This window comes from Fundulus heteroclitus, unplaced genomic scaffold (assembly GCF_011125445.2).
Source record: "Fundulus heteroclitus isolate FHET01 unplaced genomic scaffold, MU-UCD_Fhet_4.1 scaffold_70, whole genome shotgun sequence".
NCBI classification, from domain to species: Eukaryota; Metazoa; Chordata; class Actinopteri; order Cyprinodontiformes; family Fundulidae; genus Fundulus; species Fundulus heteroclitus.
In genome coordinates, this window is record NW_023397143.1 from 1314867 (window position 1) to 1375836 (window position 60970).

The 60970-nt window shown below is 38.7% G+C and overlaps 1 protein-coding gene across 2 annotated transcripts; it reads right to left on the minus strand.

Annotated features, from left to right (window-relative positions):
- Positions 1-6556: 6556 nt before the first annotated feature.
- Positions 6557-24261, minus strand: si:ch211-243g18.2 (uncharacterized protein LOC559906 homolog). Of its 2 annotated transcripts, none has more exons than XM_012876442.3 (10): positions 24178-24261; positions 22401-22670; positions 22173-22298; positions 20441-20523; positions 17530-17686; positions 15273-15437; positions 15050-15175; positions 12399-12616; positions 9007-9035; positions 6557-7123 (listed from the first exon to the last, which is right to left on the minus strand). In XM_012876442.3, exons 2-10 carry the CDS (start codon positions 22659-22661, stop codon positions 7008-7010), a joined length of 1281 nt encoding a protein of 426 aa, XP_012731896.1. In that variant the 5' UTR covers positions 22662-22670; positions 24178-24261; the 3' UTR covers positions 6557-7007. The 2 variants fall into 2 exon arrangements, with proteins under 2 accessions (XP_012731896.1, XP_035989825.1); XM_036133932.1 differs by having other exon boundaries at positions 22401-22667; positions 24178-24220.
- Positions 24262-60970: the final 36709 nt, after the last annotated feature.

Below are 60970 nucleotides of genomic sequence, written 5' to 3' on the forward strand. Positions count from 1 at the left end.
GTGAAGTGCTTTTACTATCTGTACCCCACACTTGAAGGGGTGACATTGAGAGTATAGCTGGATTTACTCAGACGGAGCAGTTGAATCTTTTTCCATTCTTTATTTGTATAAAGTCCTTTAGACAATAGTCAGGTATTACAGTTAGTACATGCCCAATATTTACAACACACATGAATACGTTAACAGCATAAACAATAATTAAACTAATCTAATTCCCATGTCCATTAGCAGAGCTTTACTAAAATTACGTGCACTTTTATGCTCCAATTAATCTAAAATCCCACTTGCCCAGTTAACAACATACTGCGCTATGCCCAAATATATAACCATAACATAAACACACAGATCCTCAAGCTTATTATTTACATCAATGTTAAACGGGTGCCTGTTGTGACTCATTGCAGCCATCTTCAAAGTCCAGGTGCACAAACCACATAGGCAGGACTCCACTTACGGCAAACATCCTACGTTAAGCACCACAGCAGCAGCAGGAATCTTAAATAACAGTCAGATTTCTTACCGACTGCTTCTAAAGTGTTTGTCTGTGGGTCCTCAGTTCTCTGCAAATAGTTTGCAGCGTGAATCTCTCACACATACTTGCAAATTACCACAGCTGCTTTCCTAAGGTTCATTTATTTTGATTTATTTATTTTTATACATTTTTTCTTAAACCTAGGGTTCATTTATGCCCTAATCATTGTCTGTCAGGCAAAGTGCAAGCAGGTCAGCGCAGCACACATCCTTTGATGAAAATAAAAAGTATCGATTCACAGAAGACTTGATCCAAAGTCCCAAAGAAAGTAGTTTGTCCGTTTTGCTGAAATTTAATTGCAGCAACTCAAAATGGTGCCCACTGATTTGAATGGCCACCTGCCCGACAATGTCGAAGTTAGCTTCTTATGTGATGATTAATGGTGTCCTGGGGTGGCTCCTCCCAGAAGCTGACCGGGGCATCACTGAGCTCCTGGACGGTCTGAGCTGCAATGTGGAGCCGGTCAGGGTGCCATCGTTTATCCTGTACAGTTCTGTGCGTTATCCATAGATGTACCTCCCCAGACTACCACCAAACACATCAGGTTGACCAATTTTGCATGCAACCTAACATTTAAAGGCCGCTTCTCCAGGCTGTATTCCTGTCTGTCACATGAGCTCAACGTAAACTTGCGGTTATCTCTAAAAACAACAGCGGCTCAGTGCCACACCTGCCCATTTATGTGGTTCTCTGGCAAATGCCAGTCAAACTCCAAACTGCCAGGCTGTGAGCACAGGGCCTATTAGAGGACATCGGGCCCTCAGGCCACCCTAAAGAAGTGTGTTTCTGATGATGAGGACTTCGTGCCACTGGCCCTCTGGAGGTCACTTTGCAGGTCTTTGTCCTGCTGATGGAATAAAGACCTCCAGCGGACCGTCTCCAGCTCTCCTAGAGTAACTGCCTGCCTCCTATAATCCCCTCCATGCTCTTGAGACGGTGCTGGGAGACACAGCAAACCTCCTGGCAATGGCACAGATTGATGTGGCTTTTTGGTGGTGGTGGTGTTTTCTTGAAATCTTGGCTCCCCTAGCACACACCCAGTTGGAGTATTTACAAATGTGAAGTGCTTTCTTGATGTATTTCTGTTCTTTGTCCATGCCGTCTGATTGATGCTGTGCTCCGATGGCTGAAGGTTTACGTTCCAGCCATCCTTTGGAGCTTCCCTCTCCTGACGAAGGCTTGCCACAAGGTTTAGGAGGGAGTTTTGATGATTTTTACAATTCTTCTAGAAGCACATTAGTGAGGTCAGACACTGATGTTGCACAAGAAGTCTTCTCTCACAGTTTCTGCTCTGATTCATTAGACTTTATCAACCTTGCTTTGCGCACAGGGGTGTAGCCATGCTGGATTGCCAGGCTAAACATAGAAGCGCCTCCCCAAACTGTCTCCTCATAGTTGCATTATGAACCCATCCCTAAAATGTCTGAGCAAGCTAAAACATTATGTAAGAGTTTTTCTATGATGGATCTGAGTGAAACGCTCAAAAAACAGCCCGACACTGTTATTCAATTTTCACCAAACTTCACAGTCCGGTCACTGAAGGTCCTGTTCAAGTATTATTACTATTAATCTTAACCCTGGTCCTCAGGGCTCACTGATCTGTAAGTTTTAGGTCTTTACCTGCTGCCAGACACCTGACCTTAATGACTGGCCTGGCACATGATGGCCCGCTGAGGAGGTAATGCCATCTTTTGAATCAGGTGTGTGGAGCACAGACACATCTAAAACATGAAGAACAATTGGCCCTGAGGACCAGGGTTGAAAAACGTTGCTCTACACCGCCGCAACCAAAACTTTGTGTCTTGTTTGGTTACATTAAGTTAGGGCATAGCTGTTACGTCATGGAAAGCCTTTCCATGAAGCACTCTAAACACTCTTTGAGCTGATCTGAAGACCTCCTGAAGCTTGGAGGTCGACACCAAATGACTACAGAAGGTTGACCTTTGCCCACCATGCACCTCAGCAGCGATTTACCCAATCCTCTGATTTTACATGGCTTACCACTTTGTAACTGAGTTGCATTGTTCCCAATCATTTCTACTTTTTCATTCCACTCACAGCTGACTGTGAGTGGCTGGGCTTCATTCACAGGTTATATTCCTATCCTGGTACCGTGCTGAAATTCACTGAGATCCAGAAAGAGCGAGCCATCATTTAACAGACGATGGTAGAAACAGTCTGCAGGCCTAGGTGTCGGCCAAAGAAGGGATTTGAACGTTTTGTTGTAGTGAGTAAATAGTTTTGGCAATATATTGTATTTCAAATCATGTGAGCACTGATTTGTTGTAAAAATGTCAGTCTAGTTTATATTATTGTTTCAAACGTATATATATATATATATATATATATATATATATATATATATATATATATATAGTCTTTTTTAAATAGATTAACCAGGTACCCCTTGTGTTGGTTGTTGGGATCTTTTGCAGCTTCTTTTTTAAACGTACTAACCCTTTGTTTTTATCCATCCATTTTCTAACCCACTTAATCCCTCATGGGGGGTGCTGGTGCCTATCTCCAACGTTCACTGGGCAAGAGGCGGGGTACACCCTGGACAGGTCACCAGTCTGTTGCAGGGCAGCACAGAGACAGGCAACCATTCATGCACACACCTAAGGACAATTTAGAGACGCCAATTAACCTAACAGTCATGTTTTTGGACTGTGAGAGGAAGCCAGAGTTCCCATGAGAACCCACAGGGAGAACATGCAAACTCCATGCAGACAGACCCAGGGTTGCTCAAACCCAGGACCTTCTTGCTGCAAGGCAACAGCGCTACGCACTGCGCCACTGTGCAGCCCACAGCCCTGTTTTTAAGCACTTCATCAAAATCACACAGAACCACTAACACCAGCAACAGCTTAAGCCTAGAAGTGTGATAATAAGCTGCACTTTGGCCATGCAAGTATGTAATCCCTTATTAGCCCTGGAGAATGAAGCCAAACCCAACAATGCAGTAATATTAGTAATGAGCAGTAATGGGCTTAGTGGTAGTCGGAGGTTAAGGAATGCTTAGTCAGATTGTTCTAACTCAGCGTTTAGGCCGTCGAGGGCATTTCAGGGTTAAAGATTAAATAATGTTGTTTTTTCCCTTCTTTGAAATAAAGAAATAACTGAACCTGGATATGCAATATGGTTTACTTCCATAATGCTAAAATGTGAACCAATATGAAACTATTGTGAAGTATAAATAGTATGTAATATACGGTTGGAGCTGACATTAGATCAACCGGACCTCCCCCTCCTGTCTTCCTATTAGCACCACCAACTCCAAACAAACATCATGGCAGGTCTTACTCCCATCCCGCAAATCTTCTGCAAATCACTCTTCTGTCAGCTCTGTCCGCTCCCCTGTGTTCGCATTCACTTCCTCACCTCTATTATCCACTGCCTGTTGCTTTAAGTAATTGACCCATTGACCCCAGCTTCTCTGTTAAAGGGTTGTTTAAAGAGTTCCTGCTGTTTATTTATTTATTTCATTTTTTTTTTTTTTTTGGCAAAAAAAAAGAAAATAAACCGTTTTATTGGAGTGCCAAACCCCAGGATTTTATTCACAGACATTTATTATTCCTGTGCTTGTCTTATTTGTAGGTTTTGAGGGTAGAAAAAGATGGAGTTCAATAAATGAAAGGACTTACAAAAACCGATGAGGCAGCATAAGTAAAACTGGAAAACATCACATATGACAACCACGTAACTATAGCACAAGGGAACCATTGTAGAGGATAGGGGTAGAGGAGAAAATCGGGTGAAGAGGTGAGAAATGTGGTGTAGGTAAAGTTAGTGCTCAGTTCCGGAGTCATTTGAGCCTCAAAAAAGTAAGTTAAATGTGACTGACTGTGAACAAAGGCTCATGTCAGTTCTTAGCAGCAAGTCGAGGTCATCTACTGAACAAAATGGGGCGCTGACACATTTAGAAAAGCAACAGAAAACTTGTTCAGGGAGCAAATGACAACTTTACGTGTTTTTTAACATGGTTCTTGTGCACCATATTGAAACTGGGAGAAGGTAAATCATAAAACACAGAAACTAACACATAAAACGATCAAACTGAACCAAAATAATTATAATTAACACCAGAATAAGAATCTAAATAAAAGAGAAGACCACAAAATTAAAGGGGAATCTCAAAACAAAGAAAATAAACCAGGGCGGTACGTCCTTAACAACAAATTCCCACTTCCCAAAATACTCCACACACAAAAAAAACAGAAACACAAAGACCGGTGGATCCCAACCACTGTATTTCACATAAATACATGTATTATTATCATTATTATTGCTGTTGTTGTTAATTAACTTGTTCTTGAAAGTATATTTATGTCATGTTTAAATGTTTGTTTTTATCTTTTTTATGCATTTTAAAAATCAGTTCATTCTCTGCTTTGAATCTAAATAACATCAATTGTACATGTGGGACGCTGCATCCTGACAATGCCAGTTAAAGTATCCTTAATTGAAACATGAAAAAGTAGATTTTACAGCACACAGTTTGTAAAGTTAATAGCGTTTGGTAAAATCAATGTTATAGTTACGTTTCTAAAAAAAAAAATAAAAAATTGTCGTACGAGTTGGGTCCACCAGAGGGCAGTGCAGTCACACCCACCAGCTGTTTGTCTCAGTTTATGGAAGTTGCCGACCAGAAAAAATATATTTGTTCATTAAAACATTAATAAAATGTAGCTTTTTGCTGCATTTAGAAAAAAAAAACATCCTGAAACTGTTACGTTTAGCAACAAGGTACCTATTTTTAGTGCCCAGTAATTTTGTATGGATGACTTAAAAATAATGAGATATTTTACTAGTTTGGTCAGTGCATTATAATCAAACTGCTGCTGCCACCAGACGGCAAATGTTACAGTAATGCATGACTGAAGCAAAGCAAACAGAACGGTTCTCAGACAGGCTATTGAATGCTGCCAAACTACTTTTACTTTTTAAAGACTCTTCTGTTGAATTTACTGAAGTTTTTTTGTTTTCATATCTTTTCAGATAACATCTGAGCACGGAGTCTGCATCTTTAGTCTGCTTTCAAAATATTCTTTTATTAAAAGATCACTGTCTCATCTCTGCTTCCATTGTATCTCATTTTCTGTTTACAAAAGGAGAAAAAATATTGAAGACAATAATTGACCTAACTCTGCCTAATTAACTAACTGACTTCTATAGGAAACGTTCTCTATATTTTAAGGGATGGCTTATTTATTCTGAAATTAACTGATAATTAATTTTAGTGAAATCATATTCAACCAACTATTAATTCTAATAGGTTTTTCAGTACATTTTTAATTTTCGTTCTTCATTTTAGTACATTTTTATTTCATTGTTTCTTTCTTTTCATATTTATCAGTTTGTATGGCTGTTACTGTGGACCTATTTGTTTGTTTATTAAAGAGATGATGATGATTGTGATTATCACAAAAACAACTTTTGTTTATATTTCTAAACAACTTTTCTAGTTAGAATTAATCAAACATACAGTTCAAACCAGAATGGTTGCCAAAACTGTATAAGATAAACTTTGACCTCACTGTCTAATATTAAATCAGACATTTCCTTTTTTAGCTTAGTTAGGATCACCAAAATTATTTCTATTTACCAAACGCTAGACCAAACAGAATTTTTATATGATTTCCTCTTTCTAAAAGTCAGGCATTACCTCATAGATCATTGTGTCTTTAAATAATTTGGGAAATTCCAGATGATGGTGATGATGCAAAGCTTTGTAAGCTTCTGATAGGTTGATTCATAATATTTGACTTAACTGGAGGATCACCTGTGGGTGTACTTCAAGGCAACACCTCAAACACACTGCTTTCCTCCACAAATCTGTTTATTGATTTATTTTTTGATGCAAGATGTATCGACTCCAAAGCAAATGCGAAAGATCCGGTCTAAAACTAGAATAAGTGTGTTATAATCCACTGTGAAGCCAGTCATTTTAATAACTAAGCAAAATTTTCCTCAGTCTAATTGTATTTTTAGCAAACTACTAGTGTACATAAATCAGACATAGACTTGCACTGAAATATATGAACTTCTTTATTTAGAGTACAGTCAAAAAACACTAAAGATTCATAAATGTTATTCCAGTAAAGGAGGTAAATCTGTCCAAAGTTATTAAAGTCAACACACTAGGAAATAAATATCTAATTCCACAGATTTCTTTTTGTAAGTAAAACAGAATATATTTGTTATTCAACTTATTTTTCACATATGTTTAGCCAAAATTTAAAACAGATGTTTAGATTTACTTTAGAATCTATTGTTATTCAGATGTTAAAAAAAATCAAAGTGTAACCGATTAAGGCAAACGACTCAATTACAATGTTTTTCTTCTTGTAAAACTAAACATCAGTGTACTATTTATTGTAGACTAACAAGGTAATACTTTTTTATTCTGTCACTTCTCTGTTTTTCATTTGCAAACAAAGCCTTAACCTTTAAATCAACTTTCTCCTTCCTTCTTCTACTTCTTCGTCTCCTCAATCTGCTCCACCTCGCTGGACTCGTCCACCACTTTCCCATTGATCATGGTCTGAGTCACCACCTTCACGATCTTTCTGGTGCGGACGTCTGGCTCCTCTGCACGGTAAGCAGACAAGACTCCATTAGAGATGGGCACGTGTGAAGAGTTTCTCAATACCTTTGCAACCTTACTGCAAAACATTCTAATCAATACAGAGAGACTCACTTTCTCTGTAATTATGTGCAACTTTTTTTTTTTGCTTTTAAATTCTGACAAGATAGAAGTTGTCATCTTTGGACCTTAAAAAATAAACTTCTTAATCAATCGCTCAATCTGGATGGCATTTATTGTTATAATGTGTCTGTCACTAATGCCATCAGTTCAGTTCAATTAAATGTTATAATTATAAGATCATATATAATTATATAGCTCCAATTAAAACATCTCAAGGCACCTTACAAAGTCAAGTCGATCCAATCATACAGACAAATTAGTCAAAAAGCCAAAATTATAAATATTCTGTCCAGGATGACACTGATAAACTAGTCCATGCATTTGCTAATTTCCTAACAGAGCACTTCGCTCTCAGACTGCAGGTCTGGTGGTGGTTCCTAGAGTCTCTAAAAGTAGAATGGGAGGCAGATCCTTTAGCTATCAGGCTCCTCTCCTGTGGAACCAACTCCCAGTTTTGGTCTGTGAGGAAGACACCCTGTCTACTTTTAAGACTGGGCTTATAACTTTCCTTTTTTAAATGAAATAAGAAATGCACTCAACTACGGTGGTCTCAATACACACACCCTGCACAAAGCTCTGCTGCTAAAGAAAAATCATGCTAATCTTGTTTAAATACAATGAAATGCTTTGGAAAATATGGCCTAAATAATTTAGCACTAGCTATGTTCGGAGGAATGGCCGATCTTTGGAGGTCATCAATGATATGTGGCTGTACTGGCAAGCAGCGTGTAATAGAAGGAAAGGATAAACAGGAAAAATATACTATAGAATTAGAAGATGAAACAAGGGTCAATCACCCAACATGAAATGAAAATCCCTAGGAAGAACTGAAGATTAGGATACAAAAAAGAGCTCCTGGAACCTAGTTTTTGGTGAAGAATGGATCCAAATCCATCTGAGCAATGCATGAGCTAAAGTTCATTGTTTCTGTTCCTTCTAAAGAATATTGAATACTTTTATTCTGGTATGTCAATTGCATCATTAGCACCATTAGACATATATTTATTGGACCACAATGATAATACAGCCTTAATGGCAAAAGATGGATAACTCAGTCAAAAAAAATAAACGTATAGTGGAAGAATAAGAAGCAACATGATGTGAAGAGAACAATATGCTGAACATTCCTAAGTCTCACAGTCAATACATCAAACATCATGAGTGCTTAATATGACCTGTCTTAAGGATTCTTAATCCCACCTAAAGCCCTGTCTTTTAACAGCAGTTTGACGATTCAAGTGTCCCTAAAGACAACTCTGCGTTTTTCTGCCATTGTTTTGCTTCTCCATCAAATGATTTTCAAAGCAGCCTCCTGTTTGCTAATCCATCAGCATGAATCAGTCACATTAAAACACAGTTACAACACTGGGATAAATACGGTCCCACCCACAGTCGTTGCTCCAGGAGCTGAGCCGTTCACTCTGTTTACTTTGGTTGCAGTTTCATAGAACTGCAATTACTCCTGGGCCTCTTGGGTGTGTTATCATATATGTCCTGCCCCAGATACTATATCCATCCATTCATTCATGTTGTATACCTACCTAATCCAGTTAGGGGTAAAGGGGCTGTAATTATCTGTAAATATGCTTATGATATCGCTTTCTACTTTACCTAGAGTTTACTTTTCTCATGTCATTGTTTCCGGATCTTGCAAGGCAATTATCTTTTCACTCCTCTACTTCATTCCCTTGGAATCTATCTGACCCACTTAATAAGTGAATAAATCAAGCAAGCGTGAAAAAAAAGTTAAAAACCAAGAACTCACTTTTTGGTGGAGCCAGAACTTCTTTAGTTCTGTGGAGGAGAAAAAAAACCAGTGAGGATAAAATAAAAGGAGGTTAATCAAGCATTTTTGGGTATATTGAACCATATTGCGATGAAAAAGTTTTTAACCCACTGCTGATTTCTTCTGTTTTGGGGATTTCGTCACACCTACATGTTTCCAATCGTCAGACACATTTTAATATCGTAAAAAGATAACCAGAGTAAATCCAGAAAGTGATTTTCTAATTAGGGTTTTATTCATTAAGGCAAAGAAAATCTGTCTCGACTAACCTGGCATGACAGGTTGTGCCACTCTTGGTGGCAGCAATGGCCAATAATCACTCGCCATAACTGGCAATGAATCTTTTACATCGCTGTGGATCGATTTTTCTCTCACCTCTCTTTTGGGTATTTTTCAGTTCAACCACATTGGGATGTTTCCAACCACAAACAGTCTGTTTAAAGTTACTTTAATCAGTTTTAAGTCCAGATTTTTGCAATCAATTCAAAACCTTCTTTCTTTTTTTTAAGCCAGTCAGAGGTGGACATGCATGTGTGCTCTGAATAGTCCTGCTTTATAACCGACTTGTGCTTAAATGTCCAGTCATTGTCCTTCAGGTGGATTCTGCTATAGATCACAACTCATCGTTCCATTAGAGAAGACAAGTTGTCCAAGTCTTCAAAGGACAAGGCCCTTTGTGTCATTTCTGTTTAGCTGTGTCTTATGGCTTGGAACTCCATGGATGTCATTTTTATATCACAATATTCTCTCTGCCTGTCCGTAAGTAAAGTAAGTGAGGCCTGCGGCGCTTCAGATGTTGTGTGATCCTCTGGAGGGTGTGCGCCTCCTATTCTGTGTACCAAATGAGTCCTAAAACCTTAGAAATGATTTTGTAAACCTTTCCAGACTGATAGTTGCTATGAATATCTTTCTCATTTGTTCTTAAATTTAACTAGATCAGAGCATGAGGGATTGCTTTTGAGATTATTTCTTGATTTGACAGGTCCGGCCAGTAAAACAGAAGAAGAAATTAGTAAAGGGGGAAAATACTGTTTCACAACACTGAATGTACAAAAAAACATTTTTTTCTTGCTCCTTGTATTACAGGCAGGCTCATCTTTCAGCACTACTGTCATGACGGATATGTTAATCTATAAATGCAATACATTGATTAGCGACGTTTGCTTTTTGATCTCACATTTCTAGCTTAGATCAATCCCTTCCATAACTGTGTTAAATTCTGATGAGGAAGAACCATTTTACTTTTTTTTTCTTCAACAAACAACAGGTTTACAATGTGCTGCACAAAGATCCAGACTGGCCCTTCTTTTGGGGAATGAGAGTTGCTTGGTTTTTCACGGATGTAAGGATAATATCCAATGATGCCTGGAACGTCATAGATGGCCTGTTATGGATTAGAAGCTACATGAACAACTGCTGAGGAGGCAGGCGACCAAGCTGACCGAGTGAGAAGGAATGGGATGTGGCGTGCTTCAAGGCTGGGCAGCAGAGCGGATGATGGAGCAACGCTTTGAGCTGGATCTGCAGGAAACTACTACACCACTGCTTCCTCCCGCTAATGTTAATTCTTTGGATGGATTATGGCTTTAGCGTTTAAAGCTGCAAGTAAACGCGGAGCTTGTACACCAAGAGAATGTTGTGTTGTTGTTTTTCTTTAGCTATTGACTCCAGTCACTGAATTAGTAGGTACCCACCTGTGTAGGCAACAAAGCCTATATCTTGATCAGTTATTGGTGGTAATGGAGGCTACAACCAGCCCATTGGCCTTTGCAGCAATATGCTAAACATAGACTGGTTTACAGATGTTACTGCTAAAAAAAATAGCATTTTAATTTCTTTGGAAGATTTTCTTGCTGCTTGAACGTTACAAGATGTGAATGGTTCTGCTCCCCTCCCAAGCGCTGTTTGATCTTTCAACATCAGGAAGAAGATAACGCTTCATCGATGACATCCAGACATATTTTTTGATACATACAAATTGAAGATTATTATTTGTTGTTGGAAGGCAATTAAAGAAACAAACAACTGTTATGACAAAATTAGCATGTTTAACAGAAAATTACATATTGCGCATTATTTTTATGCCATGAAACTATTTCTAAGATGTCAAAGTGGACCCTCACTCAGTTTAAGTATGGATGCTTTTTTGAAAGAATTTTGTTTTTTGCAAAGTCTTCTTTATGGTTTTTCTCATATGAAAAACAAACTTACAACTATTTCATTTTATAACAGACAAAAGTCACTCAGCAAGGACACTGGGCTTTTATGACTCCAGTGAATAATGAAAGCAGGAGGTTCAAACTGAGATCAGAACCACACATCACTGGTTTGGAGTGTAGCATAAACTAATTATAAAATAACATCCAACTAGTTTAAATTAAGCATGTGATTTTAGCCTTTTTATGATCGTCTCCATAATTCATAGAAAATATTTAACCTTCAGGTGAAATAAAGTAACGCTCAATGCTAAAGTATATGGGTATAAAATGGTTTGGGCGCAGATACAAAATGGCAATATAAATAGGAAATACAAAACAGAGGTACAATTTGGACAAGAGGCAATTTGACTCTAAGCTGGAATATACTGTTAGAAATATCAAAATAATATAGATTGGTTCCAACTGAGCGGTACATTTCAATAACATTATTTTAGCTGAAGGATGTGATAATATATGAGGACATATGGATGAACCATTGCTGTTTTACATTTAAATGACACCACAGAGTGTTCTCTTTTTCTTGATCTGTTGTGATGACAGCTGCCATTCCCCATGTTATTAATGTAATGTTGATTTAAAGCTGCTCTGTCTGAGCTTTCAAACATGCAAGTGGGGTGCATTTTTTCTTTTTTCTTTCTTACAGGAATGAGTGTTTGCTCTTTTGCAGAATTTGCAGTTAGCCGGGAGCGCTGTCGTGTTTTAACCTAAGAAGGCAAACATGGCAATATATCATGGGAGTGGAATCTGCACACTGTAGAGTGATTCATTAGTCCATGCACCATTAAAGAACCTTTACAACTTTAAATGTCTTATTTTGACACTAGTACCAGACAAAAAAACAACACAAGAAATACCCAGCCCAAGCCATAATCCATGAGAAAACAATGTGTGCAACCATGCAACTCAGCCACAAGGTGGGTAGCAGCTCAGCCAGAGAGATGCAACAAAAGTCAGTATAGGTGAGAGTTTTAATAGTTTTTACTCATTATGTCTTCCAGGCCACGACTGAAATCCTTTAAAATGTCTTTAAAGTCGTTTCTTGTAACTTAATTTGTAACTTGACAAATGAAAAAAAAAAAACATTTGAATCAATTCGGCGCCTTTCCCTGTAAGCCTACAGCCTGAAAAAGCTTTATTAGCAGCATCACTCACGTTTCCTCGCCCTCCAGCAGGCGCCGGTAGGTAGCAATCTCCATTTCCAGGTTCTGCTTGATGCGGAGAAGCTGCTCGTAGTCGGTCTTGGTGCGCTGCATGTCCAGCCGGAGCTGGGACAGGTCGTCCTCCATCTGGTTCAGGGTGACCTGCAGCCGCTCCATCTCAGCAGAATACTTCTGACCCACCTCAGCCAGGTTACCCTCCAGAGCTGCTATCTGGGGGCATAAACGAGAAAATAAGTGAATACGTCCCAGGTGTAGGTTTAAACTGCCTTGTGGTATAACAGATTTAGTCAAAGCAAACTCCGTTTTATGCCAGTAGCAGCTTTCTCATATATAACTGAGCAGGAATAGATAAATGGATCAAAAACGTCCCTGTTTCAGCAAGTTAAAACATCCAATCCAGGAATGCGTTGGATCGATTGCCCATTGCCTAGTTCTGCCATGTCTAATGTTTGGTTGGTCCACATTGTAGTATGTGTCAACTCACTGCAAAAGGGGAACTGAAAGTCACATTTTCTTGAAATTAGTGTATTTCTCCTTGATTTAAGTGAGCAAGTTTAAATGATCTGCCAATGGAATAAGATATTTGCACAACATAAGGACAACTCATTTCCATCATCTCATTTCAAATGCAGTATATCTATTTCTCTTCTTTTAGGATCAAAATATTCATCCTATTGGTAGATAATTTTATTTGCCTGCTTAAATCAAGAACAAATACACTCTTTTCAAGAAAATGTTACTTACTTTTAGCTCCCTTTTTGCAGTGTTGTGTGTTCTGTGCAAAGTTCATTTAAGGCACAATGTTCTCCTCTCAGTGAAAAGATAAGTGCGTCACTTTTGATGCACTTCGGTTGGGAATAGTGCATGTGTGTTGGGATCAAGGTTGTGGAATTGACAGTATTCTGCTTGTATTGGAGCAGGGTACGTTTATTTTTAAGTCACCATCACTCTTATTTTCAAATTTAAAGGAACAATAAGCAAGAACGATATCTAGAGGTTAAAACAAAACGTACACAATGTCTTTCACAGACAGCCCCCATTTACTCAACGGTTCCTTGTTGCACTGAATTTTTACTTACAGAGCATAGATATATGATGTTGTATTATGTTCCATTTCTGGTCCGCTTCTCTTACTGGCTTCCATGTTTGCAGACTGCTGCTCTTTTACCAAGATAAAATGCCAAATGCTGCGCTCTGTGTTGGAAACCCTGGGAACTTTCATATGATTGGCTTAGGAACCAGGAAGTAAACACGGGCTACACTGTGAACCGAGGCAGCTCCGGACCGTGCCTCTAGGTTTGAAAGGAGAAAAACTTGAATGTTACTTGAATGTTACTTCCATCCCAGGTGACAAACGAGAATGATTTATGTTGATTTTACAGTAAATATCTTACTTATAGCTCCTTTAAGAATCAACTGACTTCTGGACATAAAACTTGAATACTTTGAATGTCCCCTAGTAGTCGGATAATTATCATCGGACGATGAGGCAAGGCATTGAGTCTTCTGATGCAGTTTTGTGACTGGGATACATTGGCCGTTTATAAATTTGACTTATTTGGAGCTTCATTCCTTACACTGATTTTAAATACATTTTTTAATCTTGAGAACTATATGAAGATCTCCATATGCTTCTTTTAGTCTGATACAGAGAGCTCAGTCAAAGAACTCACTCCTCAGGTTAATTGGGATCAAGTATAAAACTGATTTATATGAATCTAAAATTGGATGTAGCTGGCAATATAAAAAATGGCAATTAAATAAAAAAAATCTGGTTATGGAGTAAAATTGAAAAACTGCATACATAAAAAGCTGAAATGGAAGTTATCATTGTCACGTTTGTTGCTTTAGACTGATTCATAAAAGCTATGGATCTCTTGTCTCCTGCTTGCCGCATCAGACGGTGTTTTGCTTTGTAAATCTAACCACAAGAATGTCTCCTGGATCTAAAATAGCTTCTCCGACAACAATCAGCAGATTCATGTGAATTGATAACGCTTTTGGTACCCAAAACAAACACACCCGCCTCAGAAACAATTAGCCATCTTAGCGCTGTAAGTAACCCCCGTACTATTTAGCAACCCACGTGCTGTTGCGTGTCTTATCAACGTGGGAGAACATGTTCACTGTCAACAAGGGATTACAAGGAAAAAAAAAAAAAACACAAAGCAAAACAAAGAAAAAATAATAGCAGAGTTCCCAGACTGTAGAGCGCTACTGCCTGGAAATGTATGAGAGATGCAACAAAGAAGAAACTCGTCTGGTTGATACTGAAGGTTAATTCCTTTAAGGATTTTCTTTGTAGTTGCTCTCTCTTTTGAAACCTGCCTCTCTTTCATAGTGTTAAATAGCCCAGCACGGTTTTGTTCAAGGCTAACACGTATAACCGTCATTTTGGTGTCTAGGTTGTGGTGTTTGCATTGCTTTATTTGCATAAGTTGATGTTTGTACAGCTCCAGAAGAGGAGCTTCTACTCCCTTTATCATTTTTAACACACCTAATCTTTTTTTCATTCTCTTTTTTTAATCCGTATCTCCTCAAGACTTCTGTTTTTAGAGGGGCGAACGTCAGCCGAGAGTCCCGTTTTATGTTGAGTTGTCCATTTTTTTTTCTGACGTCTGCGTTCCAGCGGCGGCTGCTCACCTGTTTGTGCAGACTCTCCAGCTCCACCTCCAGCGTCTGCAAGAAGCGCTGCCTCTCGGTCAGCTCTCCCTGGGCTCCCCTCAGGGCCTCGTTATTCTCCTTCACCTCATTCTGCACCGTCTCCAGCTGCACAAGTAAAGTATTTCAATAGCATGACTTTTGCCTTTATATAAGCTATGTATAGTGGGAATTAATTGACGAAGGCTTTGTATTTCCCCCACACCTTCTTGCGGTACCACTGCTCCGTCTGCTCCTTGTTTTTCTTAACGATTCCTTCGTACTGGGAGCGCAGCTCGGCCAGAACGGTACCCAGCTCCGGCCCGCTGGCAGAGTCCACCTCTACGTTGACTTCGTCCCTGGCGATGCGGGACCTCATCTGCTCGAGTTCCTTCAGGGGAAACGAACGCTTTATGTTTGCTTTGTCATGCTGTGCAGCGTGTGTTCATACTGGGTGAACTCAAACGTTTCTGCCATGTTTAACATCTGCGTATCATAAAAACCGAGAGCGTGTCTGTGTCAAGTTGCAGAGTAGACTTTCATTATTTAGATGTTCCTCATTAATACTTGACTGGACTAAGCTCATCTTACCGCTGGCTTTTATTCTCACCCTCTTTTATCCCTGCTCAGGTGCGCACAGTACATCCCCTGCTCTGTCACATACGCAAAGACATAATAAAAAATAACATGAACCTTTTTTTTCTGTCACATTGCAACCAGTAATCTACATTTTATGTAACTCACCTGATTGTTAAGAACAAGTCAAATTATGCAAGTGAAAAGAGGAACAATGTGTGAATCCAGCCCCTTTATTCTGATACCACCAAATTAAATTTGCAGGGCTATGAATGTTTCAAAAACGCTGTAGGTTAAAAGGTTTGACAACTGGGGAAATTGGCCTATAAATAGGTAATCAACTTCAGATGAACAACCCAACATGAAACACAATATTGTGTCATTATTTATTTAAAAATGCATCAACAGTGACTGGAAACCAAGCACACCCATGTTGCCTTTATAAGATTAATACGGTAAGGTGGAGTTGATGACTGTACGATTGTAATAAAATAAACTAGTATGGCTAGTTTTGAAGGTTTGTCGGTACAAAAGTCAATCCTCTCCAAATGCAAGCTTGCAAATTTAAATTTTCCCCCAAGCAACAAGGAGAACTGGACTGAACTGAATTCTATTGCATTAAATTGAATTAAATTAAACTGAACTGAATCAAATTCACCTGAAGGATGAATGCATCTTTCACACAACACACTCCTAGATTGTATTTAATAAATATTGAGTGTGTATTGTCCATCTGAGGTTGTGTTTATCTGATGCTTTTTTATCGATATCCTGTTACATAAAAGTTAACACATGCACAAAAGTGAAGTCCAGTAGATATCCAGATATTTGACTCATTTAAAATGTAAACTGGTTTTTTTATTATTATTTATTGCAAAATTAAAGGATTCTCAACTAGCTCAAAATATTTTGGATTATTGCCCTGACTAAATAGAAAGAGGTTTTGGGTCACTATTTGTTTGGTAGCCAGTTTGTGACATTTAAAGATCCAATCACATCTGCCTTGAGTTTAAAGTATAATGAATAGTATAAAGAATAAGTCTCCTTCTCATATCATAGTTAAACCCAGGGGACAGGAAGTCATGAATTGTCAATTGAAAGTTTATTTTCTCTCTGATCTTTAAAAGTAAAGTATAAATTACAGTTGTATTTTTAATAGGAACTGTTAGAGAGAGGTGTCAATAACTGTGGCTTTGGTGACTTTATTTTAAACATAACATTGTATAATTTTTACTCCCTCCTGAATAAATTACAGGTTGTATTTTTCTAAAGATATCTGAGTCACGTTATTCTGTTGCTTCAAAAGCTGTAGTTTAAGAAATAATACATATAATTTCCAATAGTGCTAATAAATGTGGACCTTTCTGCACAGCTGTTGTATATTGATCACAGCCACAATGGACAGGATGAAATAATTAAGATTATGGTTATTCTGCAAGATCTCTCGCAGTCAATTTGATTTCAGACCCAATAACTGAGGTCAAAAACATCACTTTTGTTCCCTCAAAGTATTTCTATTTACTCTAAGGGAGAGGTAAGGGGTTGGGTCTTCGATCAATGCATCATTCAGTGGGAGCAGGGTAAGTTTATCTCCTTTAGAGGCCAGTTTGGTTCAGTTGATTGCATCCAAAGTGCATTTTTGGAGCAACCAGATCTGCTTGCCTTTTGTCCACAGTAATCAGAGTTCCACCTCAGTTTGGCTCCACAAAAACTACTTAGACCATTAAATTGGGTCAGGCCTGTATCGAACAACACCTCGTCTGTGAGTTCAGGTGCTACAATACGAGATATAGTGGGCAAAATGTGAGGTAAATGCTGCCAAACAGATATGTGGAAGACCTGCAGTTCATGTGACTCGGGAGGTCGGCGAGAAGAGAAAGGACAAAGCTGTGCAAACGGAGGCTCACCTCCTCATGGTTTCTCTTGAGGAAATAAAGCTCCTCTTTGAGGCTGTCCAAGTCTCCTCTCAGAGAAGCAATGATCTGCTCATGGTCGGTCTTAGCCTTCTTCAGGGCAATGCAGTCTCTTTCCACGGACTGACACATCACCAGTTCAGTTTCCCACCTTACAAAGTCCAGGAATCAGAAAGATGCACAAAAATGATTCACAAAAATCAAAAGTAAAGCTTTATAGATTGAGAGAGAACGTAGTGAGAGCAGCAGACCCCAGTAGGAGAAATGTTTCTTATAACAAGCAGTTCCTGTTATTCCAGCAGGGATTTTGAATATTACACAACATAACGACTAATATCTTCAATTTACATACAGAGTACTTCCATGTGGGTGCATATATGTTTTTTAGTTGTCCTCTGTATTATTGATGCAACAGAAGATCATAACCTGAATCACCACAGAGCTCTTTACGCAGTGAGGTCAAGATCTTAAAATAGAAAAAAATAAATAAAGTGCATGAAATTGTATTTTCCCTGGAAGCGCAGTTCTAATAGCAGTACAGGTTCTTCACACATTTTGTTCTACCTGTTGTCAGAGAGCGTTGGGTCTCTCAAGGTGACATAATTACATATCATTACGACAGATCTGCAACAAATTGTGTGTTGAAGGATTCCACGTGGCCTGACCTAAGTAATCATCGCAAATATCTCGCACTTCGGTTCCCTGCAGACACTCTTCGTACAAAGACAAACACTGTGAAATTGTTTTTCCCCTTTAAAGATTTCTTCTGTTTTTGCATTTTTGTCACACTTAAATATTTAAGTTCATCAACCAAAAACTATTACGTATGATAACCTAAGTATGTACAGTTTTCAGTTAATGATTTTACTAAGATAGTTATCTAAACCAGCCTTGTCTATAATCACAAATTAACCGTTAACCACATTTTTTGGCCCCTCATGCTGACCATGTCCAGGGCTGATCACTGCCAGAGCCGTAGAATCAAGACAACTCTTAAATTGGACTTGTCTTAACAGCATGGAGGAGGCTAAAAATCTCAAATCCAACACTCCATGCCGCAATCTAAAGAAACCTAGTAAGAGACGAGACGTGTGTCAGTCTGAAAATGATTACAAAGCTGCTTCTGAGGCTTTGAAACTTCGATAAACCACATTGAGTGCCATTACAAGCAACGGTTGTGAACTCATCTTACTAAAATTACTCCAAGAGTCCATTGAAAAGCTCATCCAGGAGGTCACAGAAGAATCTGAAGCTTGCAGACCCCCTATACCTAAGTCAAGGTCAACCTCGTCAGTCAAACACGGTGGTGGTAATGTGATGGTCTGGACCCGCTCTGCTGCTTCAGGACCTGGGTGACTCTTGGTGTAAATGATAGCATGTTGAAATCTGCTCTCTAGCAAAAAAAAATCCTGAAGGGGAATGTCTAGCTATCAGTTTTGAATGGTGTTGCACCGATACCGATACCAGTATCGGACAGGGCCCCGATCCAGCACTAAAATGGTGGTATCGGTATCGACAAGTACCAACAAATAGGCACCGATACCATTTTGATGTTTGTATGTCACTTAAACGCAGCCTTCTCTCTCCCGACTAGTAATATACATGTTATATAAGTTCATGAAAGTTGCACTGTTTTGGCATTTGAGAGCCAAAACTCAGGGTTTAAAAGAGATTATTCAATTATTAATGTCATTTTACTGTCTTACTGTTGTACTACTATTATACATGTTATACTTCCACGAATATTGTACTATTTTGGCCTTTGAGAGCCAAAAGTTTATTCAACTATTTTCACCCATTCCAGGTAGGCAATAAAAAGTTCTACTACCCTAAGTAGTATGCAGTTCTTCATATATACACACACACATATCAATTTCAAACAGATGGTATCGGTATCGGCTAATACTGCACAGCCAGGTATCGGTATCGGTAACGGGGCAAAAAAATGGCATTGGCGCAACACTAGTTTTGAACCTTAAGATGAAGCCTACTTATGACCTCTGAATAGCTCAAAAAGCAAATAAAGGTTTTGTTGCGTCAAGTTAAAGTCTTTTTTCTGACTGAGATGTTTGGATTTGACTATAATCAGGCCATTCAAGAGCCCAATGTGGAAAACAACTGTCCAAAGAAGACTGTGGAAAATTTACTGCACGGTAGTGTAAATGGCTCATTGTCAGTTTTAGCAAACACTTACTGATAGTTAAAGGTTATTATATTTCACACAGGAACAGGTTGTTAAGGATAGCATTTTCCCCCTAATAAGTGAAGTCAAGTTTATTTGTATAGCACATTTCAGCAGCAAGGCGGTGCTTTACATCATAAAAACATCATAAACACATCAAAACAGTCACAGGTTGTAAGACAAGTACCAAATATTAAATTGTATGAGGTGAAAACAACAATACACATCAAATTGGTCAGGTTGGTTTTCACTCTTGATTTAAAGGAACTCACTGTCTTCGGCTGTTTTGCAGTTTTTAAGAAGTTTGTTCCAGATTTGTGGAGCATAGGAACTAAATGCTGCTTAATAAATAAAATACATTTTTGACAAATGTATTGTATATTTCGTCAGATTATCTTTGTATGAAATGAAGATTTGTTTCATAATCTGAAATATTTAAGTGTGACCAAAAAAAAAAAAAAACTAAAAATTTGGACCATTTGGAGCTTGTCAAGTTAAGTTGGACCAATGAAAAAAGTTCATTTTGCAGCTTTTATTGCTATTTTTCCTGCCATTATTGAGGGAAATTCTAAGAAAGAACATTTAATGGATTCAGACTTTCTTTATAAAAAGAGAGAGAGACACAAAACATTAGAAATTATAGCACCCAAGAGACATTTAACAGGCTTTATCACAGGAAGCACAAACATTGTCCTCATAGTGATGTAATCATTAATCACTCACTTAATTCTGAAGTCATCGGCGGCCAGTTTAGCATTATCGATCTCCAACATGAGACGGGCATTTTCCAAGGTCTTCTTCCTCACCTGATTAATATTAACAGTGGTTAAACACAACACGTTAGTTCTCAGAGTCAAGGCTGAGTCCCTGCATTCTTGTCAGCGTTTATGTTCTACGACCTTATAGAGATGTATGCACAGTAGCCACAGAGCTCAGTGACACTCAGCATCACGTTCAGTTAGTAAGATAAACCATTTTATCTTACCAACTATTCCACCATATTATCAAGGATTATATGGTGGAATAGTGAAAAACATGAATATAAGCATAGTACAACGTTCAAGTTTTAACATATATAAAAATTTTTAAGGAAATATCAACACGGAGAAAAGCTGTTTAATCCGGGAGAGTGATCACTCTGCAAAAATACGGAACTATTGTTACGTTGCTTTCTTTCTATTTTGCTGTTTTGCAACAGGAAGGCTAATGGTTCAAAAATGTAAAGTAGTTGGAAAATCTATTTTCGTAATGGAGTAGGAAAATAAGTTTTTTACTTCCACTATGTAATTTTTAAACCTGAGGGGAGAATGCAAAAGGTTTACATTACGAATGTTTGTTCATGTCTGAAATACATTTAGTATATAAACAAATTTAAGTAAATATAAATTCAGTGCCCTACAGAATTAGTTACATGTCTAGAGAAGACAATCAAACCTTTTTTTTTATCCTAGCTGCACATCACAGCAGCTAGGATAAAAAAAAGACTTTAAAGATATTTTTTTTTTCACCTTTAAGCTGAACCTCCTCGTCTAGCCCTGTTTGTCACAGTTCCAGTCATTTTAAGCTCCAAAGTTGTTGCTCTGACTGTACGTATGGGCATGTTTAGAGGTTTCCTCGGACCGTTTCCCAACCCACAAAGATCAACAGACAGCAGCCATGCTTGGAAGGCATCTCCTCCCAGTTTACCTAAGCAAGTCTTGCATCTAATTCATACCTCAACAAAGCCGTGAGTTAAGGGTTACTCTTTAAAGCTTCATTCTAATGTAGTTCAAAAAAGTAAAATCTAAAATTAGAATTGCTTTATGTGAAATATTGTTGCTGTTTTCTAAAAAAAAATACTTGGCACTGCTAATAGGTCCAGAAAATGAAAAGCAGCTGAAGCGTTTGTGTAATCTATACTTCACTTTTTTAATACCTCAGTGTTTTGGAAAACCTTCAGTATGTAATGTAGAACTTCCAGTTTCCCTGGGTTATGAATAGGATTTTTCCTAGTGAGTCTCACTAAATGGGAAATACAAGGGAAAACGCAATTCAAGTAAGTCAGCTATCTGCTGATCTTCACAGGTTCGGAAACGCCAACAAGAGTGTCGCTGCTCTTCTAAACTTGCCCCATATCAACAGTCTGAGCAATGTTTAAATGAGAAAGAGCAACGTTTTTCAATGTGATCCTATGCTACTGCAATCAAATAAAAATGATTTATTTAATGTTTAATGCGCAGTTTTACAAGCAGTGCCTGTGACGCTGTTAGGGGTGAAATATTTAGTATATCTTTGTTTTTGGTTCACATTTCCCCAGATTTTAGGCACCTATCTGTGCTTCCATACAACTCCTAACATAATTGTTTTGTTAATGTGAAATGAAGCAATGAAAGGACATATTTTTGAGAGTTGCAGGACTGTAAAGTCAACGCCCATAACTAGGGTTGTTGTGGGCTGCAGATCTCTTTTTGCCCACCTCCTGCTCGACAGCATGCGCCTGGGCCATCATCGAATCAAGATCGTGACCTTTGGGAATGCGCTCGATCATCAGCTGCTTAATCTTCATCTCCAGGTCGGCGTTGGAGCGCTCCAATGAGCGCACCTTTAACAAACCAAATGAAAGGAAGAGTTTCAAGTGACGCTGAGCTGGCACCTTTCCCATTTCCTGCGACCCAACAATCCCGTTCTCGAGTTCACCTCATACCTTATCCAGGTAGTTGGCCAGGCGGCTGTTGAGACTCTGCATGGCCTCCTTGTCGTTGGTGCTGTTACCATGCAGCCCGTTCAGCTGGAAACTCACTGGCCCGTTGAGATCCTGGCTGATGGAGGCCGAACGGGTCAGCGGGCTGGCTGCAGCGAAGGAGACCGACGCCCTGGACCGAGCCCGGCCAGTGTCCATCAGTGAACGACTGGAGAACGAGGGGCGGCTCATGGAGAAGCTTCTCACAGACATGCTAGAGGCCATGGTGATCTGCTGTGGGAGCAGAGGACATGAGGGTTGAAGCTCCTGCTGTGCCTAGAACATGCGTTCTAATCCACGTCCACTCAGTTGGCAAGCAGGTGCCCCCACTGTAAGCGCCGTGAGGAAAAGGTGGCCGCAGTGGCTAATGGTGCTGAAGTTATGTCCAATTAGCAGCTTCATATTCTGTTATATTAGAGGGCTATTTCACAGTTTTAAAATGCATTTCTTAAGCATCTAAAAGGAATCAGGGAACGGATTTGTTTCCGTTTCTGACGGCTTCGACAGGTTCACATTTAGAACGGAACCATTACAAAAACTCACAAGTTTGAATGTCAGTCCGAATGACCTTTTTAAGACATTTCAGTCACTTAAAGCTACCCTTACACCGGATCTAGTTTCAGGAAGAAGAAAAAAAAAAGCCCTTAAGCAAAAGGGCTTTACTGCTGCATTCGGTTGGCCTTTTTTTTTTTTTTTTTTTTAATGGAAACGCAAGTAGGGTCTAATAGTCAATTCCACTAATCGCCCACTGAAGATGATGAAAGAAGCTTTTCAGTGAGTGGATTTACAGGCGGCCAGTGGCCATTCAGACGAACCATCTGCATCGAAGAGACGGACAACTTTATGGTCAGAGCCACTTCAGCGTGTTATTCTCAGCGGTGTGCAAATTCAGCTTCGACTCCAGCCATCGTGAAATCAAAATGTAAATGAGCACAGCTTGGCTCTTAGTCAGAGAAGGGCCTCTCAGGACGAGCTGAGGACGCTTTTACAGCCTTTTACCGCGATAATAAGATTTGTATTAAATTCAAAAGAAGAGAAGAAAAAAATAGCCGACAAAATCTAACTAGGGTTAATGAGTTGTGGCCGATGCTTGAATATATAAGGTTTTATGGAGTTTTACACAGGTGTTCACGTTACTTCCTGAACATCAAGCGTGACTAATAGTTGTTTGGATATAAAACAACGTTTCAGCCGGCATATCTTTGTCCCTGTGTGTGTGTGTGTGTGTGTGTGTGTGTGTTTTGCAGCGCTTCTGATCAGCGGTCAAGTGAAACTGTGCCTCCGTCACTTGATCCTCGCAACACCGTTCCCACAACACCACAATGGACCCACAGCGGGAGACAGGGAGCCCTTGTCCAAGATGAAAGATAGAACTCGGGAAAATGATCTAGAAAATATTCAGAGGGAAATCCACCTGCACAAGGAGACACTTTGTTCTGCCGGAAAGGGACTGTCATTTCAGTTTTTCATATCAGCTCGCTACCAGCTGTGATGATAGCTCAGAATGAAACTGAACCAGAAAAAAAAAAACATACTTAATCTGCACAAAGAAAGTTTTTGTAATATTTTCCTTAAACTACTACATTGAATTCCATCTAATATGTGTGTATTTTAATGTAGATGATCTCTTTACTGAGTACAAATGTTAAAAAACATACTATAATATAATTATTTTCTAAATCTTATTAGTCAAACTACGATATTCATAGTAGTAATTCCAAAAACAATCTTTTCTTCTCACCAGGTTTTACTTCAGATGGAGTGCAGGTGTCCTTCAGGTGTGAGCCAGAAGAATGCAGGAGCCTCTGTGTTGCTGATACCTACCACAGGTGAGCCTATATGCAGGTGTGCAGGAAGTGGGAGGAGCTATTCTTTACAGGAGGTGTGTTTATCGTATTACACGTGAATGACGGCATTATGCCTATTGATGTTTTGTGTTACAGTAGCTCTGCTGCACCGCACATTGAAAGATCTGCTTTCTAATTACCTGTACATCTGGGTTTCTGTTTAACTTGTTGATGCCTTGCTTACTTTGGAAATGCAAAGGTTTTGTTTTTCAAACAAAAATACAACTTTAGGTCTTGTACTCTGATTGAAATGAGCATTTACCTCTTCTTATGGGTAACACAGAAAACTTTATTTTAGATAAAAGTTCCAAAGTCCACATCTAAACTAAGGCATATGTCTCCAATTAAACAGCAGCTACGGTATAGGGACTTAATAAAATTGAAATGAGTAGCCGACTGCAAGTGTAAGATCCAAAAAAAGAAAACAGGGATGTATTTTAGATTCCCAGCTTCTTTCAAAATTACAAAGTCTGAAGAGCATGCTGTGCCATTAACTGAACCCCATGACATATATTTCTTCAAACACAAAATATCTTGAGATCCTCCTCTTTTAGTTTCATTTAAAATCCATAACACCATGAAACCAGAGATGCCTGCTGGAAATATTTTAAGAGTCGATCAAATGGCTGACCAACCAGGATATTTGTTTTTGTGTTGTTGTTTTTTTAACATATGGGCTAAAACGTCCGATAAGAAGATGCTGACGAGCTCAGGGAAACATTGCCTTCCTGAGCAGTGTGTTAATCATCCTTTTAAAAAGCAGCTCTGAAGTCCAGTGAATAAGTGGTAACAAGGACAAATATTGTGTTCATGTCACAATGAACCACTGTTACACAGCTTTAAAAGATGCACACAGCTCTAGGACTCCCTTATCACTGTTTGCCTCATCTCATCCCAACTTATGGGCAAAAACTGACAACCTCTAAATCTATGGTTAGGATTGGAGTGCCTTTAAAGCTTCATCCACTGACCTGAATGAGGTTCCATAAAATGTCTCTTCATACTTCATACCTTTTTGCACCAATACAAACATGTTTTCCTTTTTTTTGTAAAAACATGCATGTAATCATATTTAGGAGAGAAATGTTTCTATTTTCCACCTTTTTTTTGTATATTTGTACTTTAAATATCTTCATTGAGAGCGAAATGGTACAAAAGTCAAATTCCTTGTTTGCATGCACCAACTCTGCAATTTTAACTAATTCTTAAATGCTCAACAGGGTTTGAGTTTGAATTTATTTATTTAAAAAGGGGACAATGTATATTAGTGGACATGTACATGCAAATATGAAAGATTATAGCCTATGGCTAATTTCCATCTGTAGACCCTTTGGCAGGTTGCGTCAACATAAACTAATAAAATCAATAAAACAACAGTAATAACAATTAGAACGGTAAGCCATCATGCTTGTGAGCAGTGTAAACAGGGGGAAAAATTACATAGAGAGATAACATTTCTTTGAAAACAATAGGATAAAAAATAAAAGGGAAAGCAAGAGCAAAGAAAAATAGAGTGGATCATCAAACATACAGGCCAAGGGGGTCAGGGGACCATACATATACAAGCTAAAATTAGATATCAAAGGACTGATTAAAGTGTTAAATGCACAATTATATTGCAGATTGCTCAATTGCACAGTCAATAAAAGTGCCATTTTAAGCGCACAATACGAAAAACATATTACATTAATTAAATACCAATGATTGTAATCGTATGGTAATTCAGGAAAACTAGTACCCCAACAGTTTGGTAGTATTACACATATATACAAGTTTAGGCACAGTTATGGCAACGGTGCTGTTCTTCCAATAGCCAAGCTTTAAGATGTTTGGTAAAAAAGGTCAGAATTGGGAGTTCACATATAAAGTTTGGTATTGAATTCCAGGTGTGAGAAGCACGAATAAAAAAGTGGCTTGACAAAAGGCACTGTTTCTAAAAGGAACCACACAGTCACCTCTAGAACCAGTTCTTGTTGTTCTGTTTGGTCTTTTTTATATAAATTCTTGTAATGGAGGAGGTGCTTTGCCATGGAAGATTTTGTAAATCAAAATAGCATTGGTATGTTTAAGAGTATTGTCCCATTTTTAAGAGTGTTGTCCCAGTTTAAGAGTTTTGTCCCACTTGGGGTGATGGGTAAATTGAAAATGCCTTGCATCAAAACAGTGAATTATTAATCAATGCTTAGGGACATGGCACTTGCAGACGTTTATAGTCAGTTTTTGCTTATTGCTTAGTTGAATACAATATTAATCTTCTGTTTAGTGCAATATTTGTATCCATGGACCGTATCTACATTAATGTTTGGAGGGAATGTTTAGAAGTTTCACTTTGATGACCTGCATTTTTAGGATTTGGTAATGTGGCCTACTCTTATGGAGAACATAAAGTTGAATGAACTAATGTGTATCGGTTTTGAACTCTCATGTCCCAACCGATGATTGCGACAGCAGATATGTCCTCTCTGAAGAGGTAGCTCCTGTGCTTTGTTCAGACATACTTTGTGTAATTTGACTCACCGTTTTACCTGCTGGTGATTAAATATTTAAAGTGATCCTACAAGACAGAAAACCCACCGGTGAGTGCTGCTTTGGTTATAATAAACAACAGTGGCAGGAATAAATCTTTCTTTCCGCTGTATTTCAATATTAATAATTTGATAATGATCTTTAGAGTGTCGACTTATAAGTGTGTGCATGTGTGTGTGTGTGTGTGTGTGTGTGTGTGTGTGTGTGTGTGTGTGTGTGTGTGTGTGTGTTGCCCCTTCCTGTTCCTGAATAGTTGATACTCTCAGGTGAACTTTGTCCATGCAAAGTCCCTTGAAAGCACAGAGGAGCCTATGATATTGAAAATGTGTGGGTAAGGGTTTTAATTCTCACACACAGTCATATTCAAATCCAAGTAAGAGGAGTCGTGCAGCATCGCAAGGGCTCCATTTGCATTATCACACACCCTGCCATCCTACAAATTTAACCATGAGTTTAAGAGCTGATGTTGGTATTGTTTTATTTTTACTTGAACTATTTTAGTTCAGAATAACGTGTAAAGTGATCAGAAGGCTACTTGTGCTCTAGGTGTGCCGTGTTATGCTAAAAAAAGGCAATATTTTAAATTGATTAGACACCGTTTACTACAATTTATTACATGCAGAGGTAGGAGAACAGTGATAGATTTGTGTGTAGACGATGCAAGCTGAAGTAACTCAGTGACTGCAAGGTAGTGGTTGGTGAGAGTGCAGCCAGATGGAACGGGATGGTGGTCGGTACACTGTAAAAACAGAACTAAAAGTAAGTGAAATTTTCTTGAAATCGTTGTATTTTTCCTTGATTAGAGCAGGTAAATAAGACTATTTGCCAATGGAATAAGGTTTTTGCACTTAAAATAGGAACAATTCATCTATATTGTCTCATTTCAAGTGCAGGGTGTCTAATTATGTTACTTTGGAGATGAATTGTTCCTGTTTTAAGTGCAAAAATCTCATTCTATTGGCAAATAGTCTTATCTACCTGCTCAAATCAAGGAAAAATACACTCATTTCAAGACATTTTTACTTATTTTTAGTTCCCTTTTTGCAGTGTAGAAGGACTTTGATGGTGAGGAACATGATGAGGTCAAAGTGGTGGAAGCTGAAAAAAGTCGTGTGGTTTTCAGGGAGGAGTTACTGGGTGGCCAGGATGTGCTTCCAGGTGACTGAACAACTACAGCTAATGGTCTCAGGTAGACAGCTGGGAGAGCACTTGGTATGTCTTCTGGAAGGAACGTTGACAAGGAGACTTGAGGGTGGAACAGGGAAGTACAGGAGCGTGTTTGGAAAAAAGATCAACAAAGAAGAAGTTGGGACACTGAGGACTAAAGAGATACAGCGTAAAGTTAAGTTAAAGGTAGCCGAGGCCAGTCAAAGGGCATATAGTAACTTGTATGATAGGTTGGACAGTAAGGAGGGAGTGAAGCATTGGTGCAGGTTGGTGAGGCAGAGACAGATGAGAAGGATGTTCAGCAGGTTTTGTGTAGTAGGAAGTGTAATACTAACATGAAAGGAGTACGTCACAACATATGCAGTTCTAGATAGGATGTTGACAGAAGTGGAGAGAAGGTCAGAGGGAGCTGCTTCAAGGTTTTTGGTAGATCTAGAGAAAATATTAGACAGGGAGCTGAGAGAGGAGCTGTGCTGTTGTATGAGGTAAGTCTTGAATAGTAAAGAAGTATGTTAGAGTGGTGCAGGACATGTGTGAGTGCTGTAGGTGTTACAAAGGAGTTCAGGGTAGAAGTGGGACTGCATCAAAGATCAGCTCTGAGCCCCTCCCTGTTTGCTGTGGAAATGGAAATGTTGACAGACGAGGTCAGACAGGAATCTCCGTGCACTATGGTGTTTACAGATGGCATTGTGATCTGAGATGAGAGCCGGAGAACAGGTGGACAAAAACCTGGAGGGATGGAGGTTTGCCGTGGAAAGGAGAGGAATCAAGGGTACCCGTAGCAAGACAAAATACATGTGTGTGAATAGGAGGGACCCTAGTGGAGCCGTGAGGTTACTTGGACCAGAGATGAAGAAGACGGGGTGTTTTTAAGCACTTAGGGTCAACCGTCCAGAGCAACGACGATTGTGAAAAAGAGGTAAATAAATATGTCCAAGCAGGCTGGACAAAAAAGTGTTAAGTGTGTAGTGTGATAATAGAGTATCAGTGAGAATGAAAGAAAAGGTGTAAAAGATGGTGGTGGGACCAGTGATGCTGTAATATTCATGATGAGAATAATTCCCCTTTTGTGGGAAATTGGTGGAATTTAATAAGTGAAGTAAACTTCTTTTGCACAAATACAAGGTAAAGATTAATAAAATATTACTACTTTAATTTTCTAGTCCACAAGATCTAAGAGACAAACAATATTGTGTTTTTTAATACCCATATATTTGCTCTTTAGTTATTTTCCCTACTAAGAACCATGAGTATGCAACCTTAAGAGCTGAAGAGTCTCTAACATGTTTAAATGAGTAAAAGACCTTTAAAATACTTTCTTGGACTCGGTGAACTATATACGCACCATAACAACAGTAACAGCCTTTATCCTCTTAATTAGACTTCCCAACAGAAAAAAAAGCCAGTACATTAAAACTAATATGATGATGTATTCACATACAGCAGAAACAAAACTCTTTTTAGCGCTTTCTAAAGAAACCAGAGTAAACTTTTCCAGTTATAGTCCAGATAGGATTTCCAAAAGAAAATAAATTATTGTTTGCTAATTACAAGAGAGAAGGCGGGATGTTTTTTGAAAGGGGAGATTTACAGGGAAGGAAAACAGTCCACAGATTCATTTTTATGTCAGAAATGTTTATTGGAATTTATGAATTTGTTTGTTTATCATTTTCAATTAAACAAATGAAAATATTAAAAGATGGGAAGACGTGGTTGTTGTTTTTTTTCATATAGTTGCGTAACAATTCTGTACAATAAAAGTTCCCCAGTAATCGTGCACTCATAGAAATTCTCCTAAAAAAGCAAAAACCTCACTTTTACTTTCTTAAACATTCCTGTTTGAGGTTCTTTAACATCTTGGATTAACTGAGAGCTGTGTGAATTGGTGATAAATGAAAACAATCATCCAAAATAAGACTTGCCCAATAATTATGTACTCAGTGTATAAAGACCACAGGCTGCCAAGTTAAAGCTGGCTCAGAAATGGGTTTTTCAAAGGGACAGTGACCCAAAGTATTCTGTCAAATTAGTTAGAAAGTGGCTTAAATTCTAGAGTGACCATCGCAATATTTCAATATTTATTTTAACCCAGACAATTTAAGCATGGTATCAAATACTGAGGAAATGTTTGGAAACATCTGACTTTGACAAAAGTAATGAAATCTCCCTTAAAAAAGAAATATCTAATTATTCTGACATGTAGCAAATAAAATAAACGACAGTGGGTAATTCTAACTGACTTCAATCTGGAAGTATTTAATAAAAAAAAACAAAGACAAATGTATTTTCATATAGTGTCTGTAAACTGCTCTACCTGATGCAAAAACAGGATTATTCATCTGGAACATTTTAGTTTTATATCTGCTGCTTTTTGTGAATTTCAGTAAACTCTGATAAATGTAATACTTTAGGTCGTTTCTTTTGCTGGAGCTCACAGTGTGGTGTATATTTTAAGAGTTTTTATCCTAACAGGAAATCTTACTTGTATTATGTGCTTAGCTTTAACCAGGCAACTTTGAGATTTAGTGCTGAGGCTGTCATCTACTACCACCAAGTGGCGAGGAGTTGTAAATACAGGCAAAATACGTCCCAAATCCACAAGGGGACAGCAAAAAGCTACACGTCGGTCATCCTGTATCATTATGAGTATTTTTCACTTTTCTGATAAATAGAGTAAGATTTTTATTATTATTATTATTATTATTATTATTATTATTATTATTATTATTATTATTATTATTATTATTATTGTTATTATTATTATTATTATTATTATTATTATTATTCCAAAAGGGTTTCCCAGTAACCAGAGAATGTAAAACGTTATACACCCATTATACTGTGAAACTTGTATAATATATATATATATATATATATATATATATATATATATATATATATATATATATATATATATATATATATATATATATATATATATATATATATATATATATACTCACATCTGTTTAAAGTAGCCTACACACTGTGATTGCAACTGCATTGTTTTATTTGTACTTACTCTTACCGTGTATTTTAATATTGTAGCTATTTCTATAGTAAACTATGTAAGGTGACCTTCAGTGTCAAAAAAGGCGCCAAAAAATATAATATTTTTCATATATATATATATATATATATATATATATATATATATATATATATATATATATATATATATATATAAAGTCTCTATTTTTCATCACATGAGCTGAGGTGCATTGATGGTGTAGCTCTTATAACTTCCCTTTCAGTGGGAAGGTCACTACAGTGGCCGTTGTTATTGGTGGAAACAATGGGCATGATCCACAACAGGATAAGACATGGGGGAAACAAAAACACAGAGCAAGTGATCATCCACCGTCTACACTCGCTTGTCCTTGAGGGGTCACAAGGGGGGAGTTGGGGGGATACCTATCTGCAGCAGTCATTGGTCAAAGAGGCGGGTTACACCCTGGACAGTTCACCAGTCCATCACGAGGCAATACAGAGACATATAAGCCAAACGTGAGAAAAACATGCAAGCTCCATGCCCAGAGAGACCCCAGGCTGGGATTCAAACTCAAGTCCTTCTTGTTGCAAAGCCTTGCAGCATAAAATGATAATAGTATGGACAATTAGAAATGAATTTAGGTGTGTGGTGCATAGATGTATGATGATATAGGAAGGTGTGCAGAAATAAAACAAGATGCTACATAGTAGAACAAGATGAAAAACAGCTAGATATACAAATGAGTAAATATATAAGCCTTTAAAGCATTTTTAAAAAGACAATACAAGCAATAATAATAATGAGCGTTCAAAGAATATCCTCACCTGCCTGGATTTGTCAGTCCAGCTGAATATTGTATCGATGTCTACGTCATTAAGCTTTAAAGGGAATGAGACACAAGATGTGCTGACCATAAAAAGTAGATAACAGATCCCAACATGAGATCGGTCGCATTGGACCTTTAATTAATCCGCTCCACCCCTCACTTTCGCTTTCTGCCTCCTTCCGTCGGTGCAGAGCAGAATTTGGCCGTTAAATAAATAAACAGGTGATTAGACTGGCAGGATGTCAGGATGCTACTCATGACCCCACTTGACCCCTCGTGACCCCTGTCACATGCGATCATGTGACCACAGAGGGCAAAACCCGCAGCACACCGGGAACGGTGACTGCCAACGTCCCGGAAAAGTCGTCACAACAACAGATACGTGAAAACTTAACCAGGAACAACTGTCACAGTTAAGCCTCTTCACATAGAAAGTAAACTGATGAAAGGAGGATTTTTTTTTTTTTTTACCAAAACACAAATTTGACAACAGAGACTAAAATAAATCGCATTTAAGATGATTTGTGTAGAAAATATGAGTAAAAGTGTAAGTCTGTTTTTGTTTTGTTTGCGTCCTTTCAGGGAGATTTATGTACATCTAACAAAATCTGGTAAAAGGACAACTATCAGAACCTGTAGAATGATCTTTGTCATTGTTTATTGAAAAACCAATTTATCTTTCCTCGATAATCTTCTACTTGATCCCAACAGGTTGTTCTTATTTATTCTAAACACATACAGACACTCTTAACAAGTTTAGTCGCATTTATGCCCAAAAAGCCAAGGCAGACCAGTTTACGGCTCTATCTGCAGATTTAACTAATACCATCACTCCTTGCTTATTGTTTTTCATCAGTATAAAGACAACTTTAGTTAAAACATATGAGATGTTGCTTAAAAATCCCAGGAGACTGTTGGAAAAAAATTAAAGGGTTTTGAAAAAATTACTTTTAGGTCGTCTTGGAAAAGTGGCACACTTTAGCTCAGTGGTTATTGACATTTCTTGAGTGATCAAAAAGGGTTTAAAAGATTTGAGTTGGTTTACTCTTAAAAAAATACACATTTTTAAAATAACAAGGCAAGTTTATTTGTGGAGCACCATTCATACACAAAGTAAGTCAAAGGGATTTACTGGGATATAAAGAGAAAGATACTAGAAATAGCCGTCAAATTGAAGCATCAAAAAAGAAAGAAACATTAGTATCAAAATGTAACACGTGGTTGAAGCTTTCTTTTTCATTTTGGTGGTGGGTGGTTACTGGAGATAAATGCTCCAATACCTAGAAGGAGGTAAAAATACACTCACAGTGCTGCATTTAACACTACTATACTGTATATCTTGTGAAATAAATAATTAGGCCCTTGCATATTTCTTTCTGTTCTGACATTTTTTGTCACAGCTAAACGTTTCAAAGATAACTTGAGTAAATACAAAAATGTAAGTTTTTTAAGGGATGATTTACTTGCTTAAGTGAAAAAAAGGTATCCAAACTAACCCTCTGTGAAAAAATAATTGCCTTGCAATCCTTGTTGGTTTAGTTTTGCTATAGCCACACCAAGGTCTGATTAGTGCCAAGCCTGTAGAATCAAGAAATCAATTAAATAAAGCCTATCTGACACACATGAAAGAAGCTACAAGATTTTTAAAGTAGATTTCACTTGCTTTAGATTAAAAAAAAGGGTTCATGATTCAACAACAAGAAAAAAAACTGGCCAAAAATAACATCTATAATAATAAAGGCCAATCCTGTGTTTGTTAAATCTTGACATCTTGATAATCCTGGAGTTTTTTAAAACAATATTCGGAGTCTTGAGTGGAACTTTTTGAAATCATTCATCCAGTTCCATTCAGTGCCAAGCTAACAGCAATAGAGAAACAGAACATCATACTGATATTCAAACGTGGCGGTAGTGTGATGGTCTGGGGCTGCTTTGCTGCTTTAGGTCCTTCTGTAACAGACAAGATAACAAAAACTGATTAAAACAAGAACTACAAGAAATCTGTTGTGGGTTAATCCTGTTTTTTACTGCACTGCACATATTTCCCAGTTCGAAACTCTTTAACTATCTAATAACACCAGTGAATAGTTACCTTACCAAACAACTCAATGCAGAAGTTGGCTTCTAATACATCTGTGTGCTATTATTAATTTGGGATATTAAAATATTTTTGATGCATTATGGCACGTAAAGAGGAAGTATAAAAAGCCACATGCTCAGTTTGAAACACTGATTTAAGAGGGTTTAGTAGTAAAAAAAAAAATATATATATATATATTATTTTCTAATGAGTGTAAATCCTGCATTGGAGGATTTCTTCTAGTTGTATGGTTTTATAAAAGAAACAAGTAAAATAAGAATTCAAAATTTATTTATCTAATGAGACAAAACCAAAAAAAAACATCCCAAATTTATGAATTGTGAGTGTTAATAATTTAGGTAAGCAGTATATACCTTATTTGGGGTCCCTGTCTGACAGCAGCAAGGAGGACGGACCTGCAATACTGCTTTTTTCTTTTTTACATATTTTGGCTGCAGATGCTGAGGAGTTTTCCAGAGGCCTCCACATGTAATTAATCAAGTGGATGTCAATGAATAGTGATCCTTTAGCTTGCATCCTACAACCTCATTTCACTTTCCCTGCACCAAATTGGGCTTTAGGATTGATTTGTCAAACATCTGTTGTATAGATCCCTCCATTGGACTAAGGTAAAATGTAACAGATCCTCAGGTCTGTCCACGGCACCCAGAAAGACCTAAACCTAACTCCCTATCATCTTGTTGGACAAGGCCAACAGTGACATAGTCTTTAGAGAGATTTCGCAAGCCAAACGTTGTTGAATCATTCATACGGTCTGAGAAAGAAAGAAAAGCCAATTTGGTTCCCTTGAGGGCCCCGTACTGCAGAGGAACACGCCACAAAAACTTTCCCATAGTCTACATTACTGCAAATTAATTAGTAAGATCGGACAATTTCCAACGAGACGTTTTCAGATTAAGTCAAACTGGGGATTCAAAATGTTTAAACTAACTTATTATTAAAGCCCATTTTCAGAAAACACAAGCTGGAGTAAGGCTCTGTGCATTAAAATATAACAAACTTAACCAAAACAGCTGATTTCAACCAGCATACAATGAAGTCCTATGTACTGCGGATGAGCTGAAATAAAAATGAGTAATAACTAACTTCTTTTCAAAATTGTAGACTGGAAAAGTCTCAAATTTTGTTGATTTTCAGGCCAAGTCCTTTAATAAAAAAAAAAGATAAGTAGCAAAGGGCCAAAAACAAGAAACACATCTTAGTCATTTTGAGAGTCAGTTAAAATATTCAGTTTTGTTTTTGTTGAGAAAACTTCAACTTCACTATTTGATGTTGTCTTTTAGCAGTTTAAAAGATTAATCTTCAGACCCAACGTCACCTAAATCAATGATTTAAGGTTTCTAATAGAGATAACATAACATGTTAGAGATAACATAGCCCAAGCCTCGCTTTCCCCTGCCAGCTGGTGCCAATCTATTAAATTTCCTCAGTTGTGTATAAAAAATGAGAAGATTTGTCTATCTGTCCGAATTGCTCGTGATATACGAAAGAAAATAAACAGAACTCAAAACTTTAAGTCACAGATGTCCCGTAGTAGTAATGGTAAGCTTGAAAAAAAAAAAAAAACTTTGGTTGTGCTTTAGTTAATACAACATTTGACACAGAAAAGGCCGTTTTGATAGCAAGTTAAATGTGGAGTTAAAGGCCTCTGGAGTCTGAAAATGTTTTACACGCATTCAGGTTGGATTGAGGAAAGAAAGCGTTATGAAAGGGAAACTTCTCATTTCTTAAATGGAACAAACTCCAGATATTGACCGTACTTTTAATGAATTAACAAAGAAGTCATCTGCTGTTTAATTTCACATGATTTCCCAAAATGAACGGGTGTTAAGAAGTAAAAGATCAAAACTCTGAATTCTGCACAGCAGTAAAAACAAGGCTAAGGCTGTTTCTTTTGGCGCGGACTTGTTCTGCTTCTGCTCTGTTTCTCACCGCCCTCCATCAAAGCTTTAAATCTAAAGCAGCCCTATATGGAAGTGCATTTGTTATTCGACCAATTTGAAGCACTGCTTCCCTTTACGTGTAATTTAGCCCGCGAGTTGCTGTTTGATAAGTTGGACTTCAGTCCTACCCCCCCCCCCCCCCCCCCCCCCCAGTCTCACTGCGATAAGGAGATAAGTATCTGCGGTGGAGAAATTACACACAGATAACGACATATGTGAGCAACTCTGGAGGTCAGCACCTGCACATGCTTGTTCCTCCTGTTCTTTCGCTTCAGTATCATGTTGTTGTTGTTTTTTTTTTTTTTCTTCGCTTGGGTCCCCCCCCCCCCCCCCCCCCCTCCCTCCCTCCTGACTAAGTGCAGGTTTGCTTTTGTGTGACGGAAACACGTCAGACCGCTCAGTGTGTGCTTTTAGATTATTATCAGCCAGCTTGGTAATATTTAAGATACAGATCTATATGCATAGCTGGTGACTGTATAAAAGTTGAAAGGAAAAAGGCCCTGTTTGTGTGCCTGTGTGTGTGTGTGTGTGTGTGTATTGACCCTTATTTAAGAGCGGAAACGTGACTAAGAGTCTAATTCTGCACATGACCTGCAGGAGGAACAAAAAGACACAGGGCAGGGCTTTTAAAAGCTGGCTTGTGAACAACTGTGCAAGTTATACAAAATGAGTTTGCCATTTTTTATTTATTTATTTTTTTTTTACAAAATCTGGGCATTTTAAGCAACAAAAGTTGGTTTTCTTAAATATTTTTTTTTCGTAGATCTCACTTTCTTTTCCTTGAATGTGCTCTCATGGTTGCAGCGAGCTCCACTGTGTGAGGATTTTATACAGGACAGGGTTAAATCAAGATAATAACTTAATACAGGTTAAGCTTTCTGAGGTGGTTTTGTCATGCTTTCAGATTAGGTTCGACACAGTAGTATTAAAAGCCCTGAACGCATGCCTTTGTCAGTTAACGTCTTTTTTATCAGTGATGGGATTTGAATGTAATATTTCCGTCCAAAACTGGAAGCACTTTTTGTTATTGCATGATGACAGCTTTTTGTTTTCCTGCGTACATTATTGTTCTCCCGGGACAGGAGCAGGACAAAGGTGATATGTGATGACAGCTGCGGAGAAGCTTGGAAACGCGGCCAAAAAAAAAACGCAGTTCATATTAGAGATATTCACAGTCACACCAGGAGAAACACATTCTGACGTCTAAATTCATCAAACGTATATAGCTTCCACAGCTTTTCTCATGGGGCGATTTTTAACCGTTTTTAAATGCTTTGCTTCTTAGACAATACATCATCCTCCCTCCTAGCTGGAACATGTATTTTGTCCTTTTCTGGAAATGTTCCCTTTTAGATCCTATGGCTTCATTTTTTTTGGTTCTCAACAACAAATATTTTGGTCACTGCCAACTCAAAAACTCAGAATAAAACAACAGAAGACAGGAAGGGGACAGAAAAATCATAAGAGTACTGGGCCTGGTGTACTTTCGATGGGAAAGAAAAACACAAAGTACACGAACTAAATGGTAGCAATAGCTCCGTCAATAACGCCGTCCAGGAAAGTGAGACAGCTTAACACAGAGTTGGGCGGCCAGGTGGTATTCTCTATGGAGAAGATAAACAAGGACACCATAGGCTATGTCTGTGGTTCAGTGATGAAAATACACGCAGTTCAACAAAGAATCAAAGAGACATAAGTACTTTCTAGAGGGATGGGTTACACGTTTGTCATACTGGTTGAGCGGCCATGGAGGTGGGACGCAAGTGACATCAGCCGAAAGTTTTTATTTTATTTTCCAAACCAAACACCAACATGAACAATGGATGACAGACTACTTTAACACAAATGGATCGAAATTGAAAGAAACGGTAACGGATTCTTCCACTTTAGTGAGACATCTGCTACAACTGATGATGTCGCCAGTCTATCGCAGGGCGAAGAAGGAAAATACTGCCACAATATTTCTATTAAAGAGGGAGCAAACAGCACAATATATCATTGACGGACTAACACAAACTGAAAATACTTTAATTTAATCCCAATAATTATTCAAAAAACAGTATATAAACCACCATCTTGCTAAAACACCTCCCTGAATTTCCAGATATTGTCCCAGAGCAAATAAATTGTGACCAAACCAGGAGAGAGGGGGGGGGGGGGGGGGGGGGTGTTTTGTCTGTGCACACCTGCTGGAAGATGGGAAATGGCAGACGTAGCTATTTACAAGAAAACGGTGTACTTGCATATTTTAGTTTCTTAAAACGGTCGTATTTCTGGTATGGCAGTTAAAGCAAACTAAATATATTGAAATGCTGAAAATTCAAACTCATCAAATACTGTCTATTCACCTTTTTACAGAGGGAATGCCAAGATGAGGGCCTTCTAACTCAGTGGAGGACATGTCCAGTTCAAGTAGCCAAAATAAACTAATTGATCACCCAGTTGTCGTATTGTATTTGACTGTGGTGCACATGTGTGTTTTCACTAGCATTAACTGTTAGGCCTCTGAAATAGAAACAGTGGCTCAGTCTTACAGAAAGAAAAGGAAAGACACATATTGTGCAATGGCACTAATAGCTTCATCGGTGGCTCCATTCAAAAAAGAGAGACAAATAAACACAAAATCGGTGATCTAGGGTTACCTGCTATCAGCAGGAAAGGCTAAACAAAGGCTAATTTCACCAGACATATACTCGATTGAAAAAGGAGCACAACAATGGCGAACTATCTCCATCACTGGTTCTGTCCAGGACAGAGACAGCTAAACACAGAACCACTCAGGTAGGAGTGCTTTTAATGAAAAAGAACAACAAAAATAGCACATGACATTAATTTCCGAAGAAATTAACACAGAGGTACAGAACCAGGAACATGTTACCAGATAATCTGAATCATTACTGGATCAATGATAAATCATAAAGCAATCACTTCATCTCCTTATATGTTTCATTAAAGTTTTGGACAGAATTTTCAAACAATAAGATCAATAAAAACATGTGATAAGTGTTATTCATGTTCATTACTGATTCAAACCAGGAAGGCAAAACATTCTAGTCATACAATATGCTGAAGGTAACACAAAAACTATCAATTTAAGTTGGATTGTCAGCAGATTATCCATATTTTTCTGACAAAAAATGTGTTCAAAGGTAAAAATAGCATTGTTTTGCCTAAGTTTGAGCTTTGTGTTGGTGATTATCAAGGTGAATACTTTAATCAAGGGTTATCAAGGATAAACCATCAACAGTTTTACTATGCTTCCTTAAATCATCTATAAAGAAGATAACTAAAGGCACAGGGGATTGATACTTCAGTCCTGTTTTGCCTTTACCAATTTGGCTACGTCTAGAAACCTCAAGACAGTATGTCAATCTATGATTAACGGCTATTACAAAACAAAAAAGACAAGAAAGGCATCTTAATCTGTTCAATGAGCACCGTTCTGCTGAACTGCTGGTTGTGGCATGGACAAAATAAATAAATAAAAATGGCCAAAAGGCCTCAGAAGAATACTGAGTTTGTGTCTGCAGGAAAATTAGGTTGTTTCTGTATAGCTGTATCCATGCAAACAACCTGAGAGCCTTATGGAGATTTATTACACGTATTAGTTGTAACCGGAGGCAGATTAGCACCTTTCCAGTTTATTTTCTATATGCCGATACAGCAGTAAAAATAAAGGGTTTTCAACTTTCATGTCTGTCATCTGTAGTGTCAGAGACCATGCATGATCGTTTGGGTACACACTGCACACAACGTTTAAGACCCAATAGCAATGTTTTGCCGCCATGCATCTTCTGCAGGACACAAATTGCTGCTCAATAGGTTTTGTGATTTTTGCATTAAAAAAGCTTGATGACACCAACATGTATTACGTATATAGTAGTTAACTTTAAAAGTTGGCAGATTTTATCTCTTCAAATAGTTGTTCTTAAAGCATTAATGACCGAGGCTAAGGCTCTGAAGCCAACATTGAACGTAGGGCAACAGGGCCATCGCTCGTCTGATCGTTAGATGTTTGTTTTTGTTTCGAGGGAAACGGCTCACAATCCAGCGTTGCTCAGCTTTCCTTCATTTGGTCCAATTTGGTGCTGGCAGCGCTCTTGTTTTTCCGTTGTCGAGAGAGAAGTCCCTTTCATATTCATATGAAACGCTCTGAAGTCTGCAGAGAGTGCATGTGTATTCCCTTAGAAATTATCTAGAAAAAAATGCGCATGCTTCAGAGACAAGTTGATGGCAAAATATTAAATCAAAACAATCAGAGCAAAATGGAGACGTGATGAAGACTGAAAACCCAGTCTTAACAAACACCTACAACGGAATAATTAAAGAAAAAAAAAAACATCTGGTGTGATGCAGAAAAACTCACTTTGTTTAATAGCCTCGTACGTCGAAGAGTAAAACCCTTTCTTCGCAATTAATTATAATTTTATCATTCCCCTGTGTGAGGATAAAAGCAGAAAAGCTAAACCTGCATAACATCAGGAGGGTAAAGAACATTAATCACCTTTAATAAGATAAACTAAAAGCCGAAAATTAATATATGAATTAGATCTTAATGACCGTTGTATTTTGCCACGTCTTCTGCAACACAGTGTATTAGCAATTAGCTCACGCCTTAGCCTGATTAAAATAAGTGTTAGTTCACTTTTAAAGGGTTTGTCCCACCAGATATTACTGTCAAATCTGACAGCAGGACCGAAAAGGGGGTATTTCTTTCAGGACTGACAGAGCGACATGATATATTTCACTGATTCTTGCCTGAAGTAAGTTGTTGATCAATATGCCCAGCGGGTGCGATGAATATGCACAAGGCGTCCGCCGCCGCGGCCCGGTAATTGCCGGTCGTCAGGGGTGGCAGGCACGGTAATTTGCATCTCGGGGATCCTGCAATCAGCGTTCTATTCATTACCGCGCCAGCCGCTTCATCTGCTGGCCACTCAAAGCTGCCAATCTCCTCTCAGCAGCCAAAGCATGTGAAAAAAAGGAAGAAGAAGAAGAAGAAAAAAAAAAAGCCCCGAATGGAAAAGTTTCAATTATAAGCCAAGGCTGCGTGTAGTGGTGTAACAAGTCTTAAACCCTATATTTAGGCTGCTTTATGCAGGCGATTGACTGTTATTGCATTGTGAAAGGGAACTGGAGGAAGAGCTCAATGAAACGACCATAATCTCTTGTATTTTATATCACCTTTATCTCTGGGTGACGGTCTGCATTCACAGCGGGAGAGGGCAGCGGCCAAGACTTCCCTGCCTGTCTCAAGTAGGTCTTCCATCAAAATAGAGGGGGGGACGAGTTACACGAAAGGAAGCTTGTAATAAGTGAACACTGAGCCTTAAGGCCATTGTCTCATGACAAAACACATAATGGGCATGCGTTTGGGCCTCCATTCAGGAATATCTATCATTTTCTCTGCAACAAAAAGAAGTGATTGCAATATCCTGCATCTGATGCATTAATAAAATAGAGTTGGCAGATGTAAAAGCATTATCAGGAGATTTTGGTGTTTTTCCCTTTGAAGCCGTAATTTCATAAATAAAGCTGACGCCCAGCGCGTGGATCCTTTCTCGCTTTTGTGTGACGTGTCACGCCACGCGGTGTTGTGGTGCAAAAGTAGTCTTAACAATTTCACGTTTTCACCTTTTGACACAAGGCGATTACAAACCCGGCTGTGCTTTATCACCACTGGATGCACCAACATAAAAGCACCATACCGATGGTTTTACACATTGTTCAGAAGTTAAAATTCTCAACAGAGTCGTATTCAGATCTGCATTAAGGAGCTTCAGTCGTGGGTTTAGGGTCGCTGTCCTCTTGGAAGGTGAAACTCTGCCCCAGTCTCAAGCGTTTAGCCTCCAGTTGTCTCTAACAACCTGCACTGTCAGAGCTGAAGAAAAGCAACCCTACACTTGATGTCTCCACCACCACAGTCATGTGCAGTGTTAGTTTTACACACTGCCTTTTGCATAAATGCCTAAAAGTTCTGCTTTTTTTGTCATCCAACCAGATTTCCATTTTTTTTCCACATACTCGATATTTCCCCTAAAAGACTTGTGTGTAAACTACTAATGAGACTTCTCGTATCTTTCTTCAACAATAATTTTCTTCTTGCTACTCTTCCATATCTTCCAGATTTGTGGAATCCACCAATGATAGTTGTCCGGTCACCAGGTCCTTCCACCTAAGGTGTGGATCTCTGCAGCTTCTCCAGAGTCACCACGCAGCCTTTTCTGCCAGTACACCCTGTAAGGCAAGCTAGCATCACAGAACCTCTTTATACTATATTACTTATTGCTATCATCTCTTGGGGTTGAATACAAATGCTTGTCACTCCTATGTGCCTGTGCAAATTCTCAGTTATCCCGGTTATCGCAACACAAACAGGCCTAAGTCGGAGGCAACCGCACTTTAGTTCAGTTCTTTCTGAAAACCTTTCAAAACCTGTCCAGGAGTCTTTGTTAATTCTGGTGGCTCGCACTTGAGCAACCTGTAGTTGGTGTTTTTAAGGACATTGAGGCCTATCCTCCTAGGCGCATTCTAAGTCAGATGCAAATCAATGACCCACCTGCCACTGTCACTAAACAGAGGGAGAGGATTGTGCTTCCAGTTCCCTAGTGTTTACAGCTCAATCCTCCAGATAATTCCAAAGAGATTACATCAGCAGTCTCAACATGATTCAGGTGACCAAGTACTCCACTCACACCAAGCAATAGCTTCTAACGACTCAGGACAGTGACGGGTGGGTAAATGATTTGCATGCACCTAGGAGGATGGTTGTCCATGTCCTTAAACACAGCAGTGCACCAACTGCAGGTAGCTCGAGTGTGAGTCACCAGAATTGACAAAGTTTTCAGAAAGAACTGAACGAAAGTTCGGTTGCCTCCGATTTAAGCCTGTTTGATATTTCTTATGAGATTTTGATTTACAAAAACATTTGAAATTTATATATAGTGTTGCATTAACTTCTCAGTTAGGATGTAATACATTTATTAGTAATAGTGCATATTGTCATTGAAACATACATTACAACAAAATTTGTTCTCTGCTTTTAACCCATTACCCTTGGTGAGCAGTGGGCTGCCACTGTGCGACGCCCGGGAAACAATCTGGGGTTAAGGGTCTTGCTCAGGGACCCAGAGTGCAGGCGCTGGGGATCGAACCGGGTACTTGCATCCTTCTCTGAGTGCAAGCGCGCTGCTCTAACCATTAGTTCACCACTCCCCATACACCGAGATGCAGCTCGGTAGGCAATTTGGGGTTAGGTGCCTTGCCCAGGGGCACATCGACATGTGGTAAGGGGAAGCTGGAATTGAACCGACAACCTTCTGATGGCCAGACGACTACTCAACCCATCAAGCCACAGTTGCCCAGTCTTTATTACTCAACCTGGCTGTAAAATGTTCCACATCCTGATCTGTCTGCAGGGTTCTTAGTGATGCTTGTTGAGGCCTTCAAAGAGCAACTGTATTTAATCATTTTCAATATTGTTTTATTAGAGTAAAGCATGAACCCATATGGATACCTGCACTTATGAGATCTTCCTCTGTAGAACGATTTGACAACAGTGTATCGTTTTTCTTCCCCTTCACAATTATTGCACTTTGTGTTGGTCAGTCTGTTAAAGGGGTTTATGTTTGCAGAGGTAACATGATTAAATGTATAAACGTTGGAGTATGAGTACTTTTTGCAAGTGCTTGTGTTTGTTCAACTGTTAAGAAAAGGATGTTCAAACGGGGATGTGTGTGTGTTTCTTAGAGCACTGCCGCAGGAAGGGAGTTCCTCGCAGAAGACGCAAAGGCTTTGCTGGACAAGCGAGTGCCAAAACATTTAATGCGTGTGTATTTGTTCATGTGAATCCTCTGCCTATTGTTTTACGATGACACCACTGCTGTTTCCTGCATCGTAAATCTAAACGTTTAAGGACACACATAGTTATAAGTTAGTACCAGCAGAGCCACTCTTAGTGCTCATTAAAATCTACTCACACAGAAACACAGCCGTGAAGAGCAGAAGAAATGACGCCTTATTAAACAACGGGATGCATGCTTGGCTGTAAACAGGTTTGGTTGCAAACATCGCATGCAGACCTCTCCGTGCACAGGTCCTCTGCCGGACCATTGTCTTGCAGAGGAAGCCGGTGAGTGTAAGAGGTAGGACCTTGTCTTAAACTGGAGATGAACATGTGGTGAAGAGGGTGGAAAGATGAGGCTATGACGAGGGTGAAAAAGGAAGAGGAAAGGAACCAACTGATACCGCCAGAAAACCAGAGCACTTCATTTTTAAATATAAATTGACTTGACAAGGTATGCATGGAACTGTTGATTAAGGCCAAATTTTATTTCACGCCTTTCTTCTGCGCCTCTGCCCTGTTTCAACCGTTATCTTTTTGTTTTGTTTTTCGAAGGACAGATGGGGTGCCGCTGTTTGATCCATCACAGGAAACTCTGCTGATATTTTATCCATTAAATTATTTGTATTCAATAATTTAAATCAAAAGAATTTGGTTGATTAACTGTATAAAGAGGTAACAACACAAACAGGTACAATTAAGTTGTAATTATAGAGAATGTTCAGGAAGATTTTTCTCCTACTGAGTGCATAAACTCAAACAGAAGGTTTGGTTTTTCAAAACACTATCACCATCTTGGGAGAAGAAGTGGAGGTGGTGGAGAAGTATAAACACCTCAGTGTTCACCTGGACAACAGACTGGACTGGAGATGGCACGGTGAAGCTGTCTACAAGAAGGGACAGAGCAAACTGTACTTCCAGAGGACGCTTATATTCTTCAGGGTTTGCTAACCTCTATAAGTCTGTGGTGAAGTGTGTAATCTCCTCTACCATCATCGGTTGTCGTAGCAGCATCAGAGCAACTGACTTAAAGACACTCAACAAGCTTACAAAGTAATGCGGTACCGCGCGCGAGCTATTTTTAGAAACACAACGTCACGATGACGCAGTGGGACAAACTCCGGAAAGCCGCCGTTGTTTCGCTGTAAGAGACGTGCGTTAGCCTAGGTTTTACTCGGTAAACGACTGCTTTTTCCAAATCTAAGACCATGGTTTTTAAACATTGTTGCTATGGAACGTGCAACAGCGACTCGAGTTACGCTGGGCTTTTTTCTGGGGACCCTTCTGGAACCTCTGCAGATGACAAGATGGATTCTTCATAAAATGAAGAACATTACGGACAACCCCGAGCATCCTCTTCATCAGACTGTCGCACGAAAACAGAGTGTCTAATAAGTAATAAGTTATTATTGAATTCATTTTCAGGATTTTTTCCACACCTTTACTGGAAGTAACCGTAATTCAGGAGGGTACTCCAATAAAGTATGGCAGCCTACTGTGGCAACAATTGTTGTCATTTCAACTGTGATGTATTTGGATGTCTTCATCAGTGTTATTGATAACTATTTTTAACAAGAAATAAAATATTGTAAAAATTAAAAAAAACATTCTCAAAAATATTTCACTATATCTCATGTCCAGTTGGTTCCTTTAAATTGTTTTATTGTTGCTTTTTTCTTAAGAAGCAGGACAGCTGTCTACATATCTGGGCAACATGAAGCTTACAAGGAATTGACAACACAAGAAGAATTTTTAAAGTCACATAAAATTTAATATTCCATATGACCAAAGTTAATAATTCATCTGCCTTGACTCACACGTACACTTGAGTGACATCCTATTTTTGATCAATTATAATATTAGTCCCCACTTTGAAGCTATGGTGTATCGAGTGGGATTATGGGAATTCTGGACCATTCTTCAAGAACCGTATGTGACGTCAGACACTGACGTTGGATGAGGACAACTGGCCCACAGTCTCAGCTCTAATTTATCCCAAAGTTGTTTTAAGAAATATTGTCTTAATGCCAAAAACAGCCCAACAAATACTACTTTCACAAGTGGAGTCTTACTGCTTTTGCCATAGTGCGCCGCTTGATTTATACATGTTAGAAGCTTTATTAGATTTTATGCTGGAACTATTTCATGTTCAATGGACCCAGAAATGAGAAGGTAGAAGAGGAAAAAAAAGAAGAGAAACAGATGAGACAACATGCTAAAAGGGGAAAGAAAAAGAGGAGAGGAAAGGAAGAGAGCAATTTAAGTCTTCTACACCTGCAAAGAGAGATATAAAAAGAACAGAAAAACAAATTGATAAGTTATTACAGGTACAAACAACCAACACCTTGATACCATCACTGAATAATGTACAGTATTATTTAGGACCTTGTCCTTCCTTTATTGTTCAGGTGCCTATAGTACCACTAAAAGTTATCTATAGATCTCAATAGCAAGGAAATGATTGGACTTATTGCACAATTGCCATCTGATCATGGTGCCACCCTGGAGTTTATTCTTTTACAAATGTGTATCAGAGCAGTCTGCACGCTTAAATGATTTCTCTTAAACACCAAAGGCCACAGAGGTAAATAAAACACCCGAATTCAATAATTAGGAGGTTTCAGGAGCAAATTTTTGCCAAGTTGGGTATCTCCCTATTCTTTGAATAGGGATTATGACATTGAAGGGGTAAGTATAATAGGCATGGGGTAACACTAGGACATGGGATTCACAGACAATGAGCCATAAAGGCCTCTAGATATAAAGGTATCCATCTGGGTCTTTGCTTAAATTACATTTGAAATCTAGTATCAATCAAAAGTTAAATGAGTTCTGTATGTTTATTTAGTGATATCATTAAGAAGAAACCTCGTGAATGTCAATATATATTTAACAGAGCTCAATAATTTATCCTAATGTACGTAAAAAAAAAAAAAGCCTAGATGATGCGTGCCAGGGTCTGATGACTTTATAATAGTGTCTACCTACCGGACCGAGCTGGCTGGCAAAGAGCCACTTGACTGATTAAAGCCACCACATCAATCTATGCGTGTATAAACAAGGGAGTGATTGATACATTACTTATGTTACCATAAAGAGTTAACAGCTACCATATTTATGTGAGCAGCATGAAACACAGGAGTTGTCTCATTTGAAGAATGTCATATTTTTGTAAGAAGTGTTACTGCATTATTAGGAGGGGAAACAACACTCCTTTTATCTCATCTGAAGCCCGATTCATCTTGTGACCACAGCATCTGCATACAAAGTCTTCCTGCGTAAGCAACCAATCCCCCGCTCACCTTCTGATTATTTGTTTTTCACTCGTTAAAACTGTTTATTTGTAGGGGCAAATATGCTTTGCTCATAGATGTGATTCAGGTGGACGAAAAGCAATAGGTCAAAAATTATGACGGCCCAACATCACTAAGCAGATTAATCACTGGTTTTGACAGAAGTTGTATTTTCTACAGGGCAAATAATTTACTAGAAGGTGTAGTAAAGTGATAGAAAGCCAACAGAACTGACATTCACCACAAGCTTGCTGCTGAGTCAATGTAACTAAATCATAATTTAGAAGAGTGTGTTTAAATTATTGGCGATGTGGAGTTCAGTCAGTGAGGTCAAGTGAGGAGAAAAAACTGGCAGCAAATGGTGTACATGCAGGCTACAGTATATTCCTTTAAAAAAGTTCTCTTTCAGGGACTTTGTTTTGCACAGTATGATATTCTGATCAGAATGAGATAAATGAATATTAAAAGGTTTAAAATGGAAACCAGAGCCAAAGAGACATGCAAGGAAACAGAAAATTATCATTTGAATGGGTTGAACACTTCTAGGCTATTCAGAGGTCTACAGTAGGATGGCCAGATTTCAAATAACCAAATGTGGAACAGTAGGACGCTTGTGAGGGACAAATGGGACACGTAACCAACACTATAATGACATCATACATTTTAATTTAACACAGATCTCACATTACAATAATCAAGCCTGTTATTGCACAACAATGAATTACCACGACTCACAAGTTTATAAAAAGCATTATTTAACTTTTTCGAAGTTTAATAAAACTTTTAAACTGCAGCCCTGTGACTGGTGACCTGGCCAAGATGGCTTCCCCGCCTCTCGCCCATTAACCACTGGAGATAGGCACCCCGTGAGTCGAGTCGCATTCGATGTAACACCTGCACGGAAAAGAGGGTACAGATAATGGATGGATGGATGGATGGATGGATGGATGGATGGATGGATGGATGGATGGATGGGATGCTAAACTTTAAAAAAGTTTAGTAACATTTAAAAACAGTTTATCAGGAAAACCTTTACTAGCGTTTGAAGATTACCACTTTTCTTCTTGGAAAAACGTTATTAAACTTTTGCATAAAGTTAAATATTTGTAGAGTTAATCTTGGCTCCTCCTTGTCTTTCTGGCAGGTATTTTTGGCTTGGAATAAAAAATTAGTCCACAGATCGACAGGAGGCATTTTTAAGTTGCGTGTTTCTTGTGCGACCGGCTTCTGCAGTGTTGCTTTACATCATGCTTCCCTTCATGTGAATTTTCATGAACATTTTAGCATGTTTTTTTTTTTTTTAAGTGCTACCTTAATAGCTATGGGCAACGTTTAATAAGTTTCCATGACTTTTGAAACTGCAGACCTTCTATCTTGTAAACTTAAGAAATGTGTAGTAGACTCATTGTGCGCCATGGCAGGTGAGAGAGGGACATTGCAGAGTGACTCTGCTCATCCGGCACAAGGAAACGCTTTGTTTTTCATTTTTTGAAGACTTGTCACTGAAAAGGTTTCAGTTTTTGCCTCCACTTCTGTGAGAATATTTAGTTTGTTCATTAAAAGCACAAGGAATTCCATTTTTATACAATAGGTAACCTTAAATTACTTCTGTTGTGATCCTAAGGTTTCAAGAAAAATACAATACAGCAACTGCGTTGAATTTGCCCATTCGAATAGATTTTGAGAAATATGAACCTGACGACAAAATAATGTTGTATGTGATGAAACCAACGATCTTTGTTACATAAATATAATCAAGCAGCCTTCTCAGTTGCTGGTCCTCGGCTTAGTAATTGTCCAACACGTCATGCGGCATCAAAATCAAGAACTTAACTCTTACTTTTTTCAGTAGGTTACTGTGAAACAGAGGGCTCAGTTTCAATATGTGTGAACTAAAATAACTTTTTTGAAGGACGATCTTGCACAACGCCACGGTAGATGTCCCTGATAGAGCCTTGTTCACCCTTGTTGTGGTGAATCACCAAAACCACAAATTAAATTTAAGCAATTCCTTTTCCTGCGCTCACTAAACCAGCATAGCTGATTTGACATGTCTCTGTCAAATTATCATGTAGCACCTCTCCCATTTCTGCTTCGCTGCGTATCTCAGCCATGCTTGTTCAACTGGACTCCACACGCGCAGCGACTCCCTGTCTCCAAATGACTGGAATAACACTATTACTCCTGCCATCATCACGTCAAAACTTTCCCTCAGTGCCAGTCTGTCTCACGCAGTCCCGATGACCAGAGCCACAGCTGTCAAAATTGTGAAAATAAAAGAGAAATAATACATCTAGCCATGAAAAGACTCTCCAGGATGCATAAAGGGTGAAGGGAGGAGCCACTACAAAAAAGGAAGGTGAATTCCAGGCAAGTCAAACACTGGGAATCTACGCTGGGAACCCCTCCTTTTCTCCGGTTAGAACAACAAATCTTTTTTTGTTATCACTCTTGAGAGGTGTGAGCAGTATGCCAACACCGTTGCGCCTCCCTGGCCTTGAATAGTAAGAAAGTCTGTGCGACTGCTGCGAGCTGAACGCCTTGCTCACAGAGACACCTTGACACGCACCTGCCCGCTCCTGCAAACGCCGCTTCTGCACATGTGCAAAAGAGACACAGAGGGCATAACGGGAGGGAGAAGCAGAGAATGCTTTGCAGCTCGGTGGGTGGCAGAGGAGAGGGATCACTGGATCTGACAGGAGCTATTTGACTAATCCAAAACAACAGCTGTAAGGTAGGGGTGAGGAGGAGACTGGGGGGGGGGGGGCGGGAGCGGGTGGCGGTGGAGGTGGAAATGGAGGTGGGCTGTCAGTTGAAGGGGATCGGGGGAAAAAGGGAAGCGGGATATAAAAGTCAATTCCTCATGTAAGCCCCCGGGGCGGAAGAAAACTTAAACTCTAAAAAAAAAATACAAAAAATACAAAAAGTTGGACATCATAAAATAAGCATGCAGGGTGAGTTAATGTGAAACCTGCTCAGAAGAAGACAGAAATGACACATCTGAACCTTTAAAATACCTCGGGGTTGCATCCATTAACCTCTCTACAGGGGGTTGGATCAGCGCGCACACACGCCATGACCCAGGTGAGAATGATTACACACACACACACACCGTCCGCATGCATCCACTGGCCTTCATTACACATCTGGTTGAATTTTGTGGGAGGAAGCTACAGTTGGGTGGTCCTCGCGCCTCTAACACGTCCTCCCTGTTACCACGCCGGGCCACTTCTCTGCAGCATCTTTATATTTCAACATTTCAGCCCGGTGCAGTGCAGAAACAAAAAAAAAAACACAAGGTTGCTACACAAAGGTTGGATAAGCAGAAGATACTCAGAAGTGTAGAGAGACGAACAGTTCTGTTTTTTTTTGTTCATTTTTCTATTGTAAAACAGGAATCCATCCAAAAGTAAAAGCTGATATTAGACATTTAAAAAGCAACAAAAATTTATAAAGTAACAAAACCTGCATCCAAAATTACTAAATTATCAGTCATAGATATATGTCACAGGAATATTAATTTAAAATAGCTTTAAAATGGATTCACCTATTCACCCAGACAACAGTGTGGTGCTTCTGTGCTCATGTATGATACAGAGATTTAAAACTGCCTGGATTAATGCTGCCACATTAAACAAATTAGGCTATGCTAAAATCTGGTGTAGACACTGTTCCAGGGGTCTGGGAAACTCTAACTAAGCTTGGCACAGAAATCTACAAAGCTATTTAAAAGAACATTGCCTTTTTTTTTTTCTTTTTTTTTTTTTTACAACATATTAAGATGTCTGTGGTTCAATCGGGCTCCTGTTATCTCCTTAGCAGATAACAAGAAGGCTAAACAGAGTACAGCAACGTCACTTATTCAAGTGTTTTGAGCCTTTAACCTCTGTCTGTCCTGGAGTATGCTGGAAACGCTGGCAGCCATTGGTGCAAGCTTCGCAGACAAAGTAAAGGTCTACATTTTGGAGTGAAAGCACACGTGGAAGCTGTTTTTGTTAAGCTGGCCCTGCTAATCACTGATATAAGAAGTCAGATTCAGTTTAAAAAGTCCGCTCCATAATAATTTTATCTTGTCTTTAAAATATTAGTACAACTCTCTCGCTCTCTCTCTCTCACGCACACACAGAGCCAGGACATATTGCCTCTGGTTTTAACACACAGTTGAAACCAGATATTTCAAGGATCGATAAGTGAACTTTCACCACTAGGTGGACCGTTGAGCACTGTGTATAGACTAAAATAAGATGTGTGACAAGCCACGCCTCTCTCTACCTCCACTCCAGCTGCAACCCAATACACAAAGCAGAGGCAACTACCAAGTCGTGTTACGGACTCGAATGAAAAATCCGAAAAATCTATGCACGTTTCAAGCCGTTTCAATTTCACATTTTTGTCAAAAGGAGAATGCCCTGAATGTATGCAAGGATCACAGTGGGCAGCTCACAATAAACAATACAAACTGTGTTATCTGGACTACCGGCAACTTGCCTCACAACAGCAACGCCTGGCCCATTGCCGGTCGAACTCCAACAATTAACCCACATGCCATGATTGCAGCTTTACATCAAATCAACATAGCAACACAAGTCTAACAAGACGGTAATACCAACAAAAACAAACATTTGACTTCATGCTGTTACTCGCCTGTCTGGAGGAGAAAGGCTAGCTGCTTCTGCTCTCGAAATGCTCTCAAGTTTAGAAAAGCAAGGCAAATGTTAATCCTGGTTTTGTCCCTTTCCTTATCTGACAACTCCTTTGCCAATGACAGTCGTTTTGTTTTTTTGGGGTTTTTGTTTGTTTGGTTTTTTTTGGTGGTAATAATGGCCCCTGATTTGGGTAATCGTTTCGATCCACTGGACATGCTCGGCGCCATTTTGCCCTACGCTACACTGCTTTCACGATGCCATTTTATGCCCTGCGTGGCAGCTGTTCACATGGACGTACATGCACACAATGGACTGGAGAACAGCACAGAGAGATGGTGTGTGACGTCATACAATAGTCCATCTAAAAAGATACCTTTAGTTCTTCACATCACTGTTTTTTTGGGTTTTTTTTTTGTTCTTTCTATCTAAAATAATGAAATATTGCTTATTGCTCCTTTAAGCAAACTATATAAAAAGAAATATAAAAAAAATTCTCAGTGTTTTTCATTAAATCACACTAAATCTTTTCCTGTTGTAGATTAGTTAGGATTGCCAAAATCATTTCTACTTGCTAAATGTCAGGATAATCACAGAATGTTTTGAGAATCTGCTTCAACTTGGGTGGTTTTCCATTTAAAAAAACCTATCTGCGCCCAAGCTTTATATTCCTGATGCCTTCCGCTCGGATTTAAACCAAGGCCTTTCTTGTGCTAATTAAACAGTGCCAGACATTATCGTGCCATCTGAGTTCTATTTATGACATAAAGACATTATAAAATAATCCCAGCAGATGTGTGGAAACTTGTATGTGAAATTTGCTGCGGTAAACATAATAGATGAATTGACCATGATCTTTTCATGACAAAGATTTTCTTTCCTTGTTTAATGTCCGTTTTTCCTTCAAACTGAAAGTCATAAAGTAGTTTACATCTCAAACTACTAGATTTACATAACAGCCGGTCCCAGCAAACTGGAAATGGATGAGAGTCTAAAAACGATGAAATATACAGTGGTTTTCTTTACCAGTTATAAAATGTATATAAAATGACTGTTAAGTTAAATGAATGACTTAAAATGCTTTAAGCTTTCACTGTGATGTAAAAACCAACGTGAGGTTTGACTGTAATTCAGATCCCTCTGAATGCGGACTCTGTGCAGCATGTCTGTGACATGCAGATCTGGAATCTGTACCTTTTGAGGTTACGGTGGTTCTGCTGTGGGTTCTGGCTGTGAAGCCAGGTCCTTGTGGATTCAGACCAGCGTGAGCAAAAAGCTGTTTTCTTTACCAAAATATTCAACAACAACAAACAAATCATCCCATCACTGGTTGTCTTTTCAATGTCATGCCAAAATTCATAAAAGCAAAACCGTTATTGTTGTGCTGCGACAGAATTTAAGCATCACTTTAATCCAGACAAGCTAGATTTTTGGTCAAGTGTGTGGTTTTGGGGGGGGAAAGAAATGCACAAGTTAAATCCTTAAAGGTGAGGAGTCATGCCTTGGACATCTCCAACCAGACCAAAGCTGTTTAGTCTTACTTTCCAGCTGCACGATTTTTCGAGAGTAATTCACAGTTTGCCGCAGCTCAGCTATCTGATACGCGAACAGGAAACACACACACACACGTTACAAAAGAGACAGGACAGTATGAAGTCATAGGAGAGTTTTCATTTTAAACGCTTCATTCATCTTGTTGCAACTACAAACCATGTATTGACTTAACTACAATAGGCATAATGCTGAAACAAATTTTAGAACTCCCACACACTCACCCACTTACATTACACGCGGAGGATATGACATGAACCGCTCTTTAAAGTCACTTCTGGAACTTTAAACACGCCTTCATGTCTGATTGGGTCTCAGTTCTTCTGTAACTTTTACTGAGCCGCTCTGCACTGTCTGTGTGTGTGTGTGTGTGTGTGTGTGTGTATGCTCATGACTGTATTGTGAACATAAGTAGCAACAGATGCTGCTGTGACCTCAGAGGCTTCCTGGAAACACAAATTTGTCAAAATGAAGCAGGAAAAAGAGGGAATAGCCGTTTAGGTAAGGGAAACATATAAGGGACAGACACACACTCACACAAGGCAGCGGGCAAACCTATACACACACGGCAAGTACACACTCATCCCCTTTTCACCAACTGGACAAACTAGGACAATAATTAAGCTTGTATATTATGTTTTCACACATTATTAGAGAATCTAATAGTAATCTAATTAGAGAATATTTTACAAAACATGTAGATTTCACATAAAATGCATTCAAAAGTGCAAAAAACTGACTTTCCTAATGAAATACCAGAGTTGATTCTTAACCAAACCAACATAAAATAAAACAAATTGTGAAATTATTGAATTGCAACAAAAAAAACCAAAAAAAACTAATTTTGTATAAAATAAAACAGCTTGTAGTCAGATCAATAATCCCCACACCTGGTCTCTGAAATAATAGGCCACATTCTTTGAAATAATAGGCCACGGCAAATTATTTTAGTTTTCGATAAAGACCAATTTCCTCCTGACGTAATCCTAGAGCATTTAAAATGCTAACTTGTTGAACAGGTCCAAGTTCTGACTGCGGTTTGGCATGTCCACTGGCGTTTTAGCGATAAGGGCACATGATTTGATGTGTGATTTACAGGCCCAGTGCCTCACTGAGCGTTAACCTGCCCCTTCATCCATCTTTACTCTGCTTTTCCTTCGACACCGGAAGCAATCACACTATCTCAGTGACGAACAAGCAGCCTGGCCACATGATATCACCTCTTTTAGGAAAACAAGAGGGAAACGCGTGCCAGTTGCTCTCACATGCGATCAATTATTTGACGCTGAAGTAAGGCTGGGGGGGGATTTCAGCCATTAGCCCTTTAGTGCAGGGATCACACTGAGGGTAATAGTGACTAAACACTGAACAAACACATTTGGCTAATAGGTCATTCAGACCTGAAGTGGGCCTGTTGATTGGCTGGAAACTTGGTGTAAGTACACGCATTAGCAACACTTTGTTTGAAGAACTTAAATGGGTTCAGAAATATATTATATTCTGAGCTGCAACAGCTAAAAAATTATATTTTGCAGAAAGTACCAACATTTTCTCGTGATAATTTCAGCCATAACATGCAAACACGGTGTGGCCAAACATAGAATTTTCCACCTTCATTGGCACCCCTTGTAAAAGTGGTTAAAAAGCCTTAAAGTAAAAAAAATATATATATTATTTTACAGCAGCATAATAATCTACAAAAGTCTTACCTACTAATTTATAATTCTAATGCCTTTAATCAATGAAAAATGGGATTTATTTGTAAATGGCATTCCAAACAATTTCTTTAATATGGATCAGAAGCAGGCCCATATTAAGACAATGTGGTGCCCCTGGGCACTATACCTCAAAGCCCCCCCCCCCCCCCCCCCCCTCCCCTTACCCGTGCTGTCCTCCGGTCAAAGACATCAGACGTAATCAAGGGGATTTCTGTAATGTAATTTACTATTTACTAACTTACACAACTACATGTAGGCATATGAGCAGTGAGCAATATTCAAACATCTCATTTTAAAATGTTGAAATCAAAAAAATCTTGATTTATTTATAATTTATTATTATTGCGACATCAGTGTTCACAAAACGAATAACGCATGGTCTTTCAATAATTTCAAGTTAATAATATAACAATTTATGAAAAATATATTTTTAAAGCATGTGTCATGTGGTGCCCCCCCATGGTTGGTGCCCCTGGGCACTGGCCCACTGGCCCTTATGGATAATCCGGCCCTGATCAGAAGCATTTCAAATCCAACATTTCTGTCCAATAATCAACCTTTTTTAACATAATTTAAATTGGGAATAGGATCTTCCTGTTTCCCTTGAGTGTAAATACAATGTGATAAATGGCATCCCACTTTGTTAAAAGAAAACAGCTGCTGTTGCAAAGTTGCACAAAAAATCTGGATAAGAAGCCACGTTTATGGCCATGGCACCATGCTGAGAGAAGGGGAGGTAAAAAGTTTTGCGTGTGTGTGTGTGTGTGATACATCATGCTACTGCGATAAAAAAAAAAAGTTTTAAAAAAAATACCGAAAGCAATAAAGGGAATTTCTGCATATTTGATATGTGTTAATTTACATACCCACACAGCTCGAGGCAACGCAGGGGCACAGTGAAAAACAGCCACTTCCGTAATTACCCCAGGCTGAAGGTTCACCCTCTAATTCCAGCACCTTTAACCTCAAAGAGCGAGCCAGCTACTCGCCAGAAAACCATGACCCCAAGTTAACTGCAGCTCTGCTTCAACTGTTGTTCTCGTTTTTGATACAGTTACACTGTAATTCACATGCATGAGGTTTGGACGATTGACGGCAGCAGTTTCAATATGTGATCCAACGTGTTTGTTTTGATTGTTGAAATACATTAACAGAGCCGGGGAACCAAAATGGAGGCTCTCTCACTCTTCCCATCGCTCAGCCCCGCCCCTCTGTCCTCTCCGCCTTCTGTTTATCCTTCTGGTGGTGCAGACCAGACCCCAGAGCCCAGAGGCCAGTCATGTTCTCAGGGAAACAGCAACTCTCCACAGAGCTGATATCAAAATAGTTTAAAATGTGAATTGTATGATAGTTCCCAGTCTGTGCAGAGGGAGCCAAACACTTCCAGCTTCCCCCTGCCAGCAGAATGTAAACAGAGACGGGCAGAGGGGAAAGAGAGAGAGAGAGAGCTGTGAACCTGTTGGGTTCTGGAAACACAAAACAGTCCAGCCCGGTCAGCTTGGCTTAGCTGTTTTGGACCAAGGTTTCCTGAAATTTGTTTCTTTTTTTCCTGTTAGTGTGGTTTTTGCACAATAACCCAAGGTTAGATCATGTCCATGTCAAGGTTAGAATAGTGAGATTTTAGCAGACGGATTTAGCGGATACTCTTGTCTTTTGTTTCCACATTTTAGAACTGAACGGCGAGAGGAATCTCAAGTTTCACATTCCAAATTGAAACATCATTAAATAATTGGGTAGTCTTGCAATCAAGCTGCCTTGAAGGGTATCAGATGCATTTTATTAAAGCCAATTAACTGTCCTTTACTTCCGCTGGGCGCTCCTCTGTGTATATTACAGCGGAAGAAAAATATGTGACAGCCCGTAACAGGGTCATGCTGATGATGCATTAAAAGCACATTTGTCGGCCATTAAAATGTGGTTAAGTATTCTCATAAAGTCTTTACAAATGATTCTTTATGGAAATTTTAATAATTTAAAGATTTTGGGGTGGAAGCATAAATTATATCTCTTATAAATATGAGAATAATACATTTATTTATTATTTCAACAATCGACTCATTAAATAATAAACTACTTAAAATAACCTGAGTTATAATAAATACATTTATATTTTTTTCACATGGTTTTAAATGCAAATAATGCTTGTATTAAGGGTTTTGCAAAAAAAAAAAAAATGCTCAGGAATAAGTGCACCCCCCTGCACCTCCATTGGCAATCAGGAAAAAGATTTGAATAATAGCCTTAAAATGTTTTTGTTGTTATTGTGGAAACACGACCTTCCAAGATGGCTACAGTTCTCCAACAGAGAGTTTTTAAAACTGTCTGTTATCTTCACTGTTCTGGTGGCAAGACACATTTTGGTTTCAGTGGCGTGAATCTTCTTCTACTGCAGATATGGGAACAATTATAGTCAGTAGCCATGTTCGTGTGGTCATTTCAAGATTTATGAAGAGCAACACACATCTGCCTTTCAGCCACGTCTTCCTGTGTTTCCCATTTTGAAGAGTAGGTAAGTGAATATCCCCCTAAATCTTGACCCTAGGGAAGCAGGAATTCATAACTTGCTGACAAAAACTTTTTCAAAATGTCCAACATTTATGCTTCTATAAATTTTAAAATTTGAGATTGTTTAAAGGCTTTTCTCACATCCTTACTAGACATGCCAAAATATGTGAAGGGAGCTTTATTTCCATCTGATTGTGGATACAAAAGGACGTCTCTCTATCCTCAAAGCTTCATGCAATTTTCTAAATCTCAATGACCAAGCACACATGAAATGTCTGCGGTTCTGTTTGGGTAATATCTGTATCAGTACTTGCCAAAAGTTAATTACAGGGATCTTGAGATTTCTCCTAACATTCGCATGGCCACTCGGAGCATATTAAAGTTATTAGAAATGATTACTTCCTATAGGTCATGAAAGGTGAACTGAAAACGTTAAGAAACAGACTGAAAATATAATGAAACGCCTCAGTTTCCGTTTGAGGAAATTCGGGCAGGAAAACTATGTGAGGAAAACGGAATAAAATCTGCTGTCAGAGTAAAATGTCATTGTGATTTTTTAAACCTTTGATAATATCAAATGCTAGACCTGTAACACACTTAAACTCCCTGAGACATGGAAAGTTAAATTCTCTTCCCAAACTATTAGCTTAAAGGTGCCTGGACACAAACCTTTACCTGCTTGAGCTTCTAAAAAAAAAAAAAGGATAAAAAAAAATCAGTTTTAAAGTGTAATACGACTGCTCGAGCTTTGATAGATTCATATTCTCAGACCTCACACATGCAAAGCTTCCTTATTATTGTTGCTGTTATCCTTCCAAAATCTTGCAAGGCATTTAGAAACGCCTAAAATGTCATGTGCAGGGTGTCATTGATAATATGTACTTCTTTGAGATTAGTTGTGAATAAAAGAAAACACTGAAAAGGAGAAAGTTTTCCATGAGTGTATTTTTGTATTAAGCATTTATGGGCTTTGCCTGAATGTGCCCCGGAACTTTCCAGCCTTTCTTTTTACTTCTTATTTATTTTTTTGTCTCTGTTGTTTTCTCAGGATTGCAATGCATCACTTGACATTACCCAAGCAGGTTTGAGCAGCAGCGCATCAGCTGAAAGCAATTTTGTCCAGAGCGCAGCTGCCAGGCGGATAAGACTTTCCTTCTTTCGTTTACTTTGAAATGCCTTTTTTTTTTCCTTCGACATCCAAAATACACAAGGCAGCCAAATTGCTGACATGTGTGCGAGAGGGGCAGCAAGACTTCTGCATTCTTTCATGCGCCACTATGCAAAACTCCACATTGTTTATTTAAAGAACACTGAACACTTTAGCACTATTAAGAAACATGTCATATAGTAAACTAAAGGTTTCCTCTCAGGAAAAATCCCTGTCAGTTTATTTTTCTGTAGTATAAAGTTAGTTTTGACTCACAAACTGCCTGCATTCACAATTAAGAATTGGAGTAGTAATGTAGTGTAGCTAAAGGTGCTAACAGTCTAGCTAAATCTGAAATGTGCTTATTTTGCTGCTTAAAAAGTGCTCAGGTGAAAGAAAAGGTCTTTACTTCTTCTTACTTCAATGGAACTAATAACTAATCATATTTTATCATAGTTTCTCTGTAAATAATATTGTGATTGTCTCAAAAACAGCACTAGCAAGCAAACGCTAGCTAAATTGCTAATGTGTTTCCTAATTGCTAATGAGCTTTTTTTTGGTCACAATTTAGTGTTTCAGAGAATGAAATATGTTTTAACATCAGACAAAGATAAACACAGTAAATAAAAATGGTTCAAGTGCTAATTTAATTTACATACCAATGTAATCTATCCAAACCAAGTTGGCGTTATGAAAAAAAAAGTTATTACCTCCTCGGCCTAGCAGGAGCAAGGGACATGAAGCACTTCTGATGACCGGTGATGAGTTTTTTTTATTGTTGAGGAATTTTGTCCCAGATGTCTTATTTTAACTGCGTTGGAAGGTTTTTGAGCATAATTGGACTATGTAAAAATCATGCTATAGCCTTTTGATTGATTTAAGTCAGGACATTTAGCTTTAGTTTTGTTGAATCATTTAGAGGTACGCTGGTTTGTGTGCTTTGAATTATTGTCCGGCTGCATTACACGAGGACATTTGAGCAAAACCTGATAGCTAGACATTCCCTTTCAGGATTTGTTTGGTACAGAGCAGATGTCACGGTTCCACAATTTACAGCAAGTCATCTAGGTGCTGAAGCAGCAAAGAAGTCCCAGACCATCACACTGCCACTGCCATTTTTGATTGTTGGTATGATGTCCTTTTTTTGAAATCCTATCTTAGTTTTACACCAGATGTCATGGGATGTACAGCCCCAACAAGTTCTACTTTTGTCTTGTCAATCCACACAAAGTTTTTTCTGATGCCTTGATGATACCGTGACCTTAACTGGGGCAAGTAAGGTCTGCCATACTTTATTTGTTATGATGGAATTATTTTTTTAACTGGATAAGTCATCACAGCACTACTGGAGTAATATTGGCAGATTCAGCATCGTGAATATAGGCTCTCAATGTGGTTTCCTGGAACACAAGGCCTGAAAATATTCCTTCAAAACTGATAGATAAGACTTTATTTCTTATCTGTTTTAGAAGTTCTTTAGATTATGGCATGATGTGTTGCTTTTTGAGATATTTTGGCTTACTTCATGTTGTCAGACAGATTCTTTTCAAATGATTCATTGATTTATTTTTTTTAGCAGCGTCAATAAGCAAGCCTGGTTGTGCCATCTAAAATTGTACCAACAACCTATTGGTAATTATATTTGATTTGTTATTTAAAAAGCAGGTAACTTATCTTTTCATACTGGGCCAGGTTGATTTGGATAGCTTTTTCCCCCGTAACAATTAAAATAATCATTTGAAAACTGCTTTTCGTGTTCATTAAGTTGGCCTTTGCTTGATGATCCGATAGAGATGTAACAAAAAAGAAAAACTTAAGAAATTGATAAAGAAAACAATAATTCTGATTGGGCTGTAGGATGACTTTTAAATTCAAAAGAAGACCAGTTAACTCACAAGATGCTAATGAGCCAGGTAAACCTTAAAGGTGATTTTGCAGTCTTAAAAAGAAAAGGGCTGTAGCTACTATTTTTAATATATTATTTAAAAGAAATCAAACACAAATACAGAAGTTTATGCGTTTCTATGAATGACATCATAATTAACTGTATCAAAATTAGCAAAGGCAAGCAAGCATTACATAGGGCGTAATACGGGGGATGGGGGTACAGCATGAGGCTGTGTGACCTCAACATGATTACAAAGATATTTGGTTCACCATTTTTCTGTAAAAGAGTGTACAGGCAGTTAGGGACTGGCAAAGCTGTATTTTTAATTCATATAATTTCAAAGATGACAAGTGAATGCTGGGCTTTGATACACTGTGACCCAAGTGGAAAACGGAGTACAAGACAGCAGGATGTGAGGCCCGAGAGACGCTATAATAGGAAAAACCTGACATCTGAACTCGGGACGATTGTCAGAAGTTGGATTATGTGGCACGGCAGACTAGGTGGTGTTTGGGAGGCAGCCAGGGAGGGAGGAAAAGTATTG

What these genes read in the sequence shown, in the direction of transcription:
- si:ch211-243g18.2 (XM_012876442.3), bottom strand. Translation starts at nt 22,661, where the DNA reads ATGGCCTCTAGCATGTCTGTGAGAAGCTTCTCCATGAGCCGCCCCTCG. An exon ending in TGGCCAACTACCTGGATAAG is followed by an intron (nt 22,299 to 22,400) that starts GTATGAGGTGAA and finishes GGTTTGTTAAAG; the next exon opens with GTGCGCTCATTGGAGCGCTC. An exon ending in TGGAGAGTCTGCACAAACAG is followed by an intron (nt 12,617 to 15,049) that starts GTGAGCAGCCGC and finishes TTATGCCCCCAG; the next exon opens with ATAGCAGCTCTGGAGGGTAA.